This window comes from Plectropomus leopardus, chromosome 2, assembly GCF_008729295.1.
Source record: "Plectropomus leopardus isolate mb chromosome 2, YSFRI_Pleo_2.0, whole genome shotgun sequence".
Lineage (NCBI taxonomy): Eukaryota > Metazoa > Chordata > Actinopteri > Perciformes > Serranidae > Plectropomus > Plectropomus leopardus.
This window is the reverse complement of record NC_056464.1, coordinates 5,299,568-5,371,656: the sequence shown is the minus strand read 5'-3', so window position 1 is coordinate 5,371,656 and position 72,089 is coordinate 5,299,568. Positions and strand designations below refer to the sequence as shown.

The following is a 72,089-nucleotide window of genomic DNA, read 5'->3' as shown; positions in this document are numbered from 1 at the left end:
AAATCTCCCCCCCTTAAGAGATTACACACTATTAAAGGCATATGATCCAGGTTAGATGGAAAGCAGAGCTGTGGAGGGGGGCTACAGGAAGGACTCCAGCTTGCCTGGAATGACTCTGGCTGACACACTGGCCCCGTTCTGGGCCCCACTCAGTTTATTACCGGAGTCCTGCCGATATATTTGATTGCTGATGTTCAAAATCCAATCTAGTGTTGTATATCAAATTTAAGGGAAGGGTCATAGTGTATCTACAATGATAATGTAATGGTACAGTGACCCACATCGTCAAACAGGGCTGGACATGAGACATAATTTTTGTATGAATGCTCTTAGATGTCCACACATCAAGGTAGATAGTTCCAGTTGATAAAGTAGTTACACGTTGTGGGTTCAGCACACTATTCTGCCCCTGTCATGTATGCCTGGGCAGGACAAAATATTAAGATCACTTCTCAATAGTCAAGTTCAACACACTACTGCCAACCACAACCTCAATAATACACATCTATAAATTAAATGTAAACTGTGTAGGATTTTAGTGGCATCTAGCGGCGAGGTTGAAGATTGCAACCAACTGACTCTTCTTTCGCATGGCAAGCATTTGTAGAACTACAGTGGTTGATGAGAAAGTGGAAATGGTCCTATTTAGAGCAAGTGTTTGTCTGTGTTCAGAGTTACTGTAGCAACATAAGGCAGATTCTGTTATTGATGTGTGTTTTTTTTAATGTTTTTTAAGTGATTATACACTAATGAAAGCATTCATTCATTCATTCATTCATTCATTCATTCATTTTCTGTAACCGCTTGTCCTCGCAAGGGTCGGGTGGGGGGGGCTGGAGCAAATCCCAGCTGTCATTGGGCGAGAGGCGGGGTACACCCTGGACAGGTCACCAGACTATCGCAGGGCCGACACATATAGACAGACAACCATACACGCTCACAGTCACACCTAAGGGCAATTTAGAGTCACCAATCAACCTGAGCTGCATGTCTTTGGACTGTGGGAGGAAGCCGGAGCCCCCGAAGAGAACCCACGCAGACACGGGGAGAACATGCAAACTCCGCACAGAAGGGCCCCCGGCTAATGAAAGCATAGTTATATTATATTCCGTTTCTGCTAATATATACCCCTAAATCCTAAAGCAGGGATATTCAACTTGCTGTGCTTGGGGGCCACTTTTGCAAAATGACAAGAGGCCAGGGGGCAGTCGCAGCAGCCCCATACAGGTTTCTAGGATTTTAGGACATTTCTAGGATGTTAGTGAATGTCTAGGATTTTAGGCCAATTCTGGGATTTCAGGACATTTCTAGGATTCAAGGATGTTTCTAGGATTAAGGTATGTTTCCAGGACATTTTCAGTATTTAGGAGAGTTCAACAATTTCAGCACATTTCTCAGATTTTAGGAAATTTCCCGGATTTTAGGACATTTTTCAGATTCTGCAACCTTTCTAGGATTTCAGGACATTTCTAGGATTTTAGGACATTTCTCGGATTTTGGGATGTTTCTACATTTTAGAATGGTTCTAGAATTTAAGGACAGTTTGAGGATTTCAAAACATTTCCAGAATTTTAGGATACTTGTAGGATTCTAGTACAGTGGGGGCTTAGCTGGCACCTGTCGAGGGGGGTCATCCTCCACTGGCACTGTTTTTTTAATACACTCTGACAGTGTTAATCAAGACAATGACAATCTGGTCCGTTCACAAGACATTTGGAATGTGCTCTACTATTATTTAGCCAATTCTTAATCACCGCTCTTTAAGATATCATATGATTATTGTACAATTTCAAGCAGGGGTCAAGGGGCAGTTTAGAACAGTATCGATGAACATCAATTTCACTACCTCAAAGAGTGAAGACTTCACGTGAGAAAATACAGCTGACCAAATGAAAAGTGCCACCCAACTCACTAATGATGTAAACTAAAACAAACACGACCAGCATAAACTTGTCAACTTTAACAGCTAAGTGATGTTTGCTGACCATCACTATCGTGCTCAAACGACGTTATAGCACACCCTCTCCTGTAACATTGCCTAATTACTCCTCATACAGTATTTCATTTATCACTTTGTGCACATACGCGCATGCGCAGGCACGCACACACCTGGCAATGTCAAGCAAGGTCTCATCAGGCCCCCAGGAAGTGCGCCACCCTCTGAAGCAAAATTTACATAGTGGCCGAAAGTGGAACTACAGCGTCACGTGATGCACACTGGCCCAGAAAGACTTTTCCCCATTTGTTAACATTGGGAAAGAGACCTCCTTAAATCACAGGATAATTTTTTTTGAGACATGTTGACTTTTCAGAAGGCATTTATTTATAGCCATTATTAAAAATATTAAGTCCTAAAGAGGTAAATGCGCTATTTTCCAATCAAGATTTGCAATTTGGTATCTCTCCAGACATAAAATGAACGCGCATTACGTATGTATGTAGCAAGAGAGATAAATATACCATTATCTGATTATCAGGTAAATATTACAGACAGCACCACTGTTGTTATACCAGCGATTAGCTGCTGTTGCTAATAAGCTAAGCTACTACAAGAGGAATGCTCGTGCACGAGCGCTGTTCGCTTCGAGCACTCGACTCGGGTAACTTGTGTGAGCGAGTTGGAGTCAATGCTCGGGTACACTCGGTCGCACTCGGCTACGTTCGGTTGTCGAGCCATGCACTGAGCAGCTCTCATAGAAATGACCGAGGCCCCGCCCCCACGGCTGTATACAGATTTATAATAGATCCATGGGTCTTATCAGCAGTGACACAAGATTAACATACCATACATGAGTGGCTGTAAAATAAGTGCTTCTAAAATGTAACTCCTAAGCACCAGTGACCTCTGTTCAGTATCAGAAAACAGCCATACCCTTAATCATGGCATAGACAGCTGTTTTTGTCAGCAACAAAACACACACCTCAATTCAGTATGAAGCCAAACATGTTCACTGACTCACCTGTCTGTAGATCTTCTTTTAGATAACACCCATGAGTCCATCTTTGAAAAAAAATCTGTTACAGTGTTGTCAAGTTGCTCCTTATGGTGGGATAGCTGTACGATCGTTAACTGTTAGCTTAGCCACATATGCTACATAAAACGTTAGCCAAAAGTTTGTACCTGTCCGTTTCACAACACGTTTCTTTCCCGGGAATTGATATAGCTTGGTGACACTGCGGTCGTCCTCTCTGTGCTGTAATTTCCTTTTTGCTTTTAAAGTACAGTTTTGCGAAATCTTTTGGTCCTTAGCTGTCGCAGTCACCGCCATGATAACACTGATGTTGATGTATGTTAGCTACAATGAGCTCAGACTAGTGACGTTCAAATCCAGCTTTCAGTGTGGAATCTCATTTTTTTAAAGCATGATACGTAACGAGAGGCATTTTTGGCATATTTACCTTACGCATAAAGAGGTCTGTTTTTTTGGCGTTAATGTTGCAGAACACCGGATCGAAGTGCGCATGCGCAAATGGGTTTTTTGTTGCATTCAGAGTAAGTGGGGATTAAAAGCACTGCATTTCTCTTCATTATTTTCGGACTAGATGATGCATATCTGCTACATTTCTCATTGTAATGTCTAAACTTTTGAACTAATGCACAAAAGAAAGATAGAAATCAGAAGAAACAGAAATATTATGATTAAAATTTATTTCATGAAATATTGGTTTACAAATGTGATTTACAAGGGAGACAGGGTAGGTACTGCGGCCCGCGAATCAGCCATTCATGCTATGATTAAATTCCATCTAGCAAACTTAAATGCATACATACATACATATACTGTACATATATATATACAAGTGAGAATGTGTCTTTTATTTTTTTCAGTATTAACCAGATACTGAAAAAAATACTTTTGTTTTCTCATCATCTGCTTGAAAGGAAAAATCAAATAAATAAAGACACAAACACGAATAACAAGTCAAATTGACGTTCTTTTTTAAAATTTATTGTTATTCTATATGGTGTCATTCTGCTGTGGCTTCAACATCATGCATGTGCCACCAGAAGAGTGATGCTCACAGTGGAGGACATGAGGGTGGAGAAAGTTTTTAAAAAATATTTCAAATAGTATATGTGTCGAGATAACTATTCATTTATGTTTACCATATATTTAATTGTCAAGTTTACTCAAGGTTTAGTTGTATTTACTTAAAATGTGAAGTTGTTGCAACTTAAAAATGATGGAATAACCTTGTTCTTTCTGAGTGTTAGCAATTTCAGTAGTTAGTCTGACTTAACTTGATCATCACAAAAAACATTTTGGCAATGATGAAGTTAGGAGATCTGCAAGTTCTGTTTTGTTAAGGTGTTTAAAAATATACAAATTGACTGGTTTGCAACCAGCAGAGTATAGATAAACAGCACAGAAAACTCAGTTTACTTAAGTTGCTAAAACTAAGAATGATTGATTTAATTAAACTTGTCATTTTGAAGTTGCAACAACTTCGCAAAATTTGGTAAATAGAACTACACTTAACAATTATATATAACAATCTAAGACTAATAGTTATATTTACTTACATTTTTTTAAGGCAATCAGTTACCTATATTTTCTAAGTAAATGATGTCACAGTGGCTACATCCATTATTTTAGGTCTATGTAGCAGACATGTGGGTGATAAACTGTGTAGGGTGCGCAGAGGATACAGAACGTCCAAAAAAATTTCCAGGCGTTTGCATGCCATGCACACAGATGTTGTACTTATGGCTGGTTGACATGTTCATCAGCATTAAGCAGGAGGAGTTCAGTGACCATCCAATGTGTCAAACACTGAATATTGAGGGGAGAGTAAGCTTAAATTACAGTACCTGTCTGACACAATCTGTAGCAGTAAAATGTCTTTGTGATGACACTTCACCAGGCACAAACACTGTCATACAACATGCAGTTAAGGGCACTCTCAACATGAAGCCTCTTGTGGAAATTATTCTGAACATACTCTCATGGCTGACATCTGGATGGAAAAGTGTTGAGTGGCCTTAACGAGTCCCAGTTGTCTCAGTTTTGATGGTCACAATCAGCATTAATGCAAAGTACTGATGATCACTGAGCTGCTGTCTCCCAGGAAAAGAAAACTGGTTTATTGTGTCTCCATACGTCAAAATAAAAATGAGATTGGTGCTGTTTCCAAAATCATAGTAATTATATCATGATGAGAGATTTTCCAACACTTAACAATAATCATTTTGCTCCACTGCTGACAGGTGAAGTGTCGTGCAACTCTCATTATTCCATCTTTGAAATGGGACACAGTGTTTAATGTGACTGTTTATTTGTTTATTATGGTGCGCTGAGTAGGTTAATTTCACACTCAGAAAAAGGACAGTAAAGTAACGGCAGAGTTGCCTAAGTGTTCAGCAACATTGTGAGGCTGTGCTTAGTTTTTTAAGCTAAGTGCTTATTTTAAAGTCTTAATAACATTTGAATGAGTGAGTTACATAAAAATTCACCCCTTGTGTCACGAGCAGTGAAATTAGCCATAAAGACCAGGCCATAAAAATGTTTATTTCTGCTGTAAAGTTGAGCATTTTCACATGGGGAACCATAGGCTCTGTTTTTCAAACCAGCCTCAAGTGCCCATTCAAGGAACTGCAGTTTTTCAATATGTTCTCACTCCAAGTCGTCACCTGCCGCTGCTTTGTCAGTGGACTTTCGCCTCTTCATATTACGCTTTAGGTATCCACCTGCATCTGCTATTGATATACCAGGATGCTGCAACTATCACCAGGACATCAACAAAAGAACATGGTAAGGGATTAGGCAACAAAAACATGTGGTTAGGTTTAAGAAAAAACATCATGGTTTGGCTGTACATTCATATGTGAAGGAACCACTGGGCTCCTATGTGGCAGTCCAGGGTTTGTTGGATCCATCCATCCACCGCATAGGCACACTTGCAATCCTTATAGTATGCCGCCACTGGCAGTGTTTTAACCTGACGCCATCCAACGGCACATCATATAGCCACGACAGGTTCCTTCCGGCTGCATTGTCAGCTGATGCTGCCCGTGTGCATATCATGCAACTGCAACAGGTTCCTTTTGTCCACATTATCAACTGATGCCACCTGTCTGTGTATCATACAACCATGACATGTTGTGTATGGGTTGCGTTATCAACTAAAGCCATCATCTGCGTAATATACAGCCATGCAAGGTGCTATCCAGGTGGCCAGTGGTGTATCATAACACTGTAAAAGGTGCCATCCAGCCGCGCACTTTTGGCGTCAGTATCTTACGCCAGAATCACTGACAAGTGGCGGTAATTAATGACTTTGGAATGAGAATTGGCTGGGTATTACTACTGGCTTCATTTTTCAGACGTGGAGGTTGCCGCTTCAGGATTGAAATGGTGGACTGACCAATTGACCAACTTTGCAGTCCTTTGAATCCTGCTGCTAACATAATTAAAAAAAAAACAAAACAAAAAAAAACACATGCAGTAAAACTACATTTAATCTAATTAAGCCTGGTCTAGGTCTTGGAGACACACAATACTAAGAAGAGGTGAATTTATTTCATAGCTTGTTCATGGAACCGTCTGTAAAGTGTAACCCCCCAGGGTGGAGTGTTTTGTTGACTGAGAAAGGAGTCAGAGGTGAGATCTGGAGATGATAATCTGTCTGATCTTTCCACCTCTGGCACGTCCTAAAAGCCACGCTGAGGCTAACCCTTTCAGTTTGATGGTACTTATTAGACACAGACTGACACATAATGTCTTGATTGATGAGAGCCATGGAAACAGTATGAAACACATGTCTAACTGTGTCTATATAACCTCTGTAAAAATCAAATAAATGAACACATGCAGTGTGTTTGTGGTTACTAAAGACAGTTTGACACACTTCGAAGCGCTCCTTTTTCTGACAGTTGAACAAAAGCCACTCTGTTTGAAACAAAACATCAGAATGTGCAAGAGGCCCCAGACTGCACTTGGCTTCCCCCCAACCTCTCCAATGGCTCATCAAAGTGAGAATAAGGAAGGAACTCCTCTGTGGTTTTATGGCAAGCTCAAACATGGACTCAGCCTTTGAGACCATGTTTGAAAAATTGCCATTTTTTCCCCTTTTTTTCATTCAGGGTTTGAAGTGTGAGCATTAGATAAAGACACATATCAGTGCTCAGAGTTTGAAAATCATGTCTTTTGAGTCTGCAAGACGAGTTGAGTGGATTTTTTGCGAAACTGCACAAGAAACATCAATTAACCCTTTAAGACCTGGCGCAACATCTCTTTTCTTGTGCTGCTTTCAGATGTCTTTCACATGAATTTAAACCTTTGAATCCTGAAATGGTTACAATTTCTTTCAAAAACATGTGAAGAAAGGCAGTGAGTGACTTGGTGAGAAATGATCCACAAATATTGAGAAATTAGTAGATTTAGAAAATTATTTTTTAAAAAGCTAGGGAAACATGTCTAGGGGAGAAAGATAGGTAAAAAAAAAAAACTATGCTCATAATTATTATAATAACATTTTAAATTATAGAAAATTATTATAATTCTCTAAGCATTTTTGTAACGTCATATCCTTGGTTTTTTAACATTTCTTTTAACTAATTTTTCGCTAATATTTACACATTGCCTCCTCATGTTTTAAGAAAAATCAAGCCCATTGGCTCAGGTTTCAGAGGGTTAAGGACTATCTTTAATTAAATAATTTAATTATTATAACTTTGAGTTGATGTCTGGTGAAGAAATGTCATTTAACCCTATGAAACCTAGAGCAACATAACTTTTCTTGTGCTGCTATTAAGACGCTTCCCTTACACATGGGGTAAAAAGCAATGAGCAACTTGGTAAGAAAATTGTTCCACGAATTTCGATTAGTACATTTAGAAAATTATTTTAAAAAGGCCAGGGAAACAATTACAAATTATTTAATTTAATTATTTATTTAGTTATTTAAAATAATATTTCTAAGAACTTTTATGACATAATTTCATTGTTTTGTTTCATTTTCTTGTTTTTTTTTTTTTTGTTGTTTTTTTTTACTGATTTCTTGCTATTTTGGGGGTTATTTCTTCTTTTGATAAAAAATGAGCCAATTTGCACGGGTTTCAAAGAGTTAAGGCCTATCTCTATCTAAAATAAGAACATCCACGCCTCATCTGGAGTTAATACCACTTGGCAAAACAGAGGCTCTTACAACAGGCTGCCTAACACCCAAAGGGTGGAGCTGATGAATCAAGACAAGTTTGTTAATGTATCTGTCCCTGGCTGGGTGGGAGGCAGGCGTCTGGTCAGTCAAGCAGTAAGGTCCCTGGATGGTAGCCTGAGGGCCAGAAGAGGGGGACGGCTGGAGGGGGACGACTGGTGCCTGGGAACCTTGCTTCAACAGGATGACAGCTCTATAAGTCAGTCTCTGATAAAGCAGTCAGGAGTGACAATCTCTGGGCCCCAGCCAGCGCAGCGTCCGTCCTGCTCAGATAAAGTCAGACAGGCCATCCATCAGTGTGGAGACAGAGCTGGACCCATGCTCTCCCGCCTCAATGGAAAAGACTCAATGACCAGCCGCCGCTGGAATGCGTGGAGCCTCTTGCTCTCGAGAGGCAGCGTCAGGAGGAACAAAGATGGCTGTGAACCCTCTCAGGGAGGAATCATGCATAGAGATTAGTGGGAGTGTGTGACGTGTAGTGCGTTAAGAGGTAGAGGTGCCGGGTTTTGGGTGGAAGGGTGGGGATTGACAATGGCGAGGACGCGGCACGTCTCTGGCTGAGAGGACCACCACGGCTGCAGACGGCAGGCCGACACTAGAGAGCCTTCATACCATAATGAGAAAGCAATAAGCCATGGAAAAGTGCAAATGTCACACAATACATTCCACACGTCAAGCCTGCGCAAAGGCGGACAAAGCCTGGCGTCACAAGGAAATGAAAGAAAATACCATCCATGGAAAGCATGTGTGGATACAACATGCTACGTATTTTCAAACAGAGAAGGAGATCTAAATTTCAGATAGCATTGGATGCAAACAAACACTTTGAAATGTAAAATGACCAGGGATCTTGTGAATAAACAGTGCTGTAAATTTAATTATTCAGTGCAAACATGTTCACCTGGAAAAGCCACTTCACTTCCCTCCTCTGTATGGACAACCTCTCCTCGCTTTCTGCTCCGTCTGCACCCACGCGGCTTTGTGCCGTGGTCTTGAGCCAGGAACTTGTCTGTGTATCGCTCCAAGGAAAATATAACCAATTTCACGGGAACAAACAATCATTTCCCTCTCCTGTTTACTCGGAATCAGCCTCTTGGAGTTGCTCATGACAGGAGTGAGGCAGGAGGCCTGCGCTGGTTAGGGAGTGAGCTAAATGTGCTTCTGTTGGAAGGTATTATTTTCCAAGCGTTAAATTCATTTGCATGCATGACATGTGCATATTCAAAAAAGAAAAGTGTGTTTCTTTTTTTTTTTTTTTGTAGAGCCAGAGAGGAAGTGAGCTCATTAGTGTTTACAGTGGTTGCTTACAGGGGAACACCTGTCTGTGGGACAGCTTCAAACATGATGACATCATAAATCTTAGTTTTAGGAAGATGTGTTTGACCATAGGAATAATGCATGAATTTTACAAATGGGCAAAGTTCCTCTTTAATAGAATCACTAGTAGTGTGTGACTGTGTAACACTATGAAACCTAGGTTGACATCACTTTGTTGTGCTGCTTTTTGATGCCTTTCACAGGTAATTCAACCTGTGAACTAGATTTAATCTCCTCTTTATTTATTAAACTTTTCCCTCTTTATAGTTTTCTGTTTGATATTTGTTGGTAATTGTTTTAATGCATTTCTACTTATTTCTGGTGAACTTGCTACAATAATGGTTCTCTATAGAACCCCCTGGGAGGGTTTAAGATGAAACCTTAATAAAAAAAAAGGGTTCTTGGTAGAATCCCCTGAGTGGGTTGTGAATGGAACTTGCAGACTATAAAAGGGTTCACAATAGAATCTCCTGGGTGGATTCTAGATGAAACCCTTCGACTACAAATAGGTTGTAGGTAGAATCCCATGGGTGGGTTTCTTGGAATATAAATGGGCTCTTGGTAGAACCTCCTGGGTAGGTTCATGTTAGCACCCTTAAAAGACAGAAAGGTTCTGGATCAAACCTCTTAAAAAGGTTCTGGGTGGAACCATTACATCATCGAAGGGTGCAATGTAGAACTTCACATAGGGGGTCTGGGCCGAACCTTTCACAGATAGTTCTAGGTATTACCCTTTATGTTTTGGTTCTTAGTAGATCCCTTTTAAAGGGATACAGTTGGAACCTTAATATAAAGTTCTATGAGAAACAAAAAAGGTTTCTCCTACAGGAACAAGCAGAAGAACCCGATATGGTTCTAGTTAGCACCTTTATTTCCAAGAGTGTGGGGGCCTGCTTTTTTGTCTTTATGCTTTGATAAGCTAAGCTAACTGGCTTTAGGTTGTAGCTTCAGATCTGACAGTTAGAATATTGCGTATTTCCAAAAATGTCAAACAATTCTTTGACCATTTACATCAACACTGTTTAAAAGCTATTTTTTGAGAGGTAAAGTTTCAATTCAAACTGGCAACAATACTTTCTATTCAGTTCCAGCCTTGCATATTGCAGAATACCAGGTTATTGTTGGCCACCGACCTCTGTGATGTGTCACTTTCAGAAGGGATTGTGCTCATTGTCGCCTGGCACAAAGACGTGAAGTCCTACGCCACCAGAAATAGCAACTTGTCCTCATTTCAGAGTCAAACAGCAACAGCGAGTAGAAAACATTCCTGTATAACAATAGCATTCCAGTCTTGCTTCATCATGCGTCTTTACAGAAGGACTCTGATGTCAAGTGTTGTTCTATAAGCAACCTTTAATCAGGCTCTCAGAAATGCTTTTAACTTGGCAGCAGCGCGTGTGAAGGACATGCCACGTCAAAGAATTCTCTCCCCGGCTGTGATTGCCATGCCTCATCTCCTCTCCTGGGTATCCAAACACTTTTCTTCATCAGAACGGGCTCAAACGCTTCTTTAATGACAGCCTAACACGTAGAGGTGGTTGGACTGGCAACCCCTCGCACAAAACATGGCAACGGAATTAATGACTGGAAAGTTTGCTTTGGAAATGTCTCAACGACAACACGCTGAAGCAAAACTGCCACTTGGAAACCACAGCCGGCAAGTCAATGAAATTAAAATGGACAATCCATTAAAGTCACACACACAGAAGAGAGTGTGGAAAACATGAACATGTTGTAGGAAGGAAAATGGATGTCATCGTGAAACGCAGTATCTAGTGTGTATTAGTGGGACTTTGCTGTCATTTAGTGCTCTCTTCAGTTACTTTGCAGGCTGCTGGAGCTCCACAGAGCATGTTCAGGCAGGTGGTTAGAAAGTTGCCAAAGTGCTATTTTTCTCTTTTCCTCTGACTAAGTACATTTACTACAGTACTGTACTGAAGTATGAATTTGAGGTACCAATACTTTACTACTTACTATTTTCTTTTCATGCTACTTTATACTTTTATTGCACTACATAATAAAAGGAAATACTCTTTACTTCACTACATTTGTTTAACAGTTTTAGTTACTTAATGTAGTAACTTTATAAATTAAATGGCCAAACCACTTATACAAGAACGCTTCAATGATTAGTTAATTAATCAATTGGCTGACAGAAAATAGATTTCCAACCATCTTGTTTTTTTTTTTTTGTTTTTAATTTTGAGTTTTGGATGTATTTTCCCCATTTGTTTTTTTTGATTTTATAAAATATTGTTTTCTTCATTTTTTTCCCAATAATTTTTAATTTTGGGTTCTTTTTTTGCAATTTTTAAAAAATGTTGATTTTCAGGGGTGTGGTATTTCCTTCTGTTTCATTTTTGATAATTTTGAATTTTTTGGGTGCTTTTTACCCCCTAATTTTGACTTTCTGTGGTGGTTTTTTTTTTCTCCTAATTTTGACTTTCTGTGGTGGTTTTTTTTTTCTCCTAATTTTGACTTTTTTGGGTGTTTTTGTTGTTTTTTTCCCCATTCTTTTTCAATAATTTTTTTTAATTTTGAGTTTTGGGGTTTTGTTTATATTTTCTTAATAATGTTGTTGTTGTTGTTGTTGTTGTTTTACTGTACATTTTCCTGATAATACTGTTACTTAAGTAACATTTTTAATGCAAGACTTTTACTTGTAACAAAATTTTCACAGTGTGGTATTGACTTTTACTTAATTAAGGATTTGAAAACTTGTTCCACCACTGCCTGGGACTGAGGAAGCTTCGGCAACAGCTGTTTCTCATCAGAAAAACTTTGGCCTTCTTGCAGTTTATAATGGAGCGCAACCCCGCAGGGAAAGACTGTTGCTTCTACTGTCTGAGCAAGTGTAAATCATTTTGCCCGAGGGAAATTTTCTGTCATGTAATAAAAAAAAATAAATGAGAAAAAAATTCAAACAAATGTAGTGGAGAGGATTAAGCCAGAAGAAGAGCAACAGATCACGGCCTGTCTCTCCAAACGACATCAGAAAGTGTAGGCCTCCACACAAATCACTGTTCATCCGGCGCTGAGTCCATCATTGCTGCACAAGCAACGTGACAAGCAAGAATGAATGTATGATCATCCTGCGTCTGCTCCGACCCTGGGAAAGTCACACAAGGTGCGCTGGCAGCGGATCAGACAGAGGTAAAGGCTGCTCTTCCATCTGATTGGCTTCACGTTGTCTGCCAAGGCCGGCTACCTGCAGAGGAAAGGCTAATATCAAAGGCAGGTTACCTGGTCTGAATCCAGCTGTCACCGGGCTTCCAGTTCGTCTGGCCTGAGGGAACATCTGTCCCTCTCACTGAACTGCGTCCAAAGTCTCATTAAGGTCTTATTTAGAGGAGTTGGGGTGGTGGAGATGCTGCTTAACTTGTTCTGGCAGTCACACTCATAGAAGTAACATTTTCTCTAGTGTGAAACAAAAGTACACCACATGAGTTTGGGAACCAAAGACTTAAAAACCAATCCTTAAGGTTTCTATACTGTTTGTGCAACTTTATTTTGCCACTCTTGTTAATTCCCCCCCCCAACATTCCAGCCAGCAGTTCACCATTTGTCCTGGTATTCACCACCTACAGGGATTTCAGCCATTGTCACCCTGATTCCACAGTGAGTGGAGTATAAAGCCCCCTGCAAAGTCCTTTTAACACACTCATACCTGATGCTGCACGCAAACAAAGAGCAGCAGATTCCCAGAGCTTCCAGTCAGGAAGACTGCATGCTCACAGTGAGGACTTCCTTTGTAAGGATTTAGACAACATTTATCAGAAAAGACACATTTTGGTGACTTGTATTTTTTCCTCATTTCTCAATTTTCTTATGTAGTTTAAAGACCTCCTAAGGTCGTGTGTTAATGAATAAGCCAGTCTAATTACATCCAGTTTGAACAAAGAAGGATTAGAGCCATATTAGAAAAAACAGTCCTAGATTTTGGGAATAAAGTAATAATGTTACACGAAAAAAAAACCAAACTGATTTTGAGAAACAAAAATGGGTACCTTTACTAAATTTACTCAACATTTTTCTCAAAATTCCAACTTCATTTTTGTAATACTTACCTTTTACCTTTTTCCCGTCAAAATTGAAACTTCATTCTCTTCTCATTCTATTATGACTTTTTTTTTCACGAAATACAAGATATTTTTCCCAATATGAGCCACTGAATTTGAGACAAGGAAACTAGAGTTGCTGAAATTCTTATTCAGATCCGGGTTTTAGGACCCATTACTTGGGTTCCCTTGTGCTGTCTCCCCATATTACAAAGCTTTATGCTAAACTAACTGAGCTAACTCTTTTACACATAACAGACAGATAAGAAAGAGGAATAGATCCTGTCATCTAAAAGGGAATAAGCTTTTTTCCCAAAATGTCTATATATTTCTTTAATTTTGCTCATGGTAATAACCATTTCTCTTGACATAAGCTGAGTGGTTAGCATCCCAGTGGAAACAGGGGACCTCAGGGAACAGAGTGCCCCATGAATAAGGTTTTTCTGTAGGCCAACCTGCAAGCGAATATTTCCCTGGTTCCTTCATCAAAAAGCCTTTGGGATTTTTCCATTGGATTTTTGGATAATTGCAGAAAACCAGCGCTCCAACGTTTGTGATACTTACATGTTTTGTTTAGCAAGATAATCTTCGCAAATGAACACAACTTTTAGGATTTTTGAAGCCTAAATGCAATCGCCAGAAGTAACAAACTTATACTAGGTTAAAACAAACTACACTGTGGTGGTGTCGTCACCGCTACAAGGCTGTAAAGCCGTGTTTGGAGCAGCTCCATGTGATCACGTTCTGTAGTCTCATTTAGCCACTTGTTAGCAACCGCCTTTTTTAAGACACATAAAAGCCTCACAGTTTGCATGTTGGGTATTTTCTGGCATATTTTATGTCGTAGAACAAAACGTGAAAGTCTCTTAAGTTTGTCTCAGAACTTATTTCAGGCTCCTTATCAACAACCCATTCAAAAAAAAAAAAAAACCATTTACTCTTAGACAAGGGAACTGGAGGTGCTAAAACAGATTTCTGGGGTTTAGGAGTTATTAGTGGGGTTCTCTATATGGACCATATTAAACCTGCTCTAGCTTGTATGACTGCGTGTTGTGGCTAATGACCCATGTCACTTCCATTTGCTTTTACAGCAGGATGAAGAGACGGAGATTCGTATGGTTAATCATATGATGTGGTGGAACAATACAGCTAGACATGCAAAGGATAATATATCATAAAAAAAACTAACCAAAGCGCACCAACATTTGAAGACTTACAAGTTCAGTTGTTCACAGCCCTTTCATTATTATTCAGCCCACATACCAAGTATACTCCCTTGTTCAAAGAATTACACTCCCTACATCAACTTTTCATTAAATATACATAAATCCAACATGGTTTAATAAAGTGGACTACAGTGAATCTGCCTTAAAATGCAGAATGATAAATACTCAATCTATATGTAAATATGAGTTACATTGTGAAAAAAAAAATCAAAATGCAGGAAAAATGCATTAGCCGCCCTATTTGATCAGAGCCCCAGGAGCTGAAGTTATGATTTTTAATGGAATCTGGGGAGGGGAGAGTGTCAGAGCCGAGGCAGGGAGGTGAGAGTGTGAAAGCGTTCACAGGAGAGCTGGCTATCTGAGAGGACGCCGGATAACAGAATGGACCTGAAAGATTACTCGCACTGAGTGGAAATGGATTTATTGCATTTGGAGGCCTCAGCAGCTTTTGCACTCCCACAATCACACAAAAAAGAAGAGAAAGTCATGGTTTACGTCAAATAAAAAATAACTTTCTCATTTGACACTCAAACAGTAATTTTCTGTTAAGGCTCGTAGCCACTCAGACTAAAGCAACACCTTTTGAAAACCTCAAGAGTTACAAGTTGAAATATGATGTTTAAATAGATCTGAACACTTTTAGCACATTTGACTTGACTGATCAAAAATACCAATAACACAACGCTTGAAGTGTTCCAACAAGATAAGATTTTTCATGTCATCCTGATCTTTAACATTGCACATGTTTTTCTTTGGTTTCTAAAAGGTGGTGTGGGAATGACACTCCCCACAGATATCCACCAGTTCTATCAAAATGAGAGACAAATTAAAAAAACAGGTCCCACAACCAGAGTAAAATGGGAGTCAGTGAACAGGGGGGAAACAAAACTGACACACAAATAAAGAATCACACTTCCAACACACACTCAACTCAGATTTCCACACAAAACAAAAAACACAGAAAGCCAACTGCAGGTGTTGACTCTCTGAAGACACACAACCAACTGAGCAGAGAAAAGCCAACCTCCCTGTATAACCTCCCAGCAGCGGACTGCAGCAGCTGAGGAGGAACATCACAGCTGCACACAATAGCTCCTGATTAGCAAAGAAACCTGGGACCTGGATTTTGGATCTCTGTGGATCTCTGACCATAATGGTAGAAATAAAGTAAACATAATAAAACTAACAGCTGTATTTACTTACATTTTTCAAGGCAATCTGCTTTGTGGACTTTTTTTAAAAGTAAAATCAACATGTTGAATTTTACAGTGTAAGGTGGCGTGAGTGACTGGCTAGCATTCCTTGCCTTTGCTGGTTGGGATTGGTTAGGGTTAGGTAAAGATAAAAACACAGCATTCTAAAAGGATGCTCCAAGGGCATGGACACGGGCGTTTAAAAGTTATTTACTTGTTAAAATCTCCTTTTTGTCCTTAAGAAGTATAAATAGGGAGTTAAAGGTGGGTAGAAATAAGAAAGCATTATGTTAATTGGTTAAGAGGGGCGTAAGGGGCCGGAGACACAGGTAAAAGGGCTTGGATTATGTGTGGTGGTGAAAATTTTAAAAATAACACTAAAAGGAACGAAAGAATACATTGTAAATGTATAATAATAATAATAACAATAAAAAGAAAAATAAATAAGGGGTCTCATGCGTTTTTGCCCTTATTTGGGTGGGCATAATTGAAAAAAAAAAAAAAAAGCCAGAAATTTGAATTAGTAAAAAAATGAAAGACGAAATGACCTGGAAAAAAGTGCTTAAAAAGTACAATTATTTTGTAATATAATAATTTTAAACATGCAAATAATAAATATATATAAATATGGTTTTTCTATAGCTTTCTTTCACCCAGACATTTTCCCCCTGCTCCTTAAAATTAATTTCCTAACTCAACTAATTTTCTATTTTTATAGGTTTAAATAGGCTACCTCAAGACAAGAGAACACAAGAAAGAAAAGAAAAGTGATGTTGCTCCAGGTTTCAAAGGGTTAAAAACAAATCATGCATGTTAAGAAATATGTTTCAAATCTGCACCTAAAAAGATGAATGGTAAAGCAGCTAAGTGGAGGAATGTATCGTCTCTATGGAGCCTTAAGTGGGACTGTTGCAGGGGTGTGTGTGCATGTCAGCATCTGCAGTTTCCAGGGTGTAGAGCAGTCAGGGATGTGATATGTGCCATGCACCCTTGTATGAATCATGTGACATTCCACACGTAGTGATTAGTGCCAAATTATGGTCCACACGGGGACCTGAATGAAGTGTTTGCAGATGCCTGTTGATGCTGGGGCTTCAAGCCTCTAATCCCCAAACTATGGTTTAACAGCTTTGGAACAACTTATTTATGTGTCGTGAAACAGATGCTTTAAGATCCCGGGACAAATGACCCCACAGTGAGCTCAGCTAAGACAGTGGTGCTCTGATGTCATTACCGTCACATGAACAAAGAGGACTTAATGGCAAACAGCGGTAAATAAACACAAGGGCTCATATGAAATCATGTCTCAAATATGAATTCACATATTGGAGAATAAAAAGTGAGCAGAACACTTTGTAGAAAGTTCAGATTTATCCAAGTCAAGCGGCCTCTGCTTTGTAATCCTCTGCTGAATTTTAGATTTAATATCTTGCTGTTTGAAACTCGTACTGATGCAGATGCTGTAAATCAGACATGAAAAGACCTTCACCTTGAGAGCCACATGTTTGCAGCTTGGGGATTTCGTGAGATGCTCTGTGGGTGAACTGTAAATGCCGTACATCATAAACATCGTGATCTTAAAGTTTAAATGCTGCAAGTGGACTGAATATTTATACAGGCCTGTCTGGAAAATTTCAACAGTTTATTTCTAATGCAGGATGGAAAAGCATGGAATTTGATTTTAGTCATTTCAATGTTTGGATAAGTATCAGGGTATCAGGTATCAGTTTATTTATTTATTTTTTAAAATTTAGTTTATTTAGTTTCATCTGAATAAAACGTGTCAATACCCATACCTGTGATGACAGGGAATCCTTATTTTGGTAGCTATGTTCAGCGTCTTGTAATCAAAAATGATCTAAGGCTCAATTCTGAGATTGTTCAGTGAATAGTTTTCTAATAAATAGTAGATACAGACACTTCGGAGTTTGGTGCCACCCATTTGCAATGTAAACTTCGCCCATTCGGAGCACAGATACGGATACAGATAATTTAGCTGACTGAACAGATACAGATACAGATAATGGTGCGCTCACTCATCCTTAGTTATTTGGCAACATAATAGCATATATAGTTAGAATATAACATACATACATATTATGATTATTATTATTATGGGTTTATTGTTGTCTCCATTTTTTTTTTAAATGTTTTTTTTTTTTTTTTTTTTTACAATTTTTGCCTTTATTTGACAGGACAGAATGTAAATGGGGGGTGACATGCAGCAAAGGAAGTGAACAGGCTGCTGCTGCAGCAAGGACATTGCCTTTGCACACGGGGCGTCCAGATCGGACAGGTGTAGCATGAAAGAGGGAGAGAGAGAGGAAGACAAGCAAGCAAAGGGCCACATGTTGGAGTCGAACCTGCGGCTGCTGCAGTGAGGACACAGCTTTTGTACGTGGGGCGCCGACCAACTGCCACAGCATACATGTTATCAGTTGGATTTTAAAACTATTCATCTACATAATAAACATCCTGCTATTTAATGCTCAGATGTAAAATATGGTTTAAAAATTCTGGAAAAAGTCTAGTAATTTCAGTTTGGAAAAGTATGATAAATAATATAATTTTAATACAGAAAATGTGTAGTAACCCTGTAGGCTTATGAGGGAAATTAGAGAGAGGAGACGGCAAATGGGAATGCGCAATAAAGCCCAGATGTGCACACATGTGCGTGCGCGCGCACACACACACACACACACACACACACACACACACACACACAACCATACGCTATTAGAAAAAAAAAGTCCAAGTCTTTGGTTTGACAGACAATAAACATTTTCTCCCTGTAAAAAAATGTAAAAAAAATTTATTCACAGGATGTGTAAAAGAAATGATTATTCATGAACTGGGTGTAATGTGTTGGCTTGTTACAGCTCTTTTGGAATATTTAACAAAAGGAAAATGCAGCCTTCTTAAACTGAGCATTGGGTGAGACTGTCCAGGGCTGTTTGCAGGAGAGAGGAGAGGAGTGGAAGCAGTCTATGTCAGCAAAGGAAGTTTCATCATTAAACAACGTGCATTAGACAAGCAGGCATCCCATAGACAGGAAGCTGAATAGATAGTTGTGATGAAAAACACTAATTTTTGTTACTTTTTCTGTTTTGTCTTTGTTTAAAAGTTTTGTTTTCAGTTCTGTTTAGTGTCAGTTAGTTTCCAGAATGGGTGTGCTTATCTCGATCTGGTTTTCATAATTTAACCCCTGGATCGACATCACTTTCCTTGTGCTGCTTTCAGACACCAGTTTTTAAACCTTTGAACCCGGCGCAAATTGGTGCGATTTCTTTCAAAAACATGAGGAAAAAAGGCAATGAGCAACTTGGTAAGAAATGTTTCACAAATTAGTAGATCCTGAAAAAATTCTTTAAAAAAAAGAAGAAAGCCATGGTACAGTTATGATTATCATAATGACATATTTAAAATTTTGTTGGTTTTTTAAAAAATATTTAAATTTTTTTCCCCAGGTTATTTCCATGTTTTATTTTTTAATGTATGTTTTATTTTACTAATCTATTTATTTGAAAAATTTCCAGGTAACTTTCTTGTATTTTAAGCAATTTTTGGGTTATTTCTTCTTCCATTGCCTTCCGCCCAGGGTTTTGAAATAAATCAGAGTTACATCTATGAGGGAGTGAATCATATCCTGACAAATACTCCATTCAATTTATAGCTTGTAATTACGGTGATGAATGGTCATTCATGGGGCCGACCAACGCGGTCGGACACGTAAGAAATGCAAATAGCTCCGTTGTGACAAGTGGTAGGTGCAAAAACATGTTGTATTACCTAATAAGCTCATTGGTAATGGAGTGTAACGACATTAATAGTCTGTCACACCTTGGGGTCTTCTCCGTGACCTCCTCACATAAATCCCCATGGCAGGTTTGGAGCCACTATTTAATCCCTCGCGGTTGTGTAAACCACACGCATGCATATGAAGTTCCCATGCGGACACACACGTTACGGTCTCCGCTGATCCATGCAGTTCATCAGATAACACCTCGATCTGTCCACACGTTCTAACTGCAGCCCTGCATACAATAAATGGCAGCAGCTGCTCAATAAAAGGTGCTTTAAAGAAATGAGATTAATTAAGGTGTTCTTGCTCTAGCAGCACAGGCCTCCTCTCTGCGGCGGCTCCGTGCAGCTCCAGCTGTGAGAGCACGGCTCGCTTTATTGCCCCCCAGTTTGTGACACACTCCCTGCGCTTCTCTTAACATCCTGCGAGGCAACGTGTTACATTTCTCTGCATAATAGCCGTTACTCTGCCAAGAAACGCTGAGGAGGTGTTAATCATCTATTGTGGGATCTGTACGAAACATAATGTGAAACACAGAGCTCTTATCTATCCACAAAGGCAGCCTGCATATGGGAATGATCCAGGGAACTGTGGGTGCAGACGCCTGATGAGCTCCTCCTTAAGAAATGATTTGTGGATGAAGGTGCTGTGAAGTTTCAAGTTATGACTAGTGTTACAACTGCTAAAAAAAGGCTGGAATCAGTCTCAAGTTCACAAATGACTCACAATTTTGATGACTTAAGACAAAAAAAAAAGACTTCCAACTTGACTTGGACTGCAACAAGTGACTCATTACTTGGAATCATAGATATAAATTTCAATCCACTACAGTGAAACCAGGCCAATCAGGGATCTGCTCTGTAGCTGAAAATGTCCGCAGCCAATCAGGGACTGCGTTACAGTTGATGACGTAGCATGCAGGCCACTGTTTTGGGGGCTCCAGCAGCAACAAGTGCTAACTTTAGCATTAGTAGAGTAAACATAGCGATAAGTGAAGTTGATTCATCAATAGAGTCGATATCAACAATTAAACAACAACAAGAGGAATTACTCACAGTTTCTCAGAGGACTTTTTCGTCGTTTTTCTGACTGGATATGGCAAAAACTTGATTTATCAACTGGCTCTGTTGGTGATGAAGATGATCCCCCAGACAGATACAATGTTCATAGTCTTTTGGCTATTCACACTCACAGGGTAAATTTAAACAAACTGAATACGTATTGTTACTGTCTGACCGACAACATATTTGTGTAGGAGGTGACGTTAATGCTAACATCAGGATTGGCTGAAGGAGTCTGTCTGTCAAAGCAAGTAACTTCCGCCCACTGAAATTTGTTTGGGTTTGCAGAAAGTCCAGACTGAGATAGAAAGACAAACAGAATTTTGAGTTCACATGATCAGGATGGTCTTGCCAGGCTACTGAAATCCTAGAAACATCCCCAAAGTCTTAGGAAAATCCTAAATTTCTAAAAATGTCCTGAAATCCGTGGAACATTCTAAAAACCTAGAAAAGCACAAAAATCCTGATTTCCCCATATCCAAGAAAGGTCCTAAAATCCTAAAATTTCCTGAAATCCAAGGAATGTCCCAGAATCCTAAAAAATATCCTGAAATTTGACAAATGTCCTAAGACATGCAAAAAAACCCCTCAAAACATCCTAAAAATCTAGAAATGTCCTAGAATCCTATAAACTTCCCAAAATCATAGAAATGTCTTGAAATCTAAGAAACATCCTGAGACACCCTAAAAACCTGGAAACACCCTTAAATCCTGGAAAAGTCCTAAAGCCCTATAAAAGGTCCTAAACCCTACATATATCTTGAAGTCCTACAAATGTCCTAAAATCCCAGAAACGTGTATGTGGCTGCTGCCTCCTGTTATTTTCGTAAAAGTGGCCATCAAGCAAAACAAAAAGAGTATCCCAGGTTTACAGAGTGTAAAGACTCTGAAGCTCGCATCCTTTCCCATCATCTTCCCACAGTCCCCTGCTTCCACCTAGTGGTGACAAACTAAAATGACTCTTTTTGAAAGAAATTTGGACCCCAACACTTGAAAAATCCTTAAAAATAAAAACAAATTTATTAGCAATCACAGGGAAAGAATGCATGACATCTACAGGAGCTCATTGTTGGAATAAAAATGCTAATCTTATTTACAAAGTCTGCAATTGAATGTGAATAAGTTCAGCACATGCACATACAAATTGCAAATAGGCTATATTATTACACAGGTAACAAAGCTTTCCCCAAATTACCCACACAGTCACCCAAATTTTTTTAAATCTTTTTTTACAGCCCCTCACTGCTGCTGTGGTCCCAACAATCGACACTTTTTGGGGAGGAGGTTTACGACGATCACCAACAGACACAGAACAACATGTGAGGTGACAGAACGCGCGGTGGATTTGTAGAAAACGTGACGGTGAGATGCAGAAGCTGTGAACATACAGCGCCGTAGCAGAGGGGATAACTCGCCCTGATCCAGCAACACTCACACACACACACACACACAGACAAAAAAAAAGATCAAGATGCACTGGCCAAGCAAGGAGCAGATTAATATACAGAGATCAAACCCGGGAGAAATAATTGTCTTGTCGCTGAAAGGAAATCATTCAATACAGAGAACACAGCGCTGTCTTTAGGCTGCTAAGGCTTCCACGAAAAGACATTAGGACCCAGACACGGGCGTGGGCAAAGGCATGGTTGACATCAAGCACCCAACGCTTTGAACTAAAGGAGTCTTCTGTTCTCCGTATAAGCTCCGTCATCGTGACTAACACTGGCTTTCTGTTATCCAACCCGCAACTAAACAGGGATTGTGGAACAGATTCACGGGCACACCCATACCGCGATCAGACAATTTTAAGAAACAAAAAATCCTTTAACAACCTGAGAAACTGCAAGAAAAAAGTTTCAAGCTACATAAAAGTGTCACCGGCTACAGGTGAGACAGCATTCAGATTACCCAAATGTAACATTTTCTCATTGACCTTGCATCACTCCTCGTTTTTCATCGTCTTTTCTCAGACATCATGATGTGTTTATGAGATTACGGAACATAAAACGGGATTGTCAGGGGGGTTAAGTGTAATCAAGGGATTTCTGCTGTGTCTGTACCAATTTATAATAGTGGGTTAGGAGTCGCGTTGGGCAACAACTGTCTGATTGGAACACTCGCTGAGCCAAAGGCACTTTAAAAAAAAAAAACTCTTCGGATTTTGCCTCAGACACCACAACCGCTCACAGTCTCACCTTGGATGCGTCATTACATCATGTGTAAACTTTGACTTGAGTAATAAAATAGATATACGCCGGCAAATCAAATGCAGGCTACGCTGTGATCAGGAATTCAAAGTATTGAGCACGAGCTACCGTCATCATTTGGCAAATACCTTAAAAACTACAATCACGACCTCGTCACGTAAACACCGGGTGTGGACAAGCAACAGAAATGTTTAAATGTGTGATTAAAGGAGGTTTGTTTTAGTGTCGCCGGGGGAAAAAAAAGCACACTATAACGTCTTTAGATGCTTGTCGAAGGGAACACAAGCAAAAAAAAAATAAAATAAAATAAATTAAAGACACAAAGCATGTCCATAATGAGCGTCGATAAGGCATGATGGGTATGGACAATCCACCTTCTAGCACAGTACTGACAAGTTTTCAAGACTCCGGATAGTTGGGAGGGCGGTGGTGCTGTACAGGGGCTGCACATCTATGGTAGTGTACTGAGTGATGCAGGTGGTGACGGTAGTGAGCAGATAGCTGGATTACTTCACAGAGGCAGTGGAGAAGGATGGCTGTCGAGGTCCCGTGACCATTAGGGAGGGAGGGGCGGGGCTTAGGCCAGAGCTGCGGCCGAGGCGCGGGGAGGCGGGGCTTCGTTTTCAGCTTCTCCGTGACTTTGAATGCTGGATGAGCCACTGCAGCGTGATATCTGAAACCGGGGGGGGGGTATTAAAACATTTTAATAACTTCAGCAGGCCTACATATTAACCCTTACCGTGCGTACCCACCAAACGCGATAAAAATTATTTCATCGCGCCTCAAATGAAATCGCGTCGCGCCGGACGCTCCAGTTTTGACGCTCGTACAAAAACCCCAAAATGGGACTCGACGCGCGACGAAATCGCGCCGCGCGTTGAGCCCGCCCAAACAACAACATTTCTTCCGCCATTTCATTCTCTCGTTGACGATCGCTGCACTGCACCTGCTCTGGAGAAGTTCCCAGCGTTGTCTGCGGGCTAGACGCCGACGTCGGTTCTGGGTGCATGTTACCCTACGGAGGCGGCGTGAGCTCGGCGAGTTCCACCGTCTCCTGCAACAAGGGACAGGAACTGTCGTACAGCTCTGGGTGAGCGGTGACGGCGACGATAAGCTGCTCCTCCATTGTTTCTGGCGGTTTGTTAGATTTTGCGAGGGAACACCAGGACGTCCATACGTCAGCACGTCGATGACGATCTCAACGCTGATAGGCTGTCGCCTATTTCAACCTATTTCAACTCGAGCGTTGGACGCGAGGCGTTGGACGCGCCACGAATTTCGCGTCCAACGCGTCCAACGCGCCGCGCAATCGCGTCCATCGCGTCGCCCGGCAAAATGAGGCGTCAAATCGCGTCTTTGCATTGACTTTGTATGTAATCTTGAGGCGCGATCATTTTTAATCGCGTTTGGTGGGTACGCACCGTTAGGGTTAATATGCCCGCTTTAATATTACACACACACTTGTATTGCTTGGCGTACAAAATGCGCTTTTCAAAATCAAGCTTTAAAAAATATAAAAAAATAAAAATATTATTTTTTTGTGCAGTGTCAAATACTCACACACATATTGCTCTGCACACAGAATGCACTTTCAAATCAGGCTATAAAAAGTATTATACATTAATATGATTTTCTGCTTTCACTGAGTTTATGTTTTTAACCATTAGTCCTAATCATAGATACATTATTTATTTATTTATTTTTTTTTTTTTTTTTAAATCACAGTCTGCAATATGTCACTGATCTGCAGCAACATTGATTGTGACAGTGCACCCAGTGGAAAAAGCATGGATTTTCTCCATATGACAAATATGTAAATAATAAAAGTGAATAAATTACATAAATTAAAGCCCAGAATAAGACAGTGCCTGTTTTTATGCTTTGATGGATGTAGTGTCAAAAATGTCAGTTTGAATGGGTTTCAGGGAGCATTTTTTTCCACTTAACAGTATTAATGTAACAATTTAGTTTCCACGGTGTATTTTAGGCTTATTGTAGGAGCTGAGCTGGAAATCCCAAGATTAAACAAAAACACACAATCTTGCCAAAGTGTATGTCAAATTCCTGAACACAGCCAAAATTATTTAAAAAAAGAGGAATGAAACGCACATAAAATGTGCCATGCGGTCTCTAAGGGTTAAATAAATTGCACCTGTTGCATGTGGAATAATTGAAACTCTCAAGTGTTCTTACCTATATTATCTTTCTCTTTGCAGGAGACAGAATAGCAGCAGATCTCTCGGTCCTGAATGGCAGATAGATTCCTGAAAAAAGGAAACATGAAACCTTTGAGTACAAATTACAATTAGTCTTGTGTTTACGTGGATTTAAAAAAACATTACTTGTTACATCTTACTTCTTTTTTTCCATTTTGTGGGAAATTTCTTGGGGTTAGCTGTCAGTTGCCTTTATATACCTTTTTTTTTTAAGAAACCCATTTTCTCTGCTTTTAGATGTTTAAATGCTTGTGAAATGCAACTAAACACAGCACAAGAAAACTGATGCTGATCCAGGTTTCAAAGGGTTAAACGGTTACTGATGCGAAACATTTTAAAATCCTAGAAATGTCCAAAAACCCTAGAAATGTCCAAAAACCCCAGAAATGTCCAAAAACCCTAGACACATCCTGAAATCCCAGAAATATTAAAAACTGTACTAAAATCCTATTAAAATCCTACAGCCCTAGAAATGTTCTTAAGTCCTAGAAACAACCCAAAAATATAGAACTGTCCTCAAAATCCTAGAAACGTCCTTAAATCCTAAAAGCATGTATGGAGCTCCTGCAAATGGCCCCTGGCCTCCTTTTATTTTGAAAAGTGCCCTCCAAACAAAGTTGAGTGTCCTTGTGTTACACACTTCACCTTTACCTTCAGATATCGCTAAATTAAAACTGTTTTCCTGACCGAGTCAATGATTCATCCACTGTGTTGCTGGAAGTCTGTGATGGGTCATTTGAAAACTATTGCATAAATATGTTGCTGCCAGCAGCATCTATTCCTCTGGGAATAGTTATAAATTACTGAAGTATTTTAGTTTAAACACAGGAATGTGGATACCCATGTGCACATATTTTTGATCTTACAGTGTATGATTTAATGTATTGCAGCTGACTAATACTCCTCTTGACACTGGTTTATCACGCAGTATTTATGACTGGATATAATACTTAAACTTTGAGTAAGTTCTGGAGTTTGTGCAGGATTATCAACAAAGAGACTCACATTTTTTCAATGAGCTGCTTCTCATCGAGTGCGTTGGGCAGGTCTCGCTTGTTGCCCAGTACTAGCACCTGAAAGATTACCAAAAAAAAGAGAGAAAGAGTTGATCAATATCCCGAACAGCAATGTATCAGCATTATCCCACAGTGTGGTCAGACAGTTTAAACCATTTCTCTCAGCAATGTGCTTTGTCCATCACAGAATCCTTACTGTAAGGGAAAAATACACTCTGTGTGTGTGTGTGTGTGTGTGTGTGTGTGTGTGTGTTTGTGTGTGTGTGTGTGTGGTGTCGAGTCACAGCAGCTGGAAGCCTATCAATATATCAAATCAAGCCCTGTCAAGTCAATTATCCTGCCTGCTTGGATGTTAAAATCTCATTAAAAAAAAAAAAAAGCTGGCTTGGCCTCAAATGACCACTCTGTGTTTGATCCAGCCTGAGTCACCGCGAGCTTTTAGTTGCAGCGATGACTAATTATGAGTTTGATTCCTGCTTATGATCAGAGTCACAAGACCCTTTAGAAATCAATGTGATGAGCTGAGCAAGGTGAGGCTGCAACATCAGGAAGTTTGGGGCCAGAGACCACAAGTGTCCTCTTACAGGAATTCCTTGTAGTTGTGGTTTGTCTAAAAGGTTGTGCAGTTCATTTCTGGAAGCTTCTATCTTCTCTCGGTCTGCTGCATCCACCATGTAACTGTAAGGAGGAAAAAAACACAACAGATTGGTAGCGTTAAAATACATGCATCAAAAGTCAAAAGTGAAAACCAGGTATTTCTGCTCTTATTATGACATGCAGTAACACAATTACATGGAGAAACAAAATGTAAACACACTGTACTGCATTAAGACTCTTTTACTGTTAGTCAACGCTATAATGCTTTTTGGTGGGCTGGGCTTAGCTGGAGGCAAAAAAAATTATCTACAGATGTTAGCTAGTAAGCTTTCTTGGTTTGTTTTTGAAAATGACCAAAAAAAAAAAACATATATATATACGACTGTCTCTGAATATGTCAGGTAAGAATCACAATCAGAATCAGAAATACTTTATTGATCCCCGGGGGAAATTAAGGTTTGTTACAATCGTTTTGATGCCTGCAGAGAGAATTACAGCAGTAGGAATAAGCACCAGTACCAGTAAATAAGAATTACGAATAGAAAATAGAAATACAGTAAGAGCAAACATTGGTACAGTATGTAAATATTAAGATCTTTAAAAAGGTATATCAATAAATATGCTCAGTATCTAAGCGTGTAAACGTGAATGTGAAGTACACTCAGCTCTGATCTGTGCAAATTTAAATTAAAATAAGGGTAATGTGCTGGCTGTGTAAAGTGCGTGAATAAAACTATAAAACTGTGCATATGCTACAATGTACCATCCAGTAAGTACGTTAAAAATAAAGAGCATACATCTGTGTGCAAAGCCACAGTAACAATATATACATGAGAAAGAATAGCAAGGGTCAGTGACTGTCTGGGGCCGCACGTTACTTGATTAAGTTAACAGTGATCAACAGGACCAGACTGGCCGACTCGTATGTTTTCGCTCAGAGGACGGGTGATTTGACTGGACTGTTGAAGGTTGAAGCCGCACATTTACACTTCGCTGTTAAAAAAAAACAGGTTTGTGCAGTCAAGACAAACTGACGGACGTATAAGTGCTTGGATGCCTGTAACTGCGTGTTAAACGGTCACGTTCAGGGCTTGAAAAGCACGATGTAACTGAGTTTTGAGTCCTGCGGACAGGACAGCAGACAATGCAGCGCACACTTCACATTAAGGTAAAAATACATGCTTTTGTAGGGATTATAGGGGGCGACAGATTATTGGCCTGGCTGATTATTGTGACAGATATTTGGCATTTTGCTGATTATATGTATTGCCGTTTTACTTTACGTATTGTCGATAAAATCAATGAATTATGAAGTGCAAACAAAGCATCAGCACGGGAGAGGTTCTTACTTTATAAACCCTCAGGGAGCTATTTTTATGTATTCATTTTTTATTAAAATTTTCATCTGACTTTATTTTCTAAAAAAAAGTTGCAGGGAACTTTTTGTAATGTTTCAGATATGATTAAACATTTGCTAAAAGCATTTAAACAAAGTTTTGAGTTTGTTATATTCCAAATTCTAAATAAAAAAATAACCTTTTAACATTTTGATGATGTTTATAGAGAAAAACATTCTGGGAAGAAAACTTATAATATCAGTAGTCGTCTCAACTACTAATAATCAGTATCAGTATCAGCCCTGAAAAACCGGTATCGGTCGACCCCTGGTCGGGATGAATAATATTATGGGTATTAAAGGTTATCATGCCCACCTAATGAGAAATTGATGAGGTATTAAGAGGGATAAACTTCCCTGTAACACGAACGTTTTAGTGAATTGGACAAACATTAGCTTTTTTAGCAAAACAAAACAGAGGAAACCGTTTAAGTGATACACGTGTATCTGTTCTGATCGTAGAAAGTATATAAAGATGGACGGCATGACAGCTCCCCAAATGTGAAGCCGAAACAAAAGTCTTTATGTACAGTCTACGGTTTTGATGATCGCCTCTGTCAGTCCTTTCCATTTATCCCATTTAATAACAGTTGTATCTTCGTTTTTGTGAGCAGGCTGTGGTGGCTGATATGTGAGAAAATGTCAGTTTTGAGCCATGATTCCTTCTATTCTGGCACCCAACAACACAACAAGATGACATTTTTAGACTCCAGTGTAGCCTACAACCCTGTGCTGGCCATCTGTGTATTAAGACACCAGTGTTTCCCTAACAGGGTCTATTAGGAGATTAAGAGACCTGTGTTTCCGGACAGTTTCCTTTGTTTTGCCTCCAGCTAATACCGTCACATTGGCCCTAAAAGGGTCTATACTTTCTGTTCAGGCTCCCATGATTCCAGCGACCTCTGGAAGCCAAACAGTACATCTGTGTCCACAGAGGCCACGTGCTGTACTTTGTAATGTCCACAAACTTACACAATAGCATTGACTCCTCTGCAGTAGCGCTCCCACATGCTTCTGAAGCGAGGCTGTCCACCTATGTCCCATATCTGAGGCGAGAAAGTGCAGAATAAAAAAATACACTCTTAAGCAAGACAGAGGCCTCCGCACCATTTCCTTCCCTTTCTAAAGCCCTCATTGCACCATTACTGCTCCCCAGTGCAGACTGCTGAAGGCTGAAGGCCGAGGGCTGAGGGCTGGCACTGCTCCAGAGTAGCATGGCATTCAGTTCAACAGTGAAAGCACTCAGTAGGCATGTTTGTTCGTTAGCCTACCTTTATTGTCACATTGCCTTTAGTGACCTTCCGCATGTTGAAGCCGACTGTGGGGATCATGTCTTCACTGAACTGGCCTGACTGCAGGGGGACGAATGGAAGACAGACAGAGGCATGTTAATGAGTACTGCAGAGGGAAAATAAAATATGAAGTTGGTGATTGTTTGATTTCTTTCAAAAACATGGGAATAAATGGCAATGAGCAACTAAACCAGAAATGCCCCAGAGATTGCATGAAATAAGTTGATTTAGAAATACATAAAAAATAAGCTAGAGAAAGCGTCACAGCTTTATTTATAGTTGTAATTTTTTAAATTGAAAATTATGTTCAAAAATCATTTTTAAGCACTTTTTCCCCAGGTTACCTTATTTTAGCTTTCTTTTTTCCTTTCTTTCTTTTTCAGGTAATCTTTTTCATACTTTTTTTTACCTATTCCGTTCTTATTTTTGGGTCATTTCTTCTTAAGCTGCTCATTGCCTTTTTTCAATTTTTTTGGAAGAAACAGAGACAGTTTGCTCAGGATTTAAAGGGTTAACTTTCTGCTAACTGCTAACATCTAAAACTTCAAGTTCAAGTTCACAGCACAAACATCAACACTTCCTGCCTAAGATGAAGTGGGTCCTTCAAAATAAAAGCATCAGTGGTTCCACTTTGATTTATTTAATTATATAACAATACCTTATTATTACAAAATGTTACAATACTATTATATTATGCCATTACTTACTATTTAAGTATTTAAGTAAAGTAAATTAGTAAAGTAAATTATTTCATTGTATTCAAAAGGGGATTTAAAAGGATTGATTTATTTGCTAATCCTGTTAGCTTGTGTAAAATGTTGGTACTTTTATTTATAACATAACATATTTTATAAACTAATCTTAAATTGTTAAAATCAAATATTTGTGCACAGTGTCTTTACATCACTAAATCAAAACTACTCTACATGCAAAGTCCATCCTGTTTCATCCTGTGGAGAAGGCACATGGAAAACCTTGCAGATGTGAATCATTTCTGTGCATGAGGTCAGAGTAAACAGAAATTATTTGATTACAGGTCATTTGAGGTCATTTTTAGCCAAAATTGGAACACTTGTCTTTTAACTCCATGAATCACATTAAGATGATGGCATCTTTGCATCAACATAGCTTCCAATCAAGGTTCCTGCATCAAACCCAGGAACCTCTAAAAGAAGGGAAGCTCATGAGTCAGTGACAGCATTTGAATTCTGCATTGGAGCAAAACTTTGGTGTCAGTTGTATTTGAGTCATGAGGCAAGCAAATCACACTATAACATATTATTACTTTGTTGCAACTTTGACTAAATAAATCCTTCCACCGGATCAAAAACACACGGAATATGACCCTTCTTGCGTTCTTTATCTAAATATACGCTTTAGTTTTCCTTTTATTGGTGTCCAAACAGATCGCGGCTCTGTCCAGCAGCTGCTCGTTTGGTATAAGATAGCATTACATCATAATACATAAACTAATGAGGCGGGAAAACTGACATGCACATTAATCATGACTGTTCCCTCTTTTTCCTTGCAACCAACCACTGCTTTGTAACCAACCACTTCACAGGATTAAAAATGCCGCACGATGCATTTAACCTAAAAGCGGTACGGCTGCACTCGAAAACAAGTGCAACCTGCTTTGATGGAAAAGATTTGGAGTAAATTCAAATATGCCAGACAACTTTAATAGCCTTCCTTTCAATGGCTCATGCACGGCCTGGGCCCAGTCCAAGAGTCTTGGAAAGCGAGGGTAGCTTTGTTCACTAATCACAAATCAGCTGACACGACCTCAACAGACCCGGAAAAATTATTTATACTTGAGATTACTCCAGGAAAGAAGGAAAACTGTGGCCTGACTTGACTTGTTAAAACTGCAATGTGATCTGTAAACTAGTAACACAGACATAAACAACACTGGAGCACAGAATATAACCCCACACCCATCCAAGGCTGAAGCAGACTGAGCAAGATAAACATCAAAACATCAAACATCAAACCGTAAAATCTGACAAGTGTCACAAATCTGACAATCTTTCTTTTAGCAACTTTGGTAAACCAAGTTTCCTGTGCTATAAAGTGGTGTTGTGCTGATTGCAAACTAACCAGTCATATTTGTATATTCTTAGATATGGTTACAAAACAGAACTTGCATATCTCATAACTTCATTATTGGCAAAATCCTCTTTGTGGTGACCAGTTTAAGTCAGACTAACTTAGTTCACTGAAGTTGCTAAGACTTACAAAAGGACAAAGTAGTTCCACTTGTCATTAATCAGTTGCAACAACTTCATTAACTAAATGTTAAATTAAGTAAATACAGCGAAATTTAAGTAAACCCAAAAATTAGATATGAAGTAAACATACATTGAGATCAATAGCTATATTTACTTCCCCTTTTCAAGGCGATTTTAAGGTTATTTTAAGTACGATCAGATTTTTCATTGAGGTCAAACAAATAAAGAAGGTATCATATAAAGTTTTAACACTATATAACAATGTGCCATAAATATAGACCACAAAACAGCAGTTTCATATTTCTAATAGGAAGAGGTATAAACAGTAACTCAAATAATTAATTCAGTTATGCAGGCTTGACATATAATATTACAAGCAGATCTAGCCATACATCTATTATTCTAATCAGTAGTGTAATGTAAAAAAGTATTAATACTTTGTTACAGTACTTTAGGTGTATCTGTACTTTAGTTGTGTTTTTATATTTCTGTCGTCTTTCATTTTTATTCCACTACATGTCCTAAATAAAATGTATACTTTTACCCCACTACATTTCCCCTGAGAATTAACGGTCAACAGACTATCGGCCTGGATGATTATTGGGACAGATATTTGGTATTCCTGTATAGGTATTTTAATCTAATGATCGCCAATAAAATTAAAAAGTGCAAACAAAGTGTCAGCATAGGTTGAACTTTTACTTTATAAAAGCTTGGGGAGCTTTTTTTCATTTATTCATTTTTTTGTTAAATTTTTACTTGACTTTACAAAAAAAAGTTGCTGGGAACTTGCTGTACATGTTGAACATTTCAGTTTTGATTTAAACATTTGCCAAAGGTATTTAAACAAAGTTTTTTGTTGGAGCTTATTATATTCTAAATATTGACAGAAAGATTTTCATTTTTTTTGTAAATGCAAATTGATTTCAAATATCAGGTATCGGTCTCATTAACTACTAATAATCCTATCCTATAGTCCCTGAAAAAACAATATCAGTCAACCCCTACTTAGCATATTACTTACTACAAAATAGCGAAGGAAGGGATGGACGTACGAATGAGACGATGGGAGGAAATGAAATCTGGATTTTGTTCTTTAAATCCTGTTAGTTGTAAGAAACACCTTGTTTATCTTTAAATTAGGGCTCCACAATATACACGATACATATCGTTACCCTGATATGAGACCACATACCATCTGGGATTTTGGATATCGTCATATTGTGATATGAAACAAGTGTTGTCTTTTCCTGATTTTAAAGGCTGCAGTAAAGCGATGTCATTTTCTTTTTCTTTCAAGTCATTTAATCCACATTACTGATGATAATCAAAAATCTCACTGTGTTAATATTTTGTCCAAATACAAATTGTCATCCATAAAATATTGTCACAGTATCAATATCTACATATTCCGTCATATTGTGCCATTTGGTTTAGTTGCCCGGTTTATTTATACATTTATGAAGCTTTTGAGGAGATTTAAAAGGTTATGATATACAGTATACCGTGTACTGTGATATGGCCCAAAAATATTGTGATATTATCTCAAGGCCATACTGCCCAGCCCTACTTTAAATGTAATGCATTCTCTAATTTTTAGGTGGTTTACATGTTACAAACAATAAGTCATTTATAGTCCTAAAAATTCTGACTTCTTGCTTTTTTATTACCAGCATTTACAAGGTACAAGGTGACTTTATTGCCATTTTTCTTAAACGTAGGTTACTTGTACTTATGTACATTTACTTTGATAAATTTAGTATTGATACATAAATACAGTAAACATCGGATACTTAAGACTTCTACTCAAGTAATATTCTAATTGGTGACTTTAATTTCAATCGAAGTCATTTCCTGGTACGATATCTGTAATTTTACTCAAGTATGTATTTCAGGTCCTTCATATCCACCGCTGATTGTAATAACACAGGTAGCTGGCAGCCTGCGGCTGCGATGGCTCCAGGCCTCTTCCGCCTATATTCTCTTGCTAGATGACGTCGACCACACAGACTGTTTACAAAGTTAACTAGTGGTCCGTGTCCTGTACACATCGTACATGTTGACACACCGGCAGCTATTACAGAGCCGTGACAACACCGTTCACATGACCGCTTTCACAAGTAAGCGCACAGTCATACCAAGAACTTCGTCACTCTAGCTAAGTTAGCCAAACAACAACTGAGTCAAATACAGTGTTAGTACCGCAACGATATTAGTTTTGAAAATGGACCCACACTTTAAGTATTTTGGAACAACAACAGATAAACGTTGTGGTCATTAGACTTAATTTGTATTTACGCTTCGTCCACAGCCTCTCCCAGGTATTAGCCTGGGCCCGCACTGACACTGCTTGTCTGCTAGCTACTTACTGCAATCACATTGACGAATGTGGTTTTTCCGGAGTACTGAAGTCCCACCAGCGTCAGCTCCATCTCTTCTTTCCAAAACAGGGACCTGAACCAGTCCAAAAGCCTGTTTATGAGGGCCAGCATCTTGGATGACACGGTAGTCGCAGTCTCTGCGGCCGTCTGGATGTGAATTTGGCGACCAGTCTACAGAGGAAGTAGCTAGCTGCTTTGTCATGTCATGTGATCCACTGACAAGTGTTGCTGTCCCCGCGTGCCTGCCGAGAAGTGCACGAGCCACACGAGAGCGCGCACAGTGAAAGCGGAACCTCACTGACACGATACACCCACAATGGCTTCACCTCAGTGTGGACACGTTTATGTTTTTGGGCAGTCACAACCTCCACTGTTCGCTAAAACGGGCTTCCTATTGAATGCGACTGAACCACGTGCCTCTTAGCTCGAGGACAGCAAGCTTCCAAGGGGAAAAAAAAGCAAAACGGAGTGGAGCACATTTTTGAAAAATAATTCTTATTTTAGCAAAATGTTATGTACATGAAATTATTTGGTTGGAAAACTACCTCAGTTTATAAATATTTTAGACACTGATTTTAAAATACACTTATTAAAAACAAAAACACCCCCACACATTTCAGTTTAATTCCATCTTTCCATCCTAAAGGTTTTTTTCTTTGTATTGTTTCCTCATGTCCACTACATTGTTTTTATTATGCAATTAAATTATTATTTTTATTGTGAAACATTGTTAAACAACCTTTACTTTGAAAACATTGAAAGTTTATGTATTGAACATGTCAATAAAGTTTGAAGAATTAAAAAAAAAAGTGGCAAAGTGGGATAAGATCTTAGATACATACATGTAGATGCCAAATTCGCCGCTGCTGTTCAAGGATGTGTCAATGCGGCTGCCATCTTGTGTCGGTGGCAGCCGCTCCTACTTACTGGATTTGCCAGTGGAGGCAGACGTCTACGAATGAAGAATATCATCATAACTAATTGAATTTTCAACCAATTGTCAAGCTGTTTAATTTGTTACAAATGGCATATATGTATATTTATAATACAGAATAATTGGTTAAATTAGGTTTTCATACCAAAATGCTTCATCTTATGTAGTAAATATTGGTTATATATAGAAATTTTGGACATACCAGTATGCTTTTATGACTCAGGGATGCATGTTTATCCAACAACATTGATCGGAATTGACATTAGATTTGATCCATTCAAATGTAAAAAAAAAAAAAAAAAAAAGGTTTTGCTCATGGGAGCCTGGACAAAGAAACAATAAATTAAATTTGTTACAAAACAAGTACATCAGTGGTTCAATGGAGTTAAGAAACTAGACAGAGGTAAGGGATTGTGATATTAACCCCAATAACAATGTAAATAAATAAATAAAAATTATTTATATATAGCACTCTTGTTAGTTCTATTCTAATAACCTTGCAACAGTTTGCACAACTTCTTTCTCAAGCTGAATTTTTGTGACATGGTGTTGACTCAACTTCTGGGAACTGATCACAATCAAAGACGTGGCTGAAGTGATGGTTATTTACCTATAGGCCTATGGATATAGAAAACCGGGAGAGGAACCAGTAAAAAAGCGATGAGGAGAAATTTACTCATAGAGTGGAAAAGAATATCAAATATAATAGTATAAAAAAACAATACAATATGACTTTCAGTATTCTATAAGCATTGAATAGTTCTGTAATGTCTTTTTTCTATGATATCTCAGTGGACATTTATTTTGGATGGACATCAGAGATAATGAACTCAGATACTGTTTATTATTCTATCATTATCAAAGACATTAATTTTTACATCACTCTCCTCTTGTGGTTAAAAGGATCTTCTTGACAATTGCAGAACTTGCCTGAGAATCATCATATTTATAGGTTTTCTTCAGTATCAAAGTAATCCAGCGATAGTTGTGTGTATGTCTGTGGGTACACTGCAAACAGGAGCTACAGATCATTCAGCATAGCTTTTATGATAAAAGTACACAAGTAATATCAGCTTTGTGTCGTTAGCGTAGTACAAAAGAAGTATTGTAACAAACATCCCCCTTTAAATGCAGAGCATGCCATGTCATTGATGATGATGTGGCGCCCTTTGGTGGTAAAAGGAAAAACTGCATGATGCTTTAGAGTTAAAATGTAGTTCATAAGGACTCCCTGCGAAATCCTACGGAGGCTGACATGGGCAAACATTACACAACGGCCCAGTTTTTCCAATGGGAGAAACCTGCTGCAGCTTCAGAAACCGTGCAATTAAAAAAAACATTTGAAAATCCAAAACAGCAAACCAATATGCTGGTAAAGGTACTCCACTCCAATAAGCTCACCTTTAAAATGTAAAAAAGCATTGAGAAAGAATTAGATAATACAACAGGACATTGTGTAGTACCTCAGTGGTAAAATTTTAATTGTGATCAAATGAAATAGTCTTAAAAAGCAACAAATATAAACATTTACCAGTGTATTTTCTTGCCTGACACAAGGGATGATCTTGTTGCCCAGAACCTCCTCTGCAAGAGTACTGACAGCGTGACGGAGAATGTGATTGTAGGAATGTGACTGTTGATCGTCAGTTGTTGCTGCCACAGCCCATACCTCGTTTCTTCTTGCAAGTCCATCCACAAGACACGCCTCAGTGGACAGAGTCGGGTTGGTGAGAGTGGGTAACAGCCCTGTGTGTGCCTGGGTCAGAGCAGAAAACAAACATGCAGGAGAAAAAAACAGATTAAAACCCTGGGTGCTAGAAGGTGGCAGCATGTTGGGTGAGAGGACACAGCTGACTGGAGGCAGCCTGCTGGGTGGGGGGAGAGGGCAGGATGGCAGCAGTGGGTTGGGGATTTTTCCCAGGATACTGCTCTTTCTTCATGGCAGTGGCAATTGTGCCAGAGAGAAAAGCTTTAAATACTCCCTAAAAGCCAATCTGTTGTAGGCATGCTCTTAGGAGTCTTTGCAGCCTCCTGTGGGATCACTCTTCATAGCTGCCACCAGATAAACAGCATACCTCAGGGCATTTTCAGCCACCCACCTGAATGTTTGCCCACAAAACACAAAAAAAACCTAAAAAAAAAAAAACCCAGCGTGTGTCTCCTGAAGTCGAATCTCCTCCAATCTGAATCACAGCTTTTTTGGCCTCGTCCAGCACGAGCTCTGGGACAAGTTCACATCCATGACTTTCCTTTGTTGGTCTCCTTCACCTTTGTTTCTTCTGGTGTGTCAGTGAGGTTACGGCTGACATCAGTCTGTCTCCTAGGCTGTTTGTGAAAGACATGCAAGTTTAGTCTCAAGCTGTGCCCATACCCAAATGCCATATTGGCACTTCTTGTCTGGCAGTTTTGCTTGTATATTTCTGACCCATGTTGTCATGAATTCTATGTGCACTACCTACATGGACATGGCCGCTTGACAACACGGCCAGACATAACTGGTTGTGTGTGCCTGAAATGCTGAAGGACAGCGTTGGGTAATAAAGCTCGCAAAGTAAGGAGTGTAAGTGTGCTCATAGGGCTGGCAGGTGGGGAGGTGGATGAGTCCTACAAACAACTGACTTTCATGCGGGAGCCTGGAGTTCACATCTCATGTGGATGTGAGTTTTTTTTTCTACACTTTACCATGTGCCCTTTTTGCCTGAACCTTACCATCTGTGACTTTGTTCCAAATCCTAAGCACCGTGACAGTCGCTGTTGTGTTAACATGGGGACTGTGCTGCTTCATCCCACCACACGTGCATTTGTTGACATCACTGTAATGGTATCCCGGAGTGTGAACAGTCATGGGTCATGTCATGGGTTGACGCGGAAGATCCTGACAGAGTGGCACCATGTGACGAGTTCCGCATGACAACGAGTTGGCTCGACACGGTGGAAGAAAAACCCCAGCTAGCAAGTTTTGGTTCAAAAAATTCTCTGAAGGAAATCAACAAAATGTTAATGGTTTTTTTGTTCACTTATCAGATTAAAGAAACATTTAATTAAAAATGTTGTGCAGGGGTCAACCAATATTGATTTTTCAGGGCCGATACCAATTATTAGTAGTTAATGAGACTGATAACAACAATAATGCAATATGCATTTAAAATATAAATGAAAATCTTTCTGTCAATATTTAGAATTTGAATTATAACAAACTCCAACACAAAACTTTAAATGCCTTTAGCAAATGTCTAATCAAAACTAAAACATTAAACATCATATACAAAAAGTTCTCAGCAACAAGTGAATGTCAAGTGAAAATTTAAATAAACAATGAATACATAAGTTTAGCTCGCTGAGGTTTAACAAAGTAAATGTTCCTACCATGCTGACACTTTTTTTTGAACTTTTTAATTCATTAATTTCATTGGCGATTATTAAAATAAATCACTGATACAGATAATTCCAAAAAATGCCAAATATCAGCCCCAATAATCGGCCAGGCCGATAATCTCTCGACCCTTAATGTTCTGTAATCTCAGGCCTCAACAGCATGTTCTGAATGCTGCTTTGAAAATGTTCTTCCTTTGTTCTTGTGGGAACGCTTTATAATGTTATACTTGTAACATTATAGGGAAACTATTCGAAATGATAAACATCCTTAAAAGGTTCTTTGAACATAAGATTAAAATGTGTTCTTTAAAACATTATAACAACATGTAGGTAAAGTTAGCCAGGGTTGTGGGAACATTCCCTGAAAGCTGGGAAGTGGTTTATTAGTATCATGATTCCATGTCTGCCTCTGACGGAGCACAACCGTGATGTTATCAGCCATATCTCTCATGTACTCTCATGTAATGCAGGAGTTGGCCACCCTTCCTTTATCATCCAGTACCTCGTCTCACTCCTTCTCTCCTCGTAGCCAAAGAATAACCAGCAGCAGTGATCTCTGATATTTGGTAAACTGACACGAGAGTACAATTTGGTCACTGGCCCTTGGTGTGTCTCCTTCCTGTCTGTCTGTTACAGCACTGTTGTCCTCCATTACTTTGCTGGCACTCCGTTAACAACTTCCCCGTGCACTGTGGACAAATTATACCAATTTCTTCTTGACGGCGAGCAGGGCACACTGAAGCTGAAATGCATTAGCTAGAAAGAGACAGTTTAATGCAATATCTGCTTCTGTGGCAGTGGTGATGCAGTGAGCAAATCATATCGGCAGAGTAATGAACTGCAAAAACAATTACAGTGTGTTTCTGTTAAAAGGTAAACTGGAGATTAGAGAAGTGGAAATAAATTGAGGAATAATCCCTTTGTGGGGTGTCATGCCATTATTTATAGCTTCATATTATTTACTGCTGATAGCAACATCAGAGAGAGAGATAGCTGCAGATTGGTTTCATCAGATAGCATTCATCCCAGAGCCGCGCTGCACTATACAAACACACTTGCTGAAGAATAACGGCCACCGGTGTCACTGGGAAAATAGGAAGTGTTGGGTTATTAAGATGGGAAGTGTTGATAGGGGAGAAGGAATCTGTCAGGACTTGTCGTTATGTGTGTGTGTGTGTGTGTGTGTGTGTGTGTGTGTGTGTGTGTTTGCGTAGTACTCTTGCTTGATTTTGTACCGGACCAGACTTGAAGATTTCTGCTCTCCATTGCTGACTGTCTGGAGGATAAGCAGCGTCTGGATGTCGATGTCTTTGCATGGAAAGAAGATGAATACTTGTATCCATAATGTTTAAACAAGCTATTACACATATGGAATGGGACACACCATTATGAACATGCCAACAAGCAATGTTTTATTCTGGGCTTAACCCATGTTTCCTTTCACATATTGTCACTTTCGAATCAGTTCATATTTTGTTTCATACTTCGATACAAATAGAGTGCACCAGGAATTATGTTTTTTTTCTTTGTGTGTGGTTGACTCTGTCATCCTTCATCACTCGACCTAGAAATCGATCTAGACCCACCATCTTGAAGGAGGTCCCAGTTCCTTGAATGCACTTGGAGGAGTCAAGACTTTCAGAGGAAAGGGAGGCAAGGATAGACAAGTGCAGCCCATGTGAAAGTGCTCCATCCACAGCTTCAGAAGGCAAGTTTCCATTAACCCTCAAATTGTTCAAATCAAAATTGTAAATATAAAATATGCCTTATAGAAACTATTAAAAAACCCAAACATTTATTGCAAAAAAGTTTTTATGCTTGCATGAGGTGGTATTTCAGGCAATTCGAAAAAAACATATTTTGCAAAACTGCAATGGAAACACTTTTGAAACACTTTTTGTGTTCCCTGTTCACTGGATGGAGTGCAACATCAGCAACAACTTGGACTGGTTCGAGGATGTCTCCGGCTGTCAGACAGATGCTCTAAAGAACAGCACACGTGGTGATGATTGTGGGTGCAAAAGTATGGTCCATCTCCAGATCCTTGAAGAGCAGGCACCTCCAGCGCATCATCATTCAAAAGGCCTGCTCAGTCATAGTGCGAGCATTGGCATGGTGGCAGGTGATGCAAATCTGTACCCTCCCCTGCAGTGGCTCCCAATATGGAGTGATGATGGCAACATGTTGACGATCGCCACCATCCCTGACAATAGAGTAACTTGGAGAGGGATACAGAGCCTCCTTGAAAGTCATGTTGTTTTTCAGGATTCTGGTATCATAGACAGAACCAAGATATCCCACAAATGCGACATTCCCCTTCTCATCACATACTGCTCAGCTGTTCCATACAGCTGAATGGAAGGGAAAAGCCTCCTGTTCAGGTAGTCCTGGCCTCCAGGCCAAGGGGGTCTTGATGGGAATGTGGCATCCCTGCCATGGGTCTCCAAATATGGAAGCAACCTCATCAAGGCTCCGGAAAATTAGAGAGACAGCTCAGAAAGCAGTTTTCAGAGAGTGGCTGTGGCAGGTGGACACTAGCACTCAGGCACAATTTAGCCAGCCAGGGTGACAGCACCTGAACTGTTAAAAGGTTCATGGGGCACAGGTGTATCAGCCTCATCCCTGATCTGTGAGCACTCCTGTGCACATACTTCCCTGGTGAGTCAAACAGACTATTTGTTTAAAGTGATCAGACTTTGCAATTTAAGTAGAAATTGTATTGTTGTGGTGAAGTAGGGGTGCAAACGCACCCCGAGGTACTGGATTTTTATTAAAATATTTTTTTATTGCAAAATTACTGTGTGTAATGTGGGTCTGCCAACAATTTATCGTTTCTCTTTGTGTAGGGTCCTAACAGTCCAGATGTAGTGGCAATGACTGGCAAAGTGTGAGAGTATTTTAATATTAAACTGTGTTTGCCTGTGTTATGCCTGGAACACACTGCCTGCGTAAGCAGTGTGTGATGTCAACCTGGCCAGTCTGCAGTGTGTTGCATGCTGGCAGTGTCCACATTAGCAGTGTTGTTGCTGTGACGCTTCTGCACGGCTGCCTGCTGCTATTAGCTCTGTATCTTCACATTAACCGTGCGTACCCACCAAACGCGATAAAAATTATTTCATCGCGCCTCAAATGAAATCGCGTCGCGCCGGACGCTCCAGTTTTGACGCTCGTACAAAAACCCCAAAATGGGACTCGACGCGCGACGAAATCGCGCCGCGCGTTGAGCCCGCCCAAACAACAACATTTCTTCCGCCATTTCATTCTCTCGTTGACGATCGCTGCACTGCACCTGCTCTGGAGAAGTTCCCAGCGTTGTCTGCGGGCTAGACGCCGACGTCGGTTCTGGGTGCATGTTACCCTACGGAGGCGGCGTGAGCTCGGCGAGTTCCACCGTCTCCTGCAACAAGGGACAGGAACTGTCGTACAGCTCTGGGTGAGCGGTGACGGCGACGATAAGCTGCTCCTCCATTGTTTCTGGCGGTTTGATTAGATTTTGCGAGGGAACACCAGGACGTCCATACGTCAGCACGTCGATGACGATCTCAACGCTGATAGGCTGTCGCGGTGCGTCTTCACGCGACGACGCCGCAAAAGTTCAATTATTTCAACTCGAGCGTTGGACGCGAGGCGTTGGACGCGACGCGAATTTCGCGTCCAACGCGCCGCGAATTTCGCGTCCAACGCGCCGCGCAATCGCGTCCATCGCGTCGCCCGGCAAAATGAGGCGTCAAATCGCGTCTTTGCATTGACTTTGTATGTAATCTTGAGGCGCGATCATTTTTAATCGCGTTTGGTGGGTACGCACCGTAAGAGGTACATGTTTCACTTATTTGTCAAGGCGTGTAAGCTCCGGGATTGTTAGCAACATGGTCCTGAAAATGTTTCACAATAAAATGCCTTGTGTCAACAACAGGTAAAAGCAGAGATCCAAAATAATCAGGAGGACAATGCATCACAAAAAACGGGCTAGAAGACTTGACAGACAAGAGAAGTAAGACAAAGTGGCACTGACAGAAGATAAAACACAGTCTCAGTACTATAAGTGAAGGATAATGAAGGACGGGTGACACTAATCAGGACAGTTAGCCAGGTAACTGCAGGACTCCAGGAGAGAAGTACGAACAGGTGTTTAGACAGGGAAGGAAAGTCCTTTATCATTCAAAACCCTGCTTGGATGAAAATGAAGTTATTGAAACGTTCAAATTAATTTCCTTTCTAAGTTAGACAATGAACCATTTGTGTGCAAATTGTGTCTTACTTCTCCTTTTCCGACGTGGATAATTTTTATCACCTGTGGTGGCCATATACCAATTAGCAACGCGATTCCTTGATTTTTACTTTCAAGTCAGACGTGTGTGTATCTTGGCATTTGAGTTTCACATATTTAGCATGCATCTTTTCACAGCATCGTCTGCTTATCGAGTGAATAGGACAGCTGGTCAATGGGCCCCTCTCTGGATCACTGCATTTTCTTTACCACACAGGCTGGTGGAAGCGTGGCAGCTTGCAGCATCAGCTCTACCAGTCTGCTTCCATAGAACCTTGTTTCCACGTGGAATTCAACTGAGTGGGAGGACACAAACAGGTGTACTTTAGTTGTGGGTTATTCCAAAGGGAAAACAAAACAAACAGAGGCCTCGTGGCCACTGATGTGCCATTGCATCTGTGCCCAAGGGAGGATCGTCTCTCCCTATGGAGAAAAAGAATGGACAGTGGAGTCTCCCTGGAGGTAAAGATATTGGCTACAACTCTACCAAAGTGGTCCCAGATCCTGCTTACAATCTGTATATGCAACATCCATTCTCCAGGGAATGGTCCCTGATCTACTGCAAGGGTCAACAGATCCAGGGTGTGCCTTGCCCTCAGGGACTTGATTGGTGGATGTGCCCACTTCCATCTTGTTCAAGCCAAACTGCAAAAATGAAGGGAGCCTTGGCCCTTGCCTGTTTGTATATGCTACTCTCACTGTACTGTCTGTTCTCACAGCACATGGTGGCTCCTCAGCTCTGGTAGGACATGCAGAAGAGGTAGATAAATAGCCTGCAAAACCATCAGGTTCTCATCCCAAGTTGTTGCAAATTTCAGTGGATCCAAGTCTATGGGATGCCGCTTCTGTGTTGTCAACACAAGCACATGGGGCATGTGGTTATGTTTAGGCAACAAAAGCAAATGACAACCAGTGCTGAGACGTCAACAAAAGTACATGCTGACACAGATGGTTAGGACTGGCCAACAAGGGCACTTGGTGAGGTGTAGAAAAAACCCCATCACATTCAGACGGGAAGCGAACACTGGACTGCCGCATGAAAATCTGGGGTTTGTTGGATCCACCCACCACCCTATACGGACCTCTGTGCTTCTTACATTACACGGTTACTGGCAACATTTCAACCTGTTTGTGTACCATACTGCTGCAGCAGGTGCTGTCTGGCTGCACTGCAGAAGGCGCCGTATTTTATGACTTCCAACTTCAGTTACTGGCTGCTGATGCATCTTCCCGCATGGACGGCTCCCCATCCGACCAGTATACCAACGTCTTTCAATAGAATGGGTTGTATGGTATCCTGCAAAAATTCAACAGTTTGTATGATATCATTTGATACCCCCCCCCCAACACTGTTACATAATGAAGGTACAGTTACAGAGGTTCAGTTAAGTTTAGGCAGTAAAAGTTAATTTGGTTAGGTTTAGGAAGGGAAACATGCTTGAGTATCATAAGGTTTATGAAAGGAAACAAAATTGCAATGTAGATTATGTTTACTGACAGAATGTATTTATTTTTTTTTCAGTATCAATCATAATGTCAGGGTGGTTTAACATTGAGCATGCAGATCTTTGACACTGCAGAGCAAGTGTACGAAATCGTGTATGTGGATTGGATCAGTACTTCTTGATTCTTCTTATATAATGTATCTCCAGTATAGCTCCTTTTTTTTTATCCAGTGATCCATTATGCATGTGCACATCAAACACATGTTGAATTTTACATTCTGCACATAGATAAAGCACTTTGCATCATGCACTTTATACCATGCACTTTATGCCATACGGTTTGCATTGCTACTGCTAATGCACTTTTGTCCTCTGTATGAATTGTTGTTTTCTTTTATTTATTTATTTGTATTATCTGTTACCTGCAAAAGGACTATGGATGTAAATTAGCAGTCCTGCTAACTGTGGCCTATTTACATCTGTATTTTATACTGGTGTTCATTAATATGCTATGTCCCTTTTAAATGAATATTAAATAAATTATATTCAAATAGCAAGAATATGGAAAGATAATGGAAGGATCATTGTTTTGGTTAAATATCGATAAAGTGAACTTATTGCCTTAACCATTTTCATTTTACCAAAAGGATTATATTTCCATTTACTCTAATCAAGATCTGTGAATTGCCTCTATATAACCTTAAAACTTTAATCATATTTTGACAAACCAGAGTTGTAGACACAATGTAAAATGAAGACATGATCTGGGTGACCTACTTCATGTTGCAAATACATAGTATATACAGTTAACACTTGGTAATTACATTTAGTAATATATAAATGCTCATGGTCTCAGTTTTTACCATGCTATTGCATATATATGTCAACAACAAAAGTCTGATGAGCTTATGACATACAATAATCATAAGTAGTGGTGATTTCTGCCTTTTGTGTTTTTATTATCTTTCTCCACAAGGGGACAGTGTTGCTCCATGTCACACAGGCACACTGAGAGCCAGCAGGAGGCCCTCATGCTGGCCCCTCGCTGACGGATGGCAGCTTAACGTGTTTATCAGGCTCAAAGTGAAGACAGCAGGCAGGGATTGCTGGGTGCTTGTTCATTCTTTGGGGTTCATGATGGTCAGATATATGACACGCTGAAAAGTACACGCTTATTGTTTGGATGTTTGTCTTTGTTTTCCTTCATAGCAGTTAAAGGCTCGGCCAATGAGACTGCAGAATGCTCATCATACCATTGTATTTGTGCCTGTGCATTTGTGTGTGTGTGTGTGTGTGAGAGAGAGAGAGAGACTAGATGGGATGCAGATTTATGTTCCGCCATGAATAATTTTGTCTTTTGTTTTTTTGCCTCCACCTGTTTGTTAATTGAAGAATATAACAGTGGATCCTTTTTTCTCGAAACATGTTTCAACCGACTGAAAATAAAATGGAGGTTTGCACTACATTGTGTGGAAATACACTGAAGAAAAATATAAGCGCAACACTTTTGTTTTTGCTCTCTTGTTTCACCAGTTTAAATTAACCAATTAACCTGTGATCCCAAAAAAAGCAAAATGTGAAATCCCAATAAATGTCTTCAAAATAAAACAGCACATTTTAGAGTGGCCTTGTATTGTGACTATCCTAAGGCACACCTGTGTATAATAATGCTGCTGTTCATCAGCATCTTGATATGCCAAACCTGTCAGGTGGATGGGTTGTTGTTTTAAAATAAGCTTTTAAAACATTTTTTTTTCATGATTTCTAAGTATAAGGATTAGATAAGATAGACTTTATTGTCCCCAAAACCAAATTTAGCTTGGGCAATAGCACAACATCCAGCTGCAATCAACTTAAAACAAAACAGTCAACCTGATAGTACAGTGGAACACCATGGACACAAAAAATTACATTCGATGAAAATAAGAGCAGAAGATATATAAGTATTGCACATGCTGTGAGAAAGACATAAATACATAGACGTTGTAGAAATGAGGAGAAAGTCATAAAACAATTATACATAATCCATAAAACGAAGTGCAACAGTGGCTTCTTGCCTATGAAATGCATGAGTAAGGATTGACCTGCTTTCTTTCTGAGTAGTTTTATAGAAAAGTAGGAAAGTTTATAGTGGTTGCTTTTACACTTACTGAATATCTAATGTCTACCTATTCGTTTTTCAGATTACAGCACGTGAGATGTGTGCATGTGCAGAGAGACTTTTGTGATTGAACATTAGGAGCAGGCCCACACGAAGCTGAAGGATAGGATGGGATTCCCCAAAGTCTAGATGCTGTGGTGTAGTAAAGCCCGGTATACACTGCACGATTATAGACTGTCCCTGAGGAAAGATGATCACAAAAGAAACGTAGCAATATCTTTGCGCGTGGCTCTAAAATGGTGGTTCTATGTTGCACAATGAGAGAAGGATGGTGATGGTCGGCAGGCTGGCATAAAATTCTGACAGTGACAGAATTTTGGGATCATCGTCCCACTGTGTGACTCATGTCACCACCTATGTCCTCTGACCAACCAATAGAAATGCAGCATGGAATGACGAGCGCAACACCAGTGCTAAATAAGAGTTTTTTTTTTTCAATTCTTCAAACTTTATCGACACATTCAATACATATATATATTCAGTATGTTCAAAGTAGAGTTTGTATAACAATATTTCATCATAAAAAAATTCAATTGTATAATAGATAAAATAGATTAAATAAAGTACCAAAACAAAAAATAAATAATAAAGAATTAGTGACAATAATTAATGAATAAAAGAAAATAGATAAAGACTAGTAGAAAAGAAGTAGAAAAGTAGAAAATTAAAACTTTACTGGAGTCTTCATTGCAATATTGGCATGCCAAGTTGGCCTCTTCTTCAGACTTCTTTTGACACACAATTCGCATTTGTTTACATTTTTCTCCCACCATAACAGTGTTGTTCTGTTCTTGTGTATTGATGTTGATGTGGTACATTATTGCATGCAATTCAGTAGAAGTTGTCATCATACAGTAAACATGCATCAAACATTATATCGCACCCAAGTTTGTTAGATCAACGCCACATGCTGTAGCTTGCACTAAACGTATAAGATTGCAAAAATCTCGCAGTCTGTTGGATATCAAAAGCTGACAGGTGAATGAAGGAAACTCACTTCAGTCTCCCTTGACATCCTGGGTGTCATGATGGTGATACAGAAGTGGGAATACTTCAGAATTTGGAATGCAGGGATTCTGACTGCATGGGAAATGGAATGAAGACGAAATCAAGGCAAATTTTTTCCTAACTAAATCTGTATACTCACGAATGTGTATATACAGCTGCTGTATGCCGACAGTAAGTACTGTGTATAGACCACATGAATTCCACAGCTGCAGCAGAGTCTGTTACACACTCCACACTGCACACAGGGAAGACGGGATCAGTCTGTGTAAGTGCTCTGTTTAGTGACACCAAACACACAAATAAGGTTGTCAAAAAAAATCAATTATGTAGTTATCATTAATAAGGTTCAGTTTTAAATGAAATCACCTGCACCAAATTAAGTTAACCACATGTTCCTCATTAATTCAGTCACCTGCTGTGACGTATATAGGTGTGTCTAACCCCTTCTCCCCCATTCATCTCAGTTCTCAGGTGATGATACTTTTTACGCGTCTTTAAAAAGGCAGTTACTAACAAGTGGCAAGTGAGACAACAGAATGTCATCACGCCAAACACAGCTTTACAACCTCAATGGGGTATCGATGTCAAATCATGTGACCGTTGTCTAGTTCATTTATAGCCTAACATTAGCTTTTTACTGCTAGCGCTTACACTTGGACTTATATTATGAAATTTGTTCATTTGTGAAGATTATCTTATTTAACAAAAAATATATGTATCATAAACTTGTGTTTGCCACAGAGTTTATTTTCTACATTAATCCAAAATGGAAAAATCCCATAGGCCTTTTGATGAGGGAATCTGGGTGAGGCCAACCTCCACATCGACCTACAGAAAATCTGTTTGCTCTCAGATTCTCTAAACCAGCCTGCATGTAGTGAGGCTGGTGGCACAGCTGAGGTTATGCTTGTGTGATTTTTTCAACATTATGACTTATTATAAATAGTAAGGGGAAAATGTCATTTGGAAAGCATTACGATGCCCTCTGTTACAGCTGTATGTGTTCTATGCTGTTGTCCATGTCCCCTCTGGAGATCTACACAGGTGTGCTGCATCACCTAATGAGGCGCATTGTTTGGCGAGGTGCAGCTGGCTTAAAATTCCTGTTCCAACAGCGGAGGAGAGATTTCTCTTGTTGGGACTGCTATTCTTGCTACCTCTCTGCCTGGGATTTGTATTGTCTGGATTGCATGATTTTGCTAATAAATCCCACAGATTTGATGTTTTTTTCATGTTGCAGCCTTGTCAGTGAACTTCCACATACATTTTACAAGTTAGGTATCCTTCTGCATCTGTTGTTTACGCTCCAAGGTGCCACTATTGACTGCTACTGACAAACTAAAAATGTATCTTTTCAATTTAACCTTCTTCTTGCCCTAACTTAGCTGCTTTGCATTCTGCTTTGCACTCGCATACTGCTGCACATCTTTAAGATATTGTATTTTCCTTAATTTTATGCATTTTATATACTCTATATTTTTTTTTCTAAAAGTTAATAATGTCAGTGGGTTTTATTTTATTTATTTTATTTCCATATTATGTTATGCATTCTGTGGATTAAATTTTTCTCCTTATTTTTATCTCACTAGCATTGCCTCACCTGTTTTATCAAATTATTATTATTTTTATTTTATCATTATTTTTTAAGAATTTATACTTTTCACATGCCGGCTTTATTATACCTTTTTGTCTTCTATGTGTTTTGATGTGAAGCACTTGATGTATGTAATTTCTTTCTTGTAAAGCACATAGGGCTGCATTTCTTGTACGAAAGGTGCTATACAAATAAAGACTATTATTATTATTATTATTATTATTACTGTGATGCCAATGAATGCACATAGCGGAATGACATGACGCCTGGTTGGGTTTCGGCAACAACAGCTTCGAAAGTTGCTCCAGTTGCTCCATGTTTGTTTTCATTTTTCTCTTACCACTACAGGAGTGTGGATGGGTAACGCACACTGACAACGCTTTGCTGTTTGCATACGTCAATGTACGTACATCGTAACCTGCTGTTTAATAGCCGTTGTGATCATACAGTCTGCATACATCAAATCTGATCTTGTACCCAAGTTTATTAAGATCCATGTTGCACAGTGTAGCTTGCATTAATAATATTGCAAAAATCTCACAGTCTGCCAGAGGCTTTAGTCCACTATGAATGCATCTGATTTGTGTAATGAGTGGTCTTTTAACACACAACCTTGGTATGAATACCTCTCATTTTCTCATTTAAGATCCAAGTGCACTTTAATTCAACTAATAAATAATATAGTGGTAATTTGTCACAGTGACCTCTGGTGGGTTACAGTAGTACCCTGCAAAGTTTTAATCACTGTAGTACTTATTTGTGACAGACTATTTATTTATTGTTTTAAGGGTGGGGTATTAAAGCTCCATGTGTTCTGTGCTGCTGTCCCTTTTCCCTTATCTGCCGGGTGAAGTGCGGCACCTAATGAGGTACACTTCATCTGGCTGGGAAGGAGGTGCTTAAAACGTCTTTGACAACAGCAGAGAGAGCTGCCTCTCTGTCTGGAATTTTATAATAATAATAATAATAATTACTATCAAAATACATTTTATTCATTTATTTATTTATTTTGGGTTTTTATGTGTGTATATGTGGGTATATATATATATATATATATATATATATATATATATATTAAACTTAGAATGGTTGGTAGCGTCCTGCTGTTTATTTTGGCTTCATGTTGACTAAAATGTGCACGCACATCCAGATAACAAAAAGGCTAGGTGCTAGCGATAATTGTTTATTTTTTAAGTGTCAGCCATTAGAAGCAGTACTGGGCTAAATGATAACAAGCCTCTTACATTTTTATACTTCTTTTATCGTTTGTTGTGTCTCCTTTTCTCTTCTGTTTTTTAATGTCTGAACAAAAAGGTACTGAGCTGTTGTTGGAAAACTGAATTTCCCTTTTGGGATTAATAAAGTTTCTATCTATCTATCTATCTATCTATCTGTAAGAGCATTTTTCAATGTACTCAAAGACACTTTACAATAGAATACACCAAAACTTACAATCAAAATACACTCAACATTAAAGTTTATTTTAGGTTATTAAAACATTAAAAGCAGTTTTGAACAGGTGCATTTTGATGGATGTTTTGAGGTCGGTGCAGTCACGCATGTGTTGTGGAAAAGAACGTTCCAGAGGGAGGTAGCAGCTATAGAGAAGGCTCTGTTAATCCAGGTTCGGTGCTTCGTCCCGAGTTGTGGAGATCACAGATTTGATTGCTTTAAAGCTGTCTTATGTGATTATTCGTCACATTCTCATGCCAATTTGTCACATTGTGCCATTTTGTTAGTGACCTCTGCATCTACTTATGACGTTTTAGGTATCTTTCTACTTCAGCTGTTCATGCTCAGAGGTGCCGTTACCATGATGTCAACAAATACAAAGGGTGGGGTGACGTTATATTTAAACAACATTAGCACATGGTATTCACTGTCACAATGGTTAGGTTTAGGCAAAAGAGGCACATGGTAAGGTTTGGAAAAAAAAACCCACATTCACACGGGAAGCGAACACTGGACTCCTGCATAAAACTCACATTCTTCTTATATTATGTCATTACTGGCAGCATTATTGCTTGATTCTGTCCTTCCGGATTTCATGCACGTGCTATCATCATATTGATGCACTTGGTACCATCCAGCCATGCACCGACATATCATAACAATACCGGTTCAGTCCACACCTGACATCATCCGGCCGCGTTTCAGTTGAATGCGGATGGTCGCTTGTGGCATCACGATTGTGCGTCAACAGGACTGACAGAATGGCACTATTTGACGAGTTCGGAGTGAGACCAGGTTGGTCTTCGTCCATAATCATGCTGTGCCAAGAACTTCTCTAATCCAGTTTATGTTGTCATTAAAACCTGTATATAAATCAACTGTGACTTATTGAATTTATTTTACTATTTTACTATAAAGCTTTTAATTAGTTCAGAATGGCAATGGGCTAGATAATCTGGGATCAGTAGTGAAGTCTTGTTTGCCTCACAGGGCCGCCCAAGTGTGAGGTCCTGCATTTGCATTTTTTTTCCAATGCAAAATAGGCAATATGAATATGACGGTGATAAAGTTAAGTGCTGAGGAGCAAGAACATACAATGAAAGCAAACTGACCTTCTTTCATGAGAACACAGAGGGGGAACAAAGCCTTTGCTCTGACATGGTCGCCCATTTCGATTCAGGAAGCAATCTCTTCCAGGAGTGGATCCAATCTGTGACCGCTCCAGCAAAAAGGTCACCGAATTGAAATGAGGTTAAAAATGTGAAGTTCCCTTGAAATACTTCGAAGAATTGAGTGGTTGGTTTGAGACTGCTGTGGGTTTTTTTTCCTTCTCCTTACATGGCAGAGCTGAGTGGGGTCAATACATTTCAGCCGAAGAGCTGGAGTCAGTGAAACAGAAGGAACTCTCACTTTTGATTTCTGATGGCACTTGGTTCTTAGTTTATACTTCCGGAGAGCCATTTCCAGAATGTTAAGTTAGTCAGGAGTTATACATTATTTCACTGATCTAATGTTTTAAATAGTAGGATGAACATGTGTTGAAGCTGTAACACTTTCATTAAACTCACATGTTCAGAGTGCTACAGTATAAACCTGGACTTTGCATGGAAGTAGGACATTTTTTTGTTCATCAGGCGTTCCATAACGTTCGACCTACATTACCCAGACAACGTGCTGACATTTTGTGAATTGCATCTCTTGTGGGAGCCTTGGAGGCAACAGAGACACGAATCTGCAGGGATAAGAAGCAGAAATGACAAACATTACATCTGTCAAATAAAGGCTTTTATTAAATGCAGAAACACATCTTGAGATTGATTTCCTTTAGGAATCCCCTGGAAAGTGATGAATTACATTTTTACACCTGGGATATGTAATGATGATGCAGTGTTGTATTAATGTGCTTCACCGGAGACAGGCGGTCACTGTGGATATTAGATGCCAGATGTAACGGCGTGGCTGATAATGTTTAACTGGGGACACGAAAATGTAATTAGATTTGTCTTTTTTTCTGGGCATAATTTTAGGGTGTCCCTTTGGAATAGCACCCTACTGCAAGCGCCCCCATTGACAACCACCTTTATTTAACATGGACCTCAAATTACTCAACATATAAAGTTAAGAGATAAAGTTCAGAGCCATGCCATCCAACTCAAAGTTGCTTTTTTAATCCTGCCTAACAAAAGTGAAATATAACATGGAAGCCCGATGAGCTCCTCTGTGAAAGTTCTTTAATAGATTTCCCTGGATTTTTCAATCAGATTTTTTTTTAGCTGTACAGCACACAACAGGAAAGGTTTCTGATCTTTCATGCACTTTGATATCTTTCGGGGCAAAAAAAAAGGCAAAGTTTGAGTGTGAATCATTTCAGAAAAAATATCTAATTACTCGCATATAATGAGATTTTCCTGTGAATAGTGTGAAATGAGCACTTTTATCAATGGTACAGATCACATTGTGTCTCAGGAATGCTGTATTTCAAAAGGCTCAGTCGTCACCAACGGTGGAGTACAGCCATGAGCCGACTGTATTCAGAGTGTTCTAATGGGAAGGTGCAAGCTGAATCATTTTACACTTCAGTGCTTCTCACTTTCATATGCAGTCTAATGAAATTCTTACAGCTGAATAATATATTCATTTGTTCGGCTCAGGTCCTTGTTGAGAATGTGTAGTTTACCTTATTTTAATTAATCTTACAAATGTGATGTTTGACTAAATATAATTTTGATGTGATATCGCAAAGCAGCTGTTTATGAATTTGCAATGAGTTTCAAACAACATCTTTATCACTTAACATGGTTTCCATGAGCTGTGTGTGAGAAAGGATGAATTCAAATTAAACTCGCAAGAAAAGTTATCCCACACACACAGTTTCATATTAACTCATAAATCTCTGAAAGTAATCACATATGCTTTTCACTAATGCTGTCCACTAAAGTCAAATTTTTAGACATTGATTACATTTTTAAATGTACAGAGTGTCACTATAGGGACCATCTAATATTATTTTAGACAAAGCTGAGTTATTGTGCCAGTCCAACTAAAACTGAAGTTTCAAAATACATTTAAACATGTTTGTCTGACTGAAATCTTACTAGGTGGAATTTCTCAAAGTCGGACTAACACACCCAGAGATGCAAATAGGGGTCAATTCACTCTGTTATGTATAACCTAAACCGGAACTGGCCAAGGCATTTTGAGCATGCTTGGAAGTTAAACAGCTAACATTTGTAGAAAAAATGGGAAAAACAAAAGAAGAAGAAGAGTGTAAAAGAACAAAAAAAGATGAAGTACCAAGTAAATTGAAGAGTACATACGAAACGTACAGCGCTGAAAAGTTATCCATGTTTTCACCATTTGACATGCAACCTGTTTGCTGCTTGCCAAGGTTCAACAACCAGCAACTAGCTTAAAGACGGCATATCGCCACATATGCCATGACGAATTGGACATACCTACGTCAATAAATCCATTCTTCCACAGTGCTTTTATACTGGGACAACATCAGATAATCCAGTTCACATTACACCAATGGATTTCGGTACTGGTAAAATAGCATCAGTGACACTCCACTCCAAAGACTCCAGCGAATGCATTCTTCTGATCGGTGACATCACAACCTAACAGATGAGGCCGGGCATGAAGTATCACAGAAGCTGCGCTCTCAAACACAATTAGCTGACTCTTAATAAAGAAAGACAATGCAAACATTTTTGATTTGACCGCGCATGTGCAATATTGAAGAGAATGTGGTTTGACAGCTCTGCGGTAATGTTTCAGGCAGCGTTTATGGGCACTTGATTAGGGCAGTGAAGCCGTCATTAGGGACAGACATCATTTTTTATGTGCCACACCGGGATGAGAGGCTCAGTGCAGGCTCACTTCTCTTTGGCTTGTAATCTTGTGTAGTATTGCCTCGGAGAGATTGTGATTTTGTCTTTGTGCGTGTGTGTGTGTGTGTGTGTGTGTGTGTGTGAGTGCTGTATGGTTGTTATTTATGGAGGTTTCGCCGGGGTATACAAAGACAAAAAGCGCTGTTAAAAAAGGCACCGATATCAGTTGTTAAAGGGAATGCAGAGAAGAAAAGTCTTTGTTTTTGCAGTTGTCTCTTAGAAGAGAGCAAACAAATGCAGCCTGTAAGGGCATTTTGTTTATGGAGCTAATGTTGTCAAATGGAAAATCGTTTGAAGAAAAGTCATCAAACACCGTACCGATTGATTATATAGCCAAAAAGTGTCCAAAAGATGGAAAAAAGATTTTAAAAAAAACAGCAAGAGATGAAGATTCTATCACACGTCTATATTAGTGGGAATTTGCAGATTTTCTCGACTATTAGTATTCTCCTGTAATGCGTTCTATCCCCACAGGTCACGAGTAGATTGTCGGAAATCGAAGCATCTTGCTTCAAAGCCAATTATGTTCTCTATTTTTGCTCGGATGTGAAGGACATCTGCATAATGCTATGCAGGCTTTAGATCACAGGCCTTTTGCACAGGCAGAGAACTCTGTCATGGGAGTTCTGCTAATTGTAATTATCACTGAGGTCAGCGTGATTATTGCCTGATGTAAATCTGGACTGTAAGTTTCACCTGGAGGGCAAAGTCTCTGTGAAATGGTTCTTTCTCATTCTCATCTTTCATCCACAGTATATGGATCCTTTTGTTGCAGAAAATCAGAGTTGGGGCAGTCCCAATGTCCATTAAAATATTGGATCTTTTTCAAGTCCATCTTAATACAAAGTAGTTTGATATTTCACTGCCACAAAATGTTAGGATGTAATTTTGACAGTTGGTAGCAGGTACAATCTGAAACATGCTGTCTGGTGTCATGGTTTATTTTTTTTAAATCCTGTGGGTGATTTTGATAACAGGTGGTATACAGGGCTAATATTTTTCTATAGGCTAACACAAAAGTTAGTGTCCTCCTGATTCCCTTGTCTAAAAGCCTATGAGATTTTTCCATTGGGTTTTAGATTATGGCAGAAAATAACCTCTGTGGCAAAAAAAAAGAAAAACATGGTGTCCAGCGAGACAAATCTCCACAAATGAACACCACTTTCAGGATTTTTGAAACTTAAATGCCGTCGCTAGAAGCAAAAAGCTAATATTAGGCTATGAATGAACTACACTACTGATGCACAACTTACCGTCACCACCACAAAGAGGCTGTAGAGGTGCGTTCGGCGCAGCTTGATATGATGACATTTGGTAGTCTTGTGTAGCCATTTGTTAGCACCTGCCTTTTTAAGACACAAAAGTTTCAAAGTTCGGTAGGGTATTTAGTTAAAACAAAACAAAACAAAACAAAATGTGAAATGTTAAACTTATGTTAACCACAGACCTTATTTCAGACTTCTACCCATAAAAACATTCAAAAAACCCATTGACTTTGAGACAAGGGTATCACGGGTGCTAAAATGCTGTGACAGTATAAGTGTAGTGCTGCATACTTATACTGTCAAATTCAGTGTAAGCACTTATAAAAACTCCTTCATTCCTACTGCGATAAACATCTTAAATAAAAAGTAATGATCCATACATCAACATAAACACTACGCTACTTTGCCACTTTGCACACAGTAGTATATTGTGATTTTTATTCTGGAAATTATTGTATTAGGTATTTATTCTATTTTTTTTTCATTTTTTTTGGGAACACATGCTGTAGGTTTATTGTCCGAGTTTGTTTTACACTGTACAATAGTTTTCTGAATCTGAAATTTCAGAAAGGTATGAAATATTATATACAACCCAAGCGTAGTAAATACCTTTACATAGTAGTCTGATGTACTTTTTCTGTCTCGTTTGTGTATGTGCATTTGGAGCAACATAATACCAGGGTCAAATCATCCTAACCCTGGCTCCTGTATGGGTTTTCCACCATGGAAATGTGTCAGGACAGTATCAGGTTGTAACGCTGCTGGTAATGACATAATATAAGGAGCATGAGGGCGTCTATGGGTCCCACAAACTTAGACTTTGATGCGGGAGTCCTGTGTTCTCTTCCTAATTGAATGTGATGTTTTTTTCTACACCTTAGCATGTGCCTCTCAGCCTTACTCCTAACCATCTGTACTGTTGTTGAACATTTGTTGACATCATGGCAGCAGCATCTCTGAGTGTACACAACAGATGCAGAAGGATAACTAACTCCTAAAAGGTAGATGCGAAAGTCCACCAACAAAGCCACAACATGTGACAAGTCAGGATGAGGACGTGTTGTAACAGTAGACATTTCCTGCTAGGTAGCAAACAATGCCAAAGCAAAAAGGTGTCAACAGTAAGGCCCGGTGCTTTGAGGATTTATGGAAAAATTCACATATTTTTAATGAACGTTGAAACAGTTGCATTTGTCTCATTTTAACCTGATGTATTTTTAAATACAGTGGTCCCTCGCTATAACACGGTTCACCTTTCGCGGCCTCGCAGTTTTGCGGATTTTTTTAAGTACAATTTTGCATGCTTTTTTTTTTTTTTTTTTACAGCGCATTGTGTTCTGCGTCCTGATTGGCTAAGGGACTGTAGACCATTGTAAATCAATCTCCTCCGTGCTGTGTCTCCTGTACAGTGCAGAATGCGTTCAGCTTGCAATATTTACATAAATCTTCGATCACTAGGCATGGTCGGAGGAACTGTGAAATACTCGTGAGTCGCTATTAATAATTTCTTATGTGTCCAACCTCGTAGGTTGATCATTAAAATTAAATTTGTTAGTTCTAAAAGCCATCATAACTATTTATAGGAAAACGTTTATATTTTTATTTCTCAAACAAATGTTTGGGCCTGAAAACAGGTTTTGATCTTTGGTTTCATTCTATAATACTGGACTTATTTTTCTAAGAAGGTTTGAACTTTGTGTTTGTGTTGATGTTGTCATGGTTCCTGCATTCTCCTCCTCCCCCTCACTGCCAGTGTTTTTCCATTCACCTCACTCTGACCTGCTCTACCTGCCAGCCACGCCCACTGCTGCAGCACGCTCTCCCTCAGCTGCAGCTCATCATCAATCAGTCCAGTATTTAAGACACTCCAACACGTTCACTCACTGCCAGATTGTTCCTCTGCATTATGCACGACTCTCCAGCGTTTTCCTGCCAGATTTCCCATTGCCGACCCAGCCTGTTCCCAACCAGCTCTCTGTGCCTGCCTCCCCGTGTACCTACCTGCCTTCTGTCCCCGACCACGTGCTTCGCTCCGGCGTTCCGGAAATCTGACGGCTCCTCTGGCAAAGACCTCACCGCTCGACCACGACGATCCTCCTGCCTGCTCCTCGACGGTACCATTGTTCTTTCGGACTGTTTTCCCGGCTACGGATCCTCTGCCTGTCCCCGACCACGATTCAGCGTTATCCCCGACAACGTTCCCACACGTGTTGTCGGCTCGTTGAGCTACGGGGTTTCCTGTTCTCCAGCCACAGTAGGTTCAAGCTTCGTGTCTTCGCTTCGTGGGATTCCCAGAGACATTGTTTGGGCTTACCGCCCGAAGAACGAACTGAATATCTGTGAGCTGATCTTCGTTTGTGTTGGTTTCAATAAAAGTCATTACCAACTAACTCTGAGTTTTGGCGTACTGCATCTGGGGTTCAAACACAGCCCGTTTCAGTACAATCTGGCCAAACATGGACCCAGCAGACTCCAACACTCTACAGTCTCGTCTAGCCCGTGTTGAGGGATTGCTCCAGCAACACGAGGCTCAGCTTCCTCCAACGCAGCGGAGGCTCGTCATTCTGCTTCGGCGTTGGAGCGAGCATTAACCCTGCTGGCGAACCAGCAGGGTTAATGCTAAACCCAGCATGCCGTTCCTGGTTCGAGTCCTGTCCAGCCGGCTCCCAGTCCGGCGTTATCCCCCGTTTCCGCTCCTGAACCCCGGGTTGGGGCACCCGAACAGTACGCTGGAGATCCAGAGGGCTGCAATCCGTACATAACCAACTGCTCCATCCTGTTTGCTCTGTAGCCGCACACATTCGCCACCGAGGGAGCCAAAGTGGCCTTCGCTATTAATCATCTCACTGGCCGAGCACGACTATGGGGAACAGCAGAGTGGGAGAGAGGTACACCAGCCTGTGTCTCGTTTCAAGCCTTCGCTGATGAGCTACGGAAGGTGTTTGGTCCCGTGTCTTTGGGTCCTGACGCCTCGGGGGGCTACTGAATCAGCGACAAGGAAGTCGGACGGTCGCCGACTTCGCTATTGATTTCAGAACTCACGCTCGACAGAGTGACTGGAATTCGGCCGCCCAGTGCGACGCCTTTCTCAATGGGCTAGCACCATACATCAAAGATGAGCTGGTTTCTTTTGACCTCCCTCATTCTCTCGACGGTCTCATCGAACTGACCACGAGACTGGACAGGCGGATTCAAGCGAGGAGGAGGGAGCAGCGCCTGGAGGGAGGTCCTCACCGGCTTCCTGGTCATCAGCGGGGTTCTCCACCCACCACTGCACTTCCAGTGGCTCCGATCCAGGGGGACGGAGCCCATGCAGTTGGGACGCACCAGGCTTACATCAGAGGAGCGTGAGAGACGGCGTCGGGGACGGCTCTGTCTCTACTGTGGACAGGCTGGACACTTCGTCTCCTGTTGTCCAGTAAAAGGGCAGGCTCAGCAGTAGAGAGGGGCATCCTGCTGAGCCGTTCCCAGAACTCTGTCCCCAGCCTTCGTCCCCTGTTCCATGTGCAGTTCCTGTTGGGTGAGAAATCTCACACTCTCGCCACATTCATAGACTCTGGGGCTGACGTGAATTTGATTGACGAGGAACTCGCTCGTCAGCTGGGAATAAAGCAGGTCCCATTACCACGTCCCGTCCCAGCCAACGCTCTGGATGGTCATCTCCTGGGTACTGTGACTCATCAGACCACCCCCGTCTCCATGCTCCTGTTCCGGTGAACACCACGAGACCATCCAGTTCCATATCCTGAGGTCCCCTGAACTGCCTTTGATCCTTGGATACCCCTGGCTCCGTCGTCACAACCCTCATATTGACTGGTCCACCGGCTCGATTGTGGCATGGAGTCCCTCGTGCCAACAGATCTGTCTCCAGCGACGGAAACCACCCAGGGCGATCACCCACTCCTGCGCCACCCCAGATCTCACAGGGGTGCCCACAGAGTACCATGACTACAGGGAGGTGTTTGGCGTACTGCATCTGGGTTCAAACACAGCCCGTTTCAGATGTGTTATGTTATGATGATAATGCCTGTCCTAGAAAAGTGTATAAAGTGTGTAGTGAGGGGTTTTACAGCCTTAAAACATCTATAATAAAAAAAATTGTAAATTGTATTATTGTATTATTGTAAAAAATAAAGCTGATTACTTCGTGGATTTCGCCTATTGTGAGTTATTTTTAGAACGTAACTCCCGCGATAAACGAGGGACCACTGTAACTTACAATTAGCAAAAAAGCAGCTGGCCCCAGGTATTTTCACAGGATCTTGTCTGGCCCCTATTCAAAAAAGTTTGGACTCCCCTGGCATAAATAAATTAAATATTAAGAAAAAAAGTAATTTATAATAAAAAATAATCTGTTGCTGCCATAAAAATGTCTCAAACAGAACAGCTGGAGCCACGTCAGATATAATTGCCGTCTTAGGCCTGCAAGTGAACATCAACAACAGCATCTAACCTGCCTGAGAAGGCTTTGGCCAGCATCCCAGCATCCTTCCCTGCACTCTCTATCGGGAGGAGGCAGTGTGTGATGCTCAGCTGTTCAATCCTCAGCAGGGACCGCAGAGCAGCTCTGACACATCCAGAGAACACAGCACTAACAGCCCTAACAGCCTGCAGGGACTAACCTTCTGCTCACTACCAGGAGCTACCTGTAAAAAGGGCAGCAGCAGTTGGAGCACACAGCTATGGCAGTGCATTAAGTTTACACATCACTGCTCGAGAAATAAAACTCAGCACCAACTAACAGTTATCTCACTACCATTTGGGGAACTGCAATGTTTCAATTATTCTAATTCGTTTAAGACTCCATGACTCTTACACTGATGAACGCCAAGTACCAAGGAGCCCTTGACACACACACACACACACACACACACACACACACACACACACACACACACACACACTTTCAACGAGTTTTTTATAAACAGAATAGTACCAATAATTAACATTACAATTTGGATATTGTTGTAAATGTACCAGATCAAAATGCATTCTGCAGTAACAAGTGCCGAAGTGACCTTAAAAATGTGAAATTTACACATACTGTGAAACCATTATCCAGTACCCTTAACCAGCCATGACTGGACTGAACAAGATTTTAGACCCTCCACTTTGGCTTTTCATGCTTTCAGGCGTGGGCAACAATAGAATGGTGACTTTTACTAATTGACAGTGTGTTCCTGTGGTATGTTACAGCTTTTGTTGTTATGGTGACCTAGATTAGGGGGGCATCATCGTTTTTCAGGAGTTCGTTGGATCCAGCGTTTCAACCTGACGCTGCTGTCTGGCTGACCTGCAGGCGTATCACAGTACCTCAATAGTCAAGTCAAATCAAGTCATGTCAGTTTTAATTATAAAGCCCATTATCACAAATCACAGTTTGCCTCATAGGGCTTTACAGCGTACGACATCCCTCTGTCCTTAGACCTTACATCGACTGAGGAAAAACCAATCCAGCTGCATTACGAACTGATGCTGCCTGGCGGTGTAACATACCGCCGTTAAAGGTGGCTTTTGGAGTCCCTATCTTACGCCAATCAGGTATGTGAGGACTTCGGAATAAGAACAGGCTGAGCATACAGTCACACATGCACACAAAATCTTTGGATGATACAAACACAACCAAATGCATGGGTTTCTGCTATGTGTAATGAAAAATTACTAACAAAATTTTTGGCTTAGATTACTTATTTGAGGCAGTGAAAGATGTTGCTTAACCTTGATTTGTCTCACTCTTTTTAAATATATTTTTAGCAGCATTTCCCGCTGAATGCATGGCACAGGGGACATTGATGGGTTGAGAATAAAAAACAAATACCACCTACAGCCCTCCCAAACAGAACTGATGATATCAGAAAAGAAAAGAAAGTACATGGCTGCTCAGTCTGATTATCAGGGACTGAAAATGGATGGATGCCAGTGTTAGTTGGTAATAATAGCTGAATGAGCTAGCTGGCTCTGTCTCTGAAATAAGAGGAACTTTCTTTAAAAAAATATTTATGCATGAATAACATTTGCATCGTCCATAGTCCCACTCCTGGTGTTCCAGCTCCCTCAGCATGACTCAGGCTAAGTTTGACGTGATTAAAGATGTAGACAGAGGAGAAACGACTGCTCCTCTGTGCTGTATCCTAACCTGGGGCAGTTGTGGGCACATCTGTACACTCAGAACTTCTTCTTTTTTTTTTACACCCTCCAGCTAAAATCAACACGTAATCATCACCAGGTTGGAATGAGTGAGTGCTAGGCTGCAGATAAATTTGTTATCCGCTCCCCATAATTTAATTACAGGAGGCACACAGGAATCATTGCTGCTAATTAGATGCAATCACACCTAAGGGCAAAATATGACCCTTGAATTTGTAAATTAGAATAGTGACTGTTACTTCTGTCCCAGCGCGACCCCACACAGCCAAAAAAAGCTCCTGGATCGTTTAAAGAGACCACTTTTAAAATCAAAAATTCATTAAAGGAATCACATTTAATAAATGTTCAAGTTACCAAACATTTCCCCTTTTAATCCCCAAACCTAGAGAGGGAAACGTCTTGTTTGCTATTAATTACCTGTACACTGATAATGTATTCTCATCATTTGCAGTGTAGAGCCAAATTCATACTGCAGTTATTCCATAATATTCCTGGTATTTACAAATCAGAAGCTATATCAAAGGAAACATCAAACTCAAAACTTATAATTCTTCTGATGAATTCTGATGAATTGGCCTTATTGATAACTGAACATGATTCCTAAAAGCTGGTCTCCATGTTTGTATATGCGTACGTGGGAGGGCTGAGCCAAATATTCAGATGAAATGAGTAACCGGTAGGAATAATATATACATGTACTTATATATATATATATATATATATATATATATTATATATATAAGTACAACCAATTAAAATGTATCAATGCCTGTACTTGTTATGAAGGAAAATATTAAATTGGATAGCTGTGTTCATTCTCCTGTGATCAAAACTGATCTGAATCTTATGCTCTGTTCATTGCTTTCTAATCAATATAGCAACTTCTGATCAACCCATACCAGCCATGTTAAATCTGAAAACAATGGCGAGTTACGGGCTTATGAGTTGTGTTTTCACTGATTCGATGGGTGTCAGAGGTCTTACCCAATCAGCAGTAACATCTTTTTTTCAAACCAGATTCTTGTAGATCTCTACCTTTTGTACCTACATTTTTGTTTTTTAAGGTTCAAACTTGCATTGGCAATGTAGACACAAGTTTTCCCAATCCAATAAAGCCCCATTGAATTGAACTGAATGAAACCCTACAGTATAAAAAGGCAGTGCACCTGCATATCACAGATATATATATAGATAAACGTTATGCTCTGTTTTGTAGGGGCTGAACAAACTCCTGGATTAAAATAAACACCTCTGATTTTCAATTTTAAACTCCACCCATTCCATGTATGGATACGCATGCAGATAATTGAGTTTGCTGAATACTTACAATACAGATACAAAAACAGATGCAGATAATTGAGTTTGCTGAATACTTACAATACAGATACAAAAACAGATGCAGATAATTGAGTTTGCCGAATACTTTTGATACAGATACAGATACGGATACAGATAATTGAGTTGGCTGAATAGTTACGATACAGATACAGATACAGATACAGATAATGGCATACTCACTCATCCCAATTACATTGATCAGACTGCTCCAACTACACAGTGCCTGAGGACATCCTTGGAGAATGATAGAAGAGCAGAAATTTCATAACACGCATGGGCTTAATGTCTTCATAGCACACAGTCTTGTTCACTAAACTCAAGACATTAGTTAATTCAGTATTTAGTTTCATTCATTTTAAACACAACGGAAACTAAAGAAATGATCACTAATTTTAGAGGGATCTCCTCCTTGTCCCCTGTAATATGAATGATAATTATGAATGAAACAATTATTGACAGTGTACAAGAATATTAGTGCCAGGGCACAAACTTGACTTTACTTTACTTCACTGAATGTCCTTATCAAATTTCTAGTGATAATGCTTTTTCTGATGTTTTTTTTTTTTTTTGTATGTTTTTATGTTTGCATTGTTAGCCTTTATGCTTATTTGTGCAAAGTCAATTCCCCTTGGCAATAAAGGTCTCATTTAAATTTAATATAGACTCCATTATTCCCATCATTCTGCCCATTCCCATTGCCACTTTGTATTAAATGCAAACAATCTGGTGGAACGCTGAGCCATAGGTTTTGGTTCTGTATCAGACTCCACAGTTTAAGTCAAACGTTTTTCCTTGTTGATGTTAATGGAGATGACCTCCCTCCTAATCCAGGAGAAGCTTTACTAGGCTGGTCACAACAGCTAGAATCTCATTGGAAAACTTTGTTGACTCAGTATGGGTCAACAAAAATCATTCTTAAGGTGTGCAACAAAGGAAGAAATCTTCCTGTTTTTTAACCTGCTTCTGTGTTTTCTTTCCCAAAAAGTTCTGAATCAAATATAACAAAAGAGGCATAAATAAAAGATTGGTAAATGTTTATCCTGATGCAGCAAATCAACAGCACAGACAGTACAGTGTGTTTGTGTGTGTAAGGATGGGAATCAGACTGCTGCTGCTGTGCATGTGGAGGCCAGTTTTACTATAACTCTGGTGATTTCAGAAGTGATGCACTTTACTATTTTAATCAGTGTGTAATTAATTAGTAATTACACTAATGGCTTTCCAAGAGAGGGGGGAACAGATGGATTAATGGCTGAAAGCAATGGAATGGGTTTTTCGCCTGTGTGTAGGAGAGATTTTGTGAACCATTTGAAGGTTTATCTGACTAGTATTATAGGAAGTACCAGTGGTGGTTAGAGCACTAAAAATTACTCCAGGAAAAATGACATTAGTAAAAGTGAAAATCAACATTTTAGGATGTTTCTCGGAATTTAGGATGTGCCTAGGATTTCTGGTAATTTATGGGATTTAAGGACGTTTCTCGGATTTAAGAACTTTTTTTTAGGACATTAGGAGCCTAGCTGGCACCTTTGTCTGCAGTGCGAGGGATCCTTTACTGGCCTGATAATGCTGTTTTATGCACTCTGGTACCTTATGTATACTAAAAGTACAACAACAATACCCAGTGTGAATTGCTTTATTTTTATTGTGCATCCTATCAGGGCCCAGATTTAGCCTTACAAAAAGGTCAAATTCCTGGCAACTACCCTGATACACTGAAACTGCTAAAACTAATAAGACATTTAATTTTGCCACACAGACATTATCATCATTTTAAACATTTTATTTTGGATCAAACAGGGATAAAACTTTTTTGCAAAAGTTTCTGTAACACTTTAAAAATAAATGATTTATTTGTTTGTTGATTATTATTATCATATTTTGCTTATCTATTTATTGAGCCAGATAAAAACAACAATAAAAAAAACATAAAATGGTAGTAGGCCTTATTGTTCTGCATGGTTACTGTCCTTTAAACTGCAGTTGTTTGTGTGTGGTGGAGGTGTGGCTCCCTTGCTGGCACTCCTCCAGTTCCCTCCTAATTACAGCTCATTCACCTCACCTATCCAATCTGCTCAGCCTTCCATCAACTCATCAACTCCACAGTATTTCTACTGCGCTTCTCCATCCTCTCATTGCCAGATTGTTGCAGCTGTCAGTGTTACTGAGCTTCAAGTTGCTTCACCTGCATTTATCCTCCTTCTTGTTGCCGGTTTTTCTGATCCCTTCACTTTGTTACCTGCATTTCCATCTGCCTTAAAATCTGGTCCCCGTCCCTCGTCTCTTTAGCTCTGCTGTTTCCAGCTACCAGCCCAGTGTCAGTGTCCCACCTTAACTACACAGTGGGTAGCAGGCTAAAGGAAGTAGTGTTTTTTTATTTACCTCTAACAGACCAAGCAATCATGGAAGCTGTTTTGGAACACCAATGTGAACTTTGTATTTGTCATTTTTAAAATAAAAAAAATGCATATGTCACAAAAAGAAAAAACTGTGGAGGAGAGTGTAGCTAAATGTTGCAAAGTGACAGATATATTATAGTTAATTAAAGAAATGCTACATGCTTATATGCTAATCAACAGGGCCACCGATGGCATGCCAGATGATCACAGCTACTCTTCCCAAAACCTAAATCAGCTGCATGAAAAATAAACTTGAATATCAAGATCTCTATACTCATTTCTGTTACTCCAGACCGATCTAATTCCATAGTCATATACCGCCACTTTGACTGATTTCAGCGTAAGATACCAACATCAAAAGCCACCCCATCTGGTACGCTGCAGCTACTGCCAAGGACAAGCGCAGGCTGCAGTGTATCATCCGCTCTGCTGAGAAGGTCATCGGCTGCAGTCTACCTTCCCTCCAGGAGCTGTACGCCTCCAGGACTCTGAGGCGTGCAGGTAAGATTGTGGCCGATCCCTCCCACCCTGGACACAAACGCTTTCAATCACTCCCCTCTGGCAGGAGGCTTCGGTCCATCAAGACCAGAACCTCACGCCACATGAACAGTTTCTTCCCGTCTGCCACCGGCCTCATAAACAAGGCCCAGGTCCCCCACTGACGCACTCTCCTCATAGACTGTACGTTACATTAACGTGTTCATTAATGCACATCACCGGCACTGCTGCTGGTCATGCGGCACATCCACACCATAAAGTTGCACTCAAACCTGTAGAAATGTGAATTTCAATGTAAATATCAACATATATCTTGCACTCCAACCATTCTTGTATATAACACTTTAATTCCATGGTTCTGTTTCTTGCACTGTTACACTGTTACTTGTGTTACTTGATTTGTTTTGCACTGCTAGACTCGTACTTTTTTATATTTTATATTTTATATTTGTATCTTCTATTTTATCTGTTTTTTTTTTTTTTTCTATATTTATGTTGCACCAACCCACCAGAACAAATTCCTCGTATTGTGTTAACTATACCTGGCAATAAATCTTTTTCTGATTCTGATTCTGATTCTTCTCTGCAGCAGTATCATACATTGCCAGGTGGTGTCAGTTTGTAAAGCGGTCGGACGGAGCCTTTTGAGGTGTTATGGTACACCGCAGGTTTGCCAGACGGTGCCTGGCAACAGCAGTATGATACACAGAGGGACTGGGTCAGCTCATGATGCAGCTGGACAGAACCTGTTGCTGCCATATAATATGCCTCTGTACACTGTCACATTGAAACACTGCCAGTAACAACGTAATATAAGCAGCTGGAAGGTTCCCATAGGGCCTGCAGACAGGAGGAGTGATGGGTCCAACAAACCCCAGAGTTTCACCCAGGAGCCCGATGCCAACTTCCCGTCTGCATGTACAGCCAAACCAAGATGTTTTTTCCTTCACCCAACATCTTCTTATCCCAAGTCGTCACATATTGCCACTTTGCAGTGGACTTCTGCGTCTATGTTATGCTCTAGATATCCTTCTGCACCTGCTCTTTACATTAAAAAAGCAAATGTCAGAATGTCAAAAAACGCACATACTGTGTTCAGCGTAGGTCAAACACTTTGTAAAAAACTTTGCACAACAAAATAACTTCAAAGTTATGTAAAGATGGTGCTTGCGAAATATAAAGAACACCTTCTCAGAGCACCAGGATCAACAGCCCATTGTTGATTCACAGATATCTAAGGGCACCTATAAGGCTCGCAGATAAACCTGGACTTGCATGCTGAGTATGTTATTTGCTTCCCGTCTGGATGTGATTTTTTTTTTTCTTTACCGTGCCATGTGCCTTCTTCCTCTAATCCAAACCATCTGTCTCAGCATGTGCTTTTGCTGTCTAAACATAACTATGTTCAGCACCATCCCACCATGCCTTTGAGTTTACATCACGGTAGCAGCATTTTGGAGCGTAAACGGCAGACGCAGAAGGATTCCGAGAGCATGATATGTCGACCCGACAGTAAACTGCAAAGTGGCAATTTTAGACAATTTGGGATGAGAACGTGTTGGGATCGACTCGGCAGGTGAATGATGTCAAGGTGCCTTGGTTAGCCTTGCACTCTACAAACACAAAGTTTAACAAACAAAATAGGACTGACAACTGATTCAGGCAGTGTAATAGTGAAATAAAAAAAGCTTTTGATTGACAGGGGACTGTAAGCCTCTAATACGCCAAATAAATAAAAACCTAACAGCTGCCATGCCCCGACCATCACATTTTTATGCACACTAAACTTAATAATAATAACTAATAACTAATAACTAATAACTAATAAAAAATTAATAACTCAGATTAAATACTCAGAGTGCAGAATAGTTGAACATGATTCATAGAAGACTAGGCTGTGTGAATACACTCCCTCTGACCGGAGATACAACCTTATTTACAGCTGAGGGTGAAAGAAAATCTCCCCTTGCAGACGGTCTTCAGGCCTCCTTATATACATGCAGAAGTGAAACATGCAGATAAATAGATGAGCAATGTTCCTTTTGGCTGCCTTACAACCCCTGCAGAGCCCCACCAATATACACCCAGCTGGCCAGGGAAACACACGCAATGATACACTAAAATACTGTACATACACACACACACACACACACACACCATCTCCAGCCCAGACTCCATGATGGCATGACCATCTGCCCCCAGCTCCAAATGGAGAGCGAGTTCTTTTTGACCGTGAGCGAGATGCTCGGGCTAATGGAGCTCTGGCGTCTGCATTCACCTTCAGAGCCAGTTTAACACCACACACATACAGACACACACACACACACACACACACACACATGCACACACACACACACACCATGCAGAGGCCAGACCTGTGTTTTGAACTGCGGTGCACACACAATGTTGCACTGTAAACTTCCACATACACTGTAAGAAACAGGTGCATGTTATAATGTTACATGTTTAACTTGATATAATTCAAGGATGTATAAAAATTTAGAGACAAACTCATTCTAAAACACAGTTGGTCAGGGCAGGTGACAGAAATGTTTCTAATACCAAACATGCATATCTGTTGGGGTGGGAGGAAACCTGAGCAAACAGGAAGAAAATATGCTAACGCCACACAGCTCACAGTACAGTTTAAAATTAACTTTTTTTATTTAGAAAATCAGGCTTTTGTCATGGCTCCTGCATTCTCCTCCTCCCCACCGCCAGTGTTTTTCCACTCACCTCACTCTGACCTGCTCTACCTGCCAGTCACGCCCACTGCTGCAGCCCGCTCTCCCTCAGCTGCAGCTAATCTCCAATCAGTCCAGTATTTAAGACACTCCCACACATTCACTCACTGCCAGATTGTTCCTCTGCACTATGCACGACTCTCCAGCGTTTTCCTGCCAGATTTACCATTGCCGACCCAGCCTGTTCCCGACCTGCTCTCCGTGCCTGATTCCCCGTGTACCTACCTGCCTTCTGTCCCCGACCACGTGCTTCGCTCCGGCGTTACGGAAATCTGACGGCTCCACTGGCAAAGACCTCACCGCTCGACCACGACGATCCTCCTGCCTGCTCCTCGACGGTACCATTGTTCTTTCGGACTGTTTTCCCGGCTACGGATCCTCTGCCTGTCCCCGACCACGATTCAGCGTTATCCCCGACAACGTTCCCACACGTGTTGTCGGCTCGTCGAGCTACGGGGTTTCCTGTTCTCCAGCCACAGTAGGTTCAAGCTTCGTGTCTTCGCTTCGTGGGATTCCCAGAGACATTGTTTGGGCTTACCGCCCGAAGAACGAACTGAAATTCTGTGAGCTGATCTTCGTTTGCGTTGGTTATAATAAAAGTCATTACCAACTAACTTTGAGTTTTGGCGTACTGCATCTGGGTTCTAACACAACCTGTTTCAGTACAATCTGGCCAAACATGGACCCAGCAGACTCCAACACACTACAGTCTCGTCTAGCCCGTGTTGAGGGAATGCTCCAGCAGCACGAGGCTCAGCTTTCCTCCAACGCGGCGGAGGCTCGTCATTCTGCTTCAGCGTTGGAACGAGCATTAACCCTGCTGGCTAACCAAGTGCAACAGATGGCAACCACGTTAAACCAACATGCCGTTCCTGGTTCGAGTCCTGTTCAGCCGGCTCCCAACCCGGCGCCATCTCCCAGTTCCGCTCCCGAACCCCGGGTTGGGGCACCCGAACGCTACGCTGGAGATCCAGAGGGCTGCAATCCGTTTTTGACTAACTGCTCCATCCTGTTTGCCCTGCAGCCGCACACGTTTGCCACCGAGGGAGCCAAGGTGGCTTTCGCCATTAATCATCTCACTGGCCGAGCACGACTATGGGGAACAGCTGAATGGGAGAGAGGTACACGAGCCTGTGTCTCGTTTCAAGCCTTCGCTGATGAGCTACGGAAGGTGTTTGGTCCCGTGCCTTTGGGTCCTGACGCCACCGGGGGACTGCTGAATCAGCGACAGGGAAGTCGGACGGTCGCTGATTTTGCTATCGACTTCAGAACGCAAGCTCGACAGAGTGACTGGAATTCGGCAGCCCAATGTGACGTTTTTCTTAATGGGCTCGCACCGTACATCAAAGACGAGTTGGTTTCGTTTGACCTTCCCCATTCGCTCGACGGTCTCATTGAACTGACTACGAGACTGGACAGGCGGATTCAAGCGAGGAGGAGGGAGCAGCGCCTGGAGGGAGGCTCCCACCGGCTTCCTGGTCACCAGCGGGGTCCTCCACCCACCACAGCGAGCCAGGGAGGGACGGAGCCAATGCAGGTGGGTCGCACCAGGTTGTCTTCTGAGGAGCGTGAGAGACGGCGTCGGGGACGGCTCTGTCTCTACTGCGGACAAGCTGGACACTTTGTCTCCTGTTGTCCAGTAAAAGGGCCGGCTCAGCAGTAGAGAGGGGCATCCTGCTGAGCCGTTCCCAGAACTCTGCCCCCAGTCTCCGTCCCCTGTTCCATGTGCAGTTTCTGTTGGGAGAGAAGTCACACACCCTAGCCACATTCATAGACTCTGGGGCTGACGTGAACCTGATTGACGAGGAACTTGCCCGTCAGCTGGGATTAAAGCAGGTCCCACTACCACGTCCCGTCCCAGCCAACGCTCTGGATGGTCATCTCCTGGGAACCGTGACCCATCAGACCACTCCCATCTCCATGCTCCTGTCCGGTGAACATCACGAGACCATCCAGTTTCACATCCTGAGGTCCCCTGAACTGCCTTTAATCCTCGGATACCCCTGGCTCCGTCGTCACAATCCCCACATAGACTGGTCCACCGGCTCGATTGTGGCATGGAGTTTCTCCTGCAAACAGATCTGTCTTCAGTGGCGAAAACCTCCTGGGGCGATCACCCACTCCTGCGCCACCCCAGATCTCTCAGGAGTCCCCACAGAGTACCACGACTACAGGGAGGTGTTTAGGCCAGGGCCACCTCTCTGCCGCCCCACCGTTCCTATGACTGCGCCATTGATCTTCTTCCCGGAGCGGCTCCTCCTAAGGGTCGTCTCTACTCTCTTTCCGCACCAGAAAGAGAGGCCATGGACACCTACATCAGTGACTCTCTGGCTAGCGGTATCATCCGGCCGTCCTCATCTCCCGCCGGGGCCGGGTTCTTCTTTGTGGGCAAGAAGGACGGTTCCCTGCGGCCCTGCATTGACTATAGGGGGTTGAACGAGATCACTGTGAAGAATCGTTACCCCCTCCCCCTCATAGCTTCGGCGTTTGAATTACTTCAAGGGGCAACCATCTTCACTAAACTCGATCTTCGCAACGCTTACCACCTGGTCCGCATCCGAGAGGGGGATGAGTGGAAGACGGCCTTCAACACTCCCACGGGACATTACGAGTATTTGGTGATGCCGTTCGGGCTCACCAATGCTCCTGCAGTTTTTCAATCCCTGATTAACGACGTTCTCAGAGACTACCTCAATAAGTTTGTTTTTGTGTATCTGGACGATATCCTGATTTTCTCCCGGTCCAGACAAGAACACATTCACCATGTCCAGACCGTTTTGCAGCTTCTCCTGAAAAACTCCCTGTTTGTGAAGGCGGAGAAATGTGACTTCCACGCATCTTCTGTTTCCTTCCTGGGCTACATCATCGGCCACAATAGGATGGAGATGGACCCCGCTAAGGTCTCCGCCGTGACCTCGTGGCCTGTTCCTGACTCCCGCAAACAGCTGCAACGGTTCTTGGGGTTCGCCAACTTCTACCGAAGATTTATTCGAGGGTACAGCACGGTGGCAGCCCCCCTCACGGCACTCACCTCATCCAAGGTTCGATTCTGCTGGTCTCGTGAAGCTGATGACGCCTTCCAACTTCTCAAGGGGCGCTTCAGTTCTGCTCCCATTCTCCTCATCCCCGATCCTGAAGGACAGTTCGTGGTGGAGGTCGACGCCTCAGATGTGGGGGTGGGAGCTGTCCTCTCCCAACGCTCGGCTGAAGATGGGAAGCTGCATCCATGCGCTTTCTTCTCCCGACGACTGTCTCCAGCAGAGCGCAACTACGACATCGGCAACCGCGAGCTACTGGCAGTCAAGTTGGCACTGGAGGAATGGCGACATTGGCTGGAGGGCGCCAGAGTACCCTTCCTGGTTTGGACCGACCACAAAAATCTAGAATATATCCGCACTGCCAAAAGACTCAATTCTCGC

General features: G+C 40.7%; 1 protein-coding gene across 1 annotated transcript; it reads right to left on the bottom strand.

Annotated features, from left to right (window-relative positions):
- Positions 1 to 21,812: 21,812 nt before the first annotated feature.
- Positions 21,813 to 34,351, bottom strand: LOC121952323 (ADP-ribosylation factor-like protein 8B). Its single transcript, XM_042498917.1, has 7 exons — positions 34,139 to 34,351; positions 29,518 to 29,598; positions 29,219 to 29,292; positions 26,838 to 26,931; positions 26,243 to 26,310; positions 25,215 to 25,285; positions 21,813 to 23,694 (listed from the first exon to the last, which is right to left on the bottom strand). Exons 1-7 carry the CDS (start codon positions 34,259 to 34,261, stop codon positions 23,645 to 23,647), a joined length of 561 nt encoding a protein of 186 aa, XP_042354851.1. The 5' UTR covers positions 34,262 to 34,351; the 3' UTR covers positions 21,813 to 23,644.
- Positions 34,352 to 72,089: the final 37,738 nt, after the last annotated feature.

Bases quoted from the DNA above. Each gene is read 5' to 3' on its own strand.
- LOC121952323 (XM_042498917.1), bottom strand. From the start codon at position 34,261: ATGCTGGCCCTCATAAACAGGCTTTTGGACTGGTTCAGGTCCCTGTTT. The intron at 29,293-29,517 runs GTAGGCTAACGA...TTCTCGCCTCAG, and splicing joins AAGGCAATGTGACAATAAAG to ATATGGGACATAGGTGGACA. The intron at 25,286-26,242 runs GTGAGTCTCTTT...TCCTTTTTTCAG, and splicing joins AAGCAGCTCATTGAAAAAAT to GAATCTATCTGCCATTCAGG.